We start from the raw sequence: 63,174 nt of genomic DNA on the forward strand, positions 1-63,174 counted from the left end.
AAGTTGTAAAGCTTGTCATTAGGAGCGTTTATATATATATATATATATATATATATATTTTTTTTTTTTTCTATATTTTTTACGCTTCTACATTAATTAAAAAACTATTAAAGACTTTACTTAAATAATAGCCGTAAGATAAATGAGAGTAAGTATGTACCATTGGATTCTATTTCACTTATATTATTAGAACTTTTTTGGACAAAAAAACCCCTTCTCTATTCCAATATTTTCCAATTTTACCATTTGATCAATTTAGGTAAGCGAAAATATACTTAAAAGAAAATTGCGTTTTTATGTTTTGGATATGACAATATGGTATGTATATAATTTTAGTATTATGTTTTTCATTTGGTTATTTATTGGTTTAAAATATATTTTCCTTAACGAGTAATGGGTCGGGTTATATTACCTGTTAATATTATATGGTCGATTTCAGGTCGGGTCATTTTACCTGTTTATTTTAACGGATAATACACGGCACGACCCATTAGGATATCGGGTATGACACGAAAACGACACGAACACGGAAAACATGACACGAATGCTAGGTCTAGCTTATATGCAGCTCTTGAGCTACTTCTTCTACACGCGTGGTTGCACAATTATAGTCACCAAACAATTGCAGACGCAACCACATGCGTAAGTCCCACAATGCAAATGTTGCTCTTTCTTCTTCTTCTTCTTCTTCTTCTATTGCAAATCAACAGTCCAAATTTAATCTGGACTTTTTCATTATACAAACCTCACTTCTTCTTCTATTGCAAATCAACGGTCCAAATTTAATCTGGATTTTTTTATTATACAAACCTCAAATTTAGGTTCTTCTTCTTCTTCTTCTTCTTCTTCTTCTATTGCAAATCAACGGTCCAAATTTAATATGGATTTTTTTATTATACAAACCTCAAATTTAGGGTTTACATTATGGAGACAATATTCTTTTAGGGACACAAATTTTTTTTTTTTTTTTTAAGTCCTGAAATAAGGCCTCAAAGGTGCTCTTATGCAATGCATGCGACTATTGTTAAAGAGCTAACCTTGCCTCATCCTTTTCCACTATTAAAAATAATATACATCAACACCTAATTACATGCGTGAGAAGCTTACAATGCTACGTACAATTACTATTGTATATGTTGAAAGGATTGGTACAAAGGATTGGGTTGGAATGGAGAAATTACTATTGTCAAGGTATGTTGAAGGAATAAATGAAAAATTTGTGGTAAACTTGGAGTAGGAGATGAATTACTTAAGAAGAAAACTTATCTATTTCAATCCTACTCAGAATGATAGGATTAGAAATGAAAAATTTCTTCCATCACTAACCCCTTTCTAATCCCCTCAAAAAAAAAAAAAAAAAAAAAAAAAAAAAAAAAAGGAAAAAAAGAAAAAGATATTCTCTACCTTCAAGGTGTAAATTTGACACATCCCAACCCGAGATGTCCACTAGGACTCCGAATTGAGCTGTGTTGGCCGACACCTAGAAGATGACGAAGCCATAACGTGTATTGATGTGGAAGATGTGAATAAATTTAAACCTAAAAGTGTCTAAGTACAAGAGTGCACGGTGAGGGGTATGAACTCATTTCACACGCGATGACAGATCATAAGTACAGTACAGTAGAATAGGATGAGAATTTTACCATCGGTGGTAATCGCCTACCCCAAGATATGCTGATAATCCTCGTCGGTACGAAAACTTCGCTACTAGAACCTGGAGGGGCGAAAAACAAGGATGAGCCTGAAAATAAAGTTTTAATAAAAACATTTTGAAAGCGTTATAACCCCTCGCCATATACCCGTATAGTTTGTAGGTACGGAAAATGAATGCACATGTGCAGTAAAAACATAAGCATGCCATGCCATAATATCTCAGTAATAATAAATGTAAGCCAGGTGTGAGATCAGTCTAAACTAACATGCCAATCGGAGTCACCTTAATGTGACCTGTACGACTGGACCTATTACTCATCAGTTTATGCTAGCACATGAGTCGGAGTCACCTAGTGTGACTTGTACAACAGGTTGGGTGTAAATATGTACGCTTTAGTGCTATGATCACATGAAAACTAGCATTATGAGCGGGTCACCTATGAGTCGGAGTCGCCTAATGTGACTTGTACGATAGGGTAACACCTAACTTGGATCCAAGGCGAGCGTGTGGTGCGGGAGGTGAATAATCACGTGAAGGCTGTGCCCTGACACGGGGCGGGAGCACTAACACTGGGATGCAGCAATGATGAGCTCTAAATTAATATATGCATGCTCATATAATTCAACCATTTCAATCACATAATAACTCACCTGAACTTACCTGCGCCTCCGTAGGATCATTTGCCATAGCCACAAATCTCATCACAATGCAATATTTAAATATAACACATTTAAATCATGGCATGCTATGTATAATCAATTTAAAACATTTTCTGAAAACCGTAAGGTGTACACACACACACACACACACACACACACACACTATAAAAAGGAAAAAGGCCCACTCACTTGAGGTCCACGCTACAACTCCCAAACACGAATATTAAGGCGTCACGAATGATCGGCGCCTAGAACAATTATCAAATCACGTCTAAGAATTCTTATCAATAGAACATGTCACTTACAGATCCTATTTGGAAAGATCCGTACATCAGATTCCCAATCCGTAAGTTTCTAATATCCTCAAATATTACGTACTATAACGTATCAAAGTTTGGTGACGATCCAACGGTCAGATCGTTGATTGCTATAATAATCAAGTGGCAGACCTTAATGGAACTAGGTTCAAACGATTTGTCAATCGGACTTCACATATGGAATTGGAGAATCAAATTTAGCCTAGGAAGGTCAAGGGATGCCTCGGTCCATGCGCCAACTTGTCGGAAAAATCAACTATTTCTAAAAATTCTCAAACTTCACAGAAATGAAGATCTCAATGAGTAGAGCAAGTTTTATACCTGTGACCAAGTCCAATTTGGCCGGGAGAAGCTTCAAATAGCCACGAACCCACCGGAACCCTAGAATTTGGGTGTTCATGATTTGTCCTCAAATCAACTCCGATGCTTCAACCAATGATTAGGCATTGTTCTTGAGCTCGAGGGAGGGCTATTGGTGGTGACAATTGAAAGAAATCATTGCAGGAATGGCGGATTTGCCGCCGTGCACTCCTCGGAGCCGGCGTGGGTGTTCTTGTGAAACTAGGGTAAAAAACCCGTCAATCATGGGTGGAAATTGAAGAAGAAGGGCTAGTGAGAAGTTCCTAAGTGGTGAATGGCTGCAATTTGGCGGAAAAATCGACGAAAAACTATCAAAATAGCTGCAGAATGCATCGGGTCGACGGGGAGGAACCGGGTCAAGGGTGATCCGGTGCTCCCTCACTCTCTCATTTTTCTTCCTTTCTTCTCTTTCCCATTGGTCACTCACCCTCTCCCCTCTCTCCATTCATCCTCACCTCTCCCTCATTTCTCTCCTTTATTTTCCATCTCCACCGACCTCTCACCTAGATTTAGCTTAAAAAATATGGAGCCTTTCTAAAAATAATTAATTGACCATTTTGTCCTCGATTTCGTTCGTTAATAACTCCTTTGTTATAACTCCAAATTGAGTTTTGTTTGTGCCCACGCATTCATAGCCATGAGTACTATGAGGATATGCCAAGAAAACAAGTCTTACGTGACATGACCAGACGGTCAACAAAAGTCAACGTCTTTGCCTCAAAGGGCATTTTCGTAAGTTCACATTTAAAAATTATAAAGATTATAGAGATGGGTCGTTACAAAATTACCTTAAAGTAATTGACTTGTTGGAGCTCCATTGTAATGAGTCTGTTCGGCAGAACCTTACCAAGGATGAATCCACAGATCCTACACTCTGAGTCCATGATTTTATCACTAGAAAAAAGTAAAGAAAAGAAAGTTCTATTAAATTAATGTTATATAGGTAGCCGAGAGCAGGGGTTCTTATTCAAATATATGATTAATCTGTAAAATTAGAAGCTGGGTTCAATCAGACTTTGAAAGTTTGTGTCATTCCATAAATGTCAGCCAATTTGTCTATTAAATGGTTAATTAGTTTTAGGCTGGTATCATTTTTTTTTTTTTGCTGTTAATAGATTTGATTGTACCACACCTTTGCTTTTGTCACAAAAATGCGTTCTTTTTTACTTTAGAATTCCATTTTGACAAGATCTATAGATATGAAGAACTTTGTTGACATTAACGTGGGCATAGTCATATCTATTAATGTTCATGTGCTCACTTCTATGCATTCGAGGTCAACTAATTTAGGTCTACTTATACTTTTTTTAATGGAACGACATATTTCATTCGTGAAGGAGCAAATACATACAATATTTACATAAATCAAGAACATGACCCAAAATGGGGTACTAACAAAGATCTGAAAATATATATACAAAAGAATAATCTCATCATATGTTGCAAGACAATGCTGGAAGAGACAAAGAATTCATAAAAACCAATGCATGCAAGGTCCTGCCAACTTAGTTAGAAAACTAAAAGCATTAACATTATTCATTAGTAGTTGGGTCAACTAATGCAAAAAGACCGTTTCACACACACACACACACACACACACATATATATATATATACACATTTGTCACACCATGATAATTGTAAAATGTTGTATGGTTTATGTCAACTCGTGTAGTTAGAAAATATGATGCTTTGAATTGATCGCGTATTAGGTGATAAATAAGATTAATGCTTTGTTTTCTTAAATTGGTTATTGTGTGATCTTTTGGTGTGATTGACATAATATGTCATGTAGAATAATAGAAGTCAAGTTAGAAAAATGAAAATGAACATTATTTATTACCACGGTGAAACTTGAAAATATATCATCAAATATGGTGTTCTTCTTATTTATTTGTAAATGAAAGGAAATACAATATTCACTCTTCACTCAGAAGCTCCAATTACAAGCCAAAACACTGTTTCAAAACTTAAAAGAAAAAGGGAATGAAAACCACACCGGTACATTGGATTATGCCAAAAGATCACACAACCACTTATTAATACTTTTTGTGGGAGCATGTAGTATTAGTTTAGTTGTAGGCGTCCTGGTTCTCCAAGAGGTAGTTCTCAATCAACTTGAAGAGGTGAGAGGCCTTCTCCTTGCCAGCCTTAACATGCTCTTCCTTGATCTCAACATCTCCCTTGGTGTGGTAGTGGCTGGTGCTCTTGATAATGGAACCATTGCCAGAAGCGATCAACTTAGTCTCATAAGAGATCTTCTCAATTGTCTCAGAGATAGCATCTCCTTCAATCACACTGTATTTGTAGACAAAGTTGTCCTTGTCCACCCCGTCAATTCTGTGCTTCACGTAGCTGTATGTGCTACCTTCACCGAAGTTGATCTTCTTAATGGTTCCAACTCCTCCATCTCCTTCAAGGATCTCAGCGCTCTTCACTGCCTGTGGTGCAATCTTGGGGATGAGGTTGTCAGCATCAAGAACAAAGGCATTGAACAATCTAGCAGGGGGGATGACGGAGGTGAACTCGGATTCGTATGTGAAAACACCCATGATTATGAGAAGTGTTTGGAAAGTAGGAAAATAGGAAATTGATGAAGAGGAAGATGATGTAATGGGAGGTTTTGAGTTGTGAAGAAGTGTGGGAGGAGGTATGGTATTTATAGAGTGGGGCTGAAGGTTGATCAAAAAGTTTTATTATGCAAGTTCCTGCTTGGTTCTATTTCATTAACGTGGAAACCATTACTTTTTCTACATGGAATTTTGTATTTTAGTTAAGGGGAAGGGAAGGACCAACATGATATTGAATAAGAAATTACCCAATTAATCACGAGGTCGACTAACCTCAATTATATACATGGGTTTGCACTATTGGATTCCGTTTGATGATAAACAATAGTATGAATGAACCATGTGGGATTCCTAATAATTCAACTTTTGTTGTCTACTACTGTATAGTTGAACAATTTGAGTCATTTCCATTTGGCGGTGTGCTTAAATTGGTTAAAATGGACAAGGACTGTGCATTGGTATAACAGCATAAATCATACTTGTTACAGAAGGAATTATTTTGAGCAATTTCCATTTGGAGATGTGAAAGCCTAAAGCAAAAAGGTGCGCAATCAACGTCGACAAATTGCAACTAGCCAATGTTGAAATGCAAGTCAAGCCCCCTAATTTTTCTTTTTTTTTGGAAAACATCAAGTCCCCCTAATTTGAACTTCTGGAGTTTGACCAAAAAGGATTTTTGAACTTCTGGAAGTGCATACATTTGTAAGATACGTAACAATACTATAGCTAATTAACCTCCGTAAAATTTATTGGAAAAGTTAACAACTTGGTTCATTTTTATGTTAGGGTGTTTTTGATATGGTTTGTATTAAGGTTTACTAGTTGGATAAGTATTATGATTACTTTCCCATCTGTAATCAAGGTTTAAGATTGGTTTATTATTTGTTTTAGTAAATTAGGTGTTCGGAAGTACATCTCTTGTAACTTTGTAGGTATCAAGTCTTAGCAAGATTGTAATTTTTTCGTTATGTAGTATGCTTGTCAATTTGTAGCATTCTTCTTTCTTATATGTCTATGGAATAATATTTAGTGTTTTTCAATAATTTTTTTTTTGTCCCTTGATTTGTATACTAAATTTCCTATTGCATTGATATTCCTTTATGCAATACATGAGACTATTGTAGAAGAGCCAATTTCGCCTAATTCTTTTTCATTATTAAAAATAAATATATTGTCGACAACTAATTACATGCTTGTGAAGCTTACAATGTTGCGATTACTCCTTTCATGTATACGTACAAGATTTATATAGATCAAGAACATGACCTAAGAGGGGTTACTAACAAAGATATGAAAGTATATAAAAAAGAGTAATCGCATATGTTGCAAGACAATGCTGAAAGAGAGAATTCACAAAAACCAATGCCCTTAGGCCTTCTCCAACCAACCCGGCCAAAGGATTATAAGCTAAAATATAGCTTGTTTTGCCACGAAAATCGTCTCCAACTGAGGGTTAAGCTAAAGAGCTTGTGAGTCCCACCCGGTCAAAAATTAGACACCAGGCCAGCGAGCTGGTCAAAATGAGCCAGCCAACCAGCTTGATGTAGTAGCCCAAACACCAGACAAGTTCCATGCTTAATCACATGTCGATTGAAAGAAACAATATTGCAGCAGAACCTCTCCTAAAGTGATGCATCAACTTAATTAATTAAAGCGGATTTAGTAAAAAGTTAATTAATTAATTATCTCTTGTTTTCGTAGACAAAATAAACATTTTAATTGCATATTTTGCAAGTAATCCCATCCCCAGTATTGCCTATTAAAATTTCATAATATTATATATGTTGCAATCCTATTGGATTAGGAATGTGATTATGTAATTCCTAGTGTATCTAAGAGTATCTTGTATATTCCCTTTAGTATTTTAATTCCTATTAGAGATGTAATCCTATTAGGGTAAGGATTCTACCTATCCTACTACTATAAATAAAGGCACAAGGGGGTGATACAACACACACCTCAGAATTACATATCTCTCTTCTCCTTTTGTTGCCGCCGGCCCCTCTTCCTCTCTGTCATTTATACAGTTCAGTCAAATAAGCCTAAAACACATTATCAGCATGCTCTTGCCAGAAGCTAAGGAACTGAAGGATCGTAGGAGGAGGCTATATTCTACAAAATTCAAAGGCTTTCAATTGTTTTCTACCTATCAGGTTCTTCTAAAATAAATTAAGATATTTGCAAAAACCTTGAAGCATGAAAACATTCCTTATGATGTATGAACCCCCTATATTTATATTTTTCTTCCAATTATATATATTGTATATGTGTTCATATATTTTGTTAATATATATACTTGTTCATGCAATACACAATTATGCTATGTGGAATTTGTGAGTCAAAGCATTGAAATTAATTTAGAAGCAATTAGGGTTTTTTTTAACCCTATAATTCGAAAAAAAAAAACTGGGATTTTTTTTGCAGCATCGCTGCCACACCATCGTGGCACCATCGCCGGACCAGTGCGCTGGCCTGCAGCCTAGCCACGTGGGGAATGGTGTCGTTGTTGACACCCTGGACCAAGCACACAGCCCTTTGGGCTTGCCGTCACTAAACCACAACTAGGCTTCGGCCTAGGTTGAATAGCACATGGCCTTGAAGCCCCGGTCCACACCTAAGCCCACTCCAGTTATGCTAGGCTTGTCCATGATAGGGCCTGAAGCCCTGGTCCACACCAGCATGCTAGAAGTTTGCTGGGCTTTGCCCTTGCCAAGGCCCCCAACTCTGAAGCCAGCCCAGATGGCTGGGCTTATCTTTGTGGCTTAAAAACTGAAACCCAGCTTCGAATGGGGTTTCCTTGCACCACCCGCAAGCTAGCCTTGGGTTGGCTTGCCTCATGCACTAGCTTTAGCCCACAACGCCAGCAGCTTTGCTGCTGGACTTCCTAGTCACAAGGCCTATGGCCTACAACCATGTTCTGGGCTGCTCTGTAGCCACCCGAGGCCCATATGCCCCATTTAGGGCTTTGCCCTACTCACGGCACCGAAGTCTAATGTTATTGGGCTATGTTTTTCGAATCCAATGCTAATTTTTGGAATTCTAAATTATTTTAACCTGAATGTTATTATTATTATTATTTTGCTTCTATGATCGACCTTGTATGGTCCAACCTATTGAATTAATTAAAGTGACCATCAGTCCATTAATCTGACAATTAATCCAAAATTATTGACCTGAAGTTCACTTTTTAGCATTAACGATTCAGTAAATTATTTTGCTTCTTTGAACCGTTGACTATCTTTCGTAGTCCTGAAGCACTCACACTTGGGTTTCCGAAACAATCGACGATGAGGAACCAATTGTGAAGCAAGACGTGAAGCACCATCTTACTGCAAAGAGTCTTAAAGCTACTATTGAGGAACCAATCGACGATGAACCCGTCGACGAAGCTCAGAAAGCTATTGCTATGATCTTCATCTAAAGACACATTTATGATGCACTGCAGACCAAGTACCTCACAGAGGAGGATCCACGTACCCTTTGGCTCGCTTTAACGGATTGCTTTGATCACTAGAAAGACATTTACTTGCCTGAAGCAAGACGCATCTAGTAGCATCTACACTTCTAAGACTTTAAGTCTGTGAATGAATATAACTCTAAATTTTGTAGAATCCGATCACTACTTAAGTTTTGTAAAGATGACTTAACTAAACATGATCTCCTCGAGATGACCTATTCGACATTCAATGCCGCCAATATTGTCCTCTAACAACAATATAGGGCACATAAGTTCACCAAATTTTCGAATTTGATTTTTTTTATACTTCTCGCTATAAAGCAAAACCAACTTTTGATGAAAAATCATTAAGCTCGACCTACTGGCTAGAACGCTTAGCTTGAAGCTTATGTGACCAATTCTAGCAGCCACAACTGACGGAAATCCCGTTGTGGCCATGGTAATGAGTTGCAAGGTCCACCATGGACCTAAGGTTTGCAGAACAGAGGCCCACCTAAGGGAGGAAATTTGACCCACAATTGCCAACCCTCTGCCCCTAAAGCCCCAAACTTCAAGAACAAGGGAAAATCTACCGTTGAATTGGATTCCACTGAAATGGACATGTGCTACCACTGTGGATCAAAAGATCAATGGTCACGCATATGCCAAGCTACCCCCGAGGCTTTGCCAAGTATTATTCTTGTTGTGAGACTAACTTTGTGTATGTGGAACATCCCAAAGATGCTACTACAACTCTGAAGGTTTCAAATTTTAAGGAAGCATCCGCTCCGATGGAAGAATAAAGTTTTATTTTTCTAAGACATGTTAGGGTGTTCAAACCCCCCTCCCCCAATTTTAGGTTTATGGTTTAATTTTTGAACAATTTTTCTAAGTCTTTGGAATTATTTGTTTGGTTTTGGTTTGTTTTGAACTATGGATATTATTTCTCGAGTTGATTAATTGAATGAATGGAATTATACTTATGCATGTGACCGATTCAATTAATTTATTTCTAGGTATGACTAGTGGGGAAGTTAGTTGCTAGCTAATAATGTCACCATGCACACCATATTGTGCGAGAAACACTATTTTACTAACTTTGTACCTAAAAATGCACCTTTGACAACCCTCTCAGGCTCATCCAACCTGATAAAAGGATGCACTCAATTCTCCATGTTCTGGAATAATGTTGCTGAGTTTTAGGGATATTTAAGATAATCAATATCATGTTGAAACCATTGAAGAAAATGATTTTGAATTTCTTTGTATTACTTCTTACAAATATGGTCGAAAGGGTATTCACGAAAAGTTGGAATGTCTCCTGAGCGGGTTGTACATAACAACCGTTTGAGCCTTCGAGACATACCATGTGGCAGACCCTATGGATGGGTTCCAAGACACTCTTCTACTTTGGCATGATCGAATGGGACACCCCGGACAAGATATAATGCGCCGTATCCTCAAATTATCTCGTGGGCATTATTTGAAATCTTATCCCGGCCATCCGCTTTGCAAAGCATGTTCCCTGGGGAAGTTGAACATTCAACCCTCAATTACAAAGATTATTCACGACCCCTTTAAGTTTCTTCAAAGGATTCAAATGGATATTTGTGGACCTATCCAACCAACATGCGAGCCATTTAGATACTTCATGGTGTTGGTTGATGCATCGACACGATGGTCACATGTCTGCTTATTGTCCACACGCAATGTTGCATTTGTGAAACTCTTAGCACAAATTATTAATCTTAGGGCTCACCACCCTGATTATCTGATTGAGTTAATTTAACCGATAATGCTTGAAAGTTTACATCACAGACTTTTGACGATTATTGCATGTTTGTTGGGATTGATGTTGAATATCATGTACCCTATGTTCACACCCAAAACAGCCTGGCAGAAGCTTTCATAAAGAACATTCAAACAATAGCTCGAACTTTGGTTATGAGAGCCAACTTGTCGGTATCTGCTTGGGGCCATACAATATTGCACGCAACTATGTTGGTTCGCCTGAGGCCTACCTCTACCCAACCTCATTCACCGTTACAGTTAGTTATTGGATACGAGCCTGACGTCTTGCATTTACGTGTGTTTGGGTGCGCAGTTTATGTGCTAATAACACCTCCACTATGTACCAAAATGGGTCCTCAGAGAAAAATGAGAATCTATGTCGACTATGATTTGCTATCAATTATTCGCTACTTAGAACCCTTGACAGGAGATCTCTTTACCACACGTTTTGCGGATTGTCACTTTGATAAGACAATCTTCCCGTCATTAGGGGGAGATAAGATCACTAACATTCCCGTAGAATGCCACGAAATATCGTGGATTACTCCCACTATGTCTCATTTAGATCCTTGCACCCTTCAATCTGAAACTGACGTGTGATGTATTCTAAATCTTTAGAGCATCGCTCAAACATGCCGAATGCTTTTACTGATCTATCAAAGATGGTGAGATCACATATACCCATTACAACCGCACCTATAACGTACGATGTAACACCATCGTGGAAGGCTGAACTGTCCTCAAGGGTGAGGTGGCAGGACCTCCCACACGGCAAGGTACATTGGCAGCTAGCTAATCGCCTACTCCTACCCTAAAATGTAGCAAGCTCCCTGGTTCAAAGGATTCACAACCTCGGAGGAGGAAAACAACATAACCTAGTGACCCTAGTCTGAATTCGACCATTACTCACTCATCTGTTCCAATGCATGAGGTTATTCTATATTATGGTGATGTCTTAGATGAGATATACCGACCTTTCGAGAATCGCGATATTTCGGTCAATTACGCTGTACTGGATGAAGTTTAGAATCAGAATGAGATGATTATTGATGATGTATTCGCGTATACTGTTGCTTTCGACATCATGCTTAGCGATGACATTGAACCATATTTCGTTGATGAATGTCAACGTAAAACAGATTGGCCAAACTGGAAACAAGCAATCCAGGTCGAACTCAATTCGCTTGCGAAACGTAAGGTGTTTAGGCTTGTAGCTCCTACTCCACCACATGTGAAGCCTGTGGGTTTCAAGTAGGTTTTTGTGAGGAAACATAATGAAAAGAATGAAATAATGCAATACAAAGCACGCCTAGTAGCGCAAAGCTTCTGTAAATGCCCTAAGATTGATTAAGAGGAGACGTATTCTTCCGTAATGGACGTTATAACATTCAGCTACCTTATCAGTTTGGTAGTTTCTGAAAAATTGAATATGCAGCTTATGGACGTGGTAACCACGTATCTCTATGGGTATCTAGATACATAAATGTACATAAAAGTTCCAGAAGAACTTCCATTGACTAGATCAAATAATTTGAGGCCACAGAACACTCTCTTGATTAGATTAAGAAGATCGCTCTATGGATTGAAGCAATCCGGGCGGATGTGGTATAACCGTCTGAGTGAATATTTGACGAGTCAGGGTTATGTGAACAATGAATTATGCCCATGCGTGTTCATTAAGAAGTCATATCTGGATTTGAGATCGTTACAGTTTATGTCGATGACATGAACCTCATTGGAACTCTCGCAGTGACTGAGCAAATTGTCATTCACTTGAAATCGAAATTTGAGATGAAAGATCTTGGGAAAACTCCATATTGTCTTGGCCTGAAGATCGAGCATTGTTCGGATGGAATCCTAGTACTTTAATTGAACTACACTCAAAAGGTGTTGTGACATTTTAATGAGGAAAAAGTGAAGCCTTCGAGTATTGTGATGGTCGTTAGAACTCTAGATGCTACATGAGATCCCTTCTATCCAAAAGAGGATGAGGAAGAGATTTTGGAGCCTGAAGTTCCATACCTAAGTGTAATTGGTCCTTTATTGTACTTGACTTAATGCATTAAACCTGACATCTCATTCACTATTAATCTTTTGGCTAGATACATCAACGTGCCTACATGCAGACACTGGAATGGTGTTAAAGACATTTTCTGCTACCTTAAGGATTTGGGCTTGTTCTACACGCACAAATCCTTGAGAGGAACCGCCGCCCCCTCGGTCATCGGGTTGATTCACGCTTCATTGGTTACACAGATGCTAATTATTTATCTAACCCACATATGGCACGTTCTCAAACGAGTTATGTCTTTATTGTTGGAGACACCGCTATATCTTGGATGTCTACCAAGCAAACGCTAATTGCAACTTCTTCGAACCATGCTGAGATTCTCGCTTTACATGAAGCCTCGTGAGAGTGCTTTTGATTAAGAGCAGTCATGGAACATATTCGAAGCACTAGTGGTCTTACTTTCGTCGTTGACCTGCCTACGACGCTCTTTGAAGACAGTGTAGCATGTATCAAGCAGTTAAAGAAGAGTTACATCAAGGGAGACAATACTAAGCATATAGTGTCGAATTTCTTTTATTCACCAGCAACAACATCATCAAAATATTGAAGTCAAGCAAATCCATTCCCAGGACAACTTGGCCGATCTCTTTACCAAGTCATTGCCTAAGTCTATTTTTCAGAAGCTCGTCCAAGGAATCTGTATGCGTAAATTATCTGAGTTGAATTGTCTGTAGTTCTCTTATTTAGAAGCTATGTCTAACTCAGGGCGAGTATCCTGTAGCATACTCACTTGATCTTAATGTACTATTTTTCCTATGATTAGGAGCATTTTTCCTGTTGGGTTTTTGCTACCTAATGAGGTTTTGATAAGGCAGCCATCCTGGGATGATCATACTCCGTTGAGTTCACTATTTTCGTCCTGTTTGACGTTTGTTTAAGCCTTTATCCATGTTTCTCACTTTTCTCCTTAGTCTATGGGTTTTCCCCATGCCTTAGGTTTTACTATAGTGAGAGTTTGTGAGTTTTACTACCAATGCATACTTTCTTTTAAATTTGAGACTCGCATTCACCGTTGTGCCGACGACTTCATCAACTGTTCTATCTCATTTGTTGAAGATCTGATGCGATGTTTTGTTTGAGTATTTACACACTCAAATGGGAGTGTTGTAGTCCTATTGGATTATGAATGTGATTGTGTAAATCCTAATGTATATAGGAGTATCTTGTATATTCCCTTTTGTAGTTTAATTCCTATTAGAGATGTAATCCTATTAGGGTAAGGAATCTACCTATCCTAGTACTATAAATAAAGGCATAAGAAGGTGATACAACACATACCTCAGAATTACATATCTCTCTTCTTTCTCTGTTGCCGCTGGCCCCTCTCCCTCTCTGTCCTTTATACAATTCATTCAAATACGCCTACAACAATATATATATTTTTCTTATATTATGTATTTTTTTAGTATATTATCTTATGTACTTTTGCAAAAAGAATTATACCATGCATGTGGACGGACTAATAATTAAACCTTAATTTGGGCTTAAAAAAATTAATGACACAACCAGGACGCATGCAAGAGCCAAAATATCGTCAGGATTGGTCCAGTGGAATGTTGCATATATACGTAATTAAATTAAATTTATTTGATAAACCTAAAGTTAAACCATTTAGTGACGTTGATTTAGGTACAACCTTTTTTATTATTGGTTGGTTATTGTTCGGAGGTTTTTTTCGTTATAGAACATATTAAAAAATGGTCCCCTGTGGTTGGAGATGAGTTTTTTTTGTCAAAAAGTTATATTTTGGCCTATGACTCTTTGATCTTTTCGGTTGGAGATGGTATAAAATATGGTCTGACATTGTTTATTAAAAAATAATTTCTTGCAAGACTATAGGGCTAAACATGATCCTTGGCCCTCTCTCGGTTGGAGATGATTTTAGTGTTGCAGGGTCGTGCCAACTCAAGTAATTAGAAAACTAAAGGCGTTAAATTCATTAGTAGTTGGGTCAACTCATTCAAAAGTATCGTATGACATGTGTATACATTCATCTGTCAAGAAAGGGATTCTCTCCGGATCCCTTCCACCTAATCTACCAAGTTTAGTGATCTGAATCATTGAAATTTGATCCAACGGCTACAAACAGAAGCCCTCTTTAAAAGTTATAATAACTTTAGCCATTCGATTAAATTTCAATGGCTCGGATTACCGTACTTAGTGGATTACGAGGAAGGGATCAGGAGAAGATCCCTTTCCCACCTGTCATACCGTGATAACTATAAATGTTATATATATTAGGTCAACTCGTGCAATTATAAAATATGATGCTTTAAATTGATCGTATATTAGGTGGTTGAATAAGATTCATTTGTTTTTTTAAATTAGTTATTGTGTGATCTTTTGGTGTAATTGACATGACATGTCACATCGAATAATAGCAGTCAAGTTCGAAAAATAAAAATTGAACATTATTCATTACCACGGTGCATAAAAAGAAATTTGAAAATATATCATCAAATATGATTTTCTTCTTATTTATTTGTAATTGACATGACATGAAAGGATGCACAATATTCACTCCACTCAGAAGCTCCAATCACAAGCCAAAACACTATTTCAAAACTTAAAGAAAAAGGGAATGAAAACCACATATTGTTTGATGCCAAAAGAGCACACAACTACTTAATAATACTTTTTGTGGTAGCAGGCAATATTAATTTAGTTGTAGGCATCCTGGTGCTCCAAGAGGTAGTTCTCAATCAACTTGAAGAGGTGGGAGGCCTTCTCTTTGCCAGCCTTAACATGCTCTTCCTTGATCTCAACGTCATCCTTGGTGTGGTAGTGGTTGGTGCTCTTAATGACGGAACCGCTGCCAGAAGCCACCAACTTAGTCTCATAAGAGATCTTCTCAATTGTCTCAGAGATGGCATCTCCTTCAATCACACTGTACTTGTAGACAAAGTTTTCTTTGTCAACCCCATCAATTCTGTGCTTCACATAGCTGTATGTGCTACCTTCACCGAAGTTGATCTTCTTAATGGTTCCAACGCCACCATCTCCTTCAAGGATCTCAGCGCTTTTCACTGCTTGTGGTGCAATCTTTGGGATGAGGTTGTCAGCATCAAGAACAAAGGCGTTGAACAACCTAGCAGGGGGGATGACGGAGGCGAACTCAGATTCGTATGTGAAGACACCCATGATTCTGAGATGCGTTTGGGAAGTGAGGAAAAACTAATGGATAAAGAGGAAGATTGAGGATGAAAGATGATGTATTGGGAGGTTTTGAGGTGTGAATAGCTGAAGAGGAGGTATGGTATTTATAGGCCGAGGCTGCCTGAAGGTGGATGAATCGGTTTATGCCATTTCCTTATTGTTTAATTGGTTCTATTCATTGTGACGTGGGAACCATTACTTTTATACATGGAATGTTTGTATTTTTTAGGCCTGGCAAACGGGTCGTGTCTATCGTGTTCGTGTCGTTTTCGTGTAACACCTGTTATCTTAACGGGTCGTGTCGTGTCACACCCGTTATCTTAACGGGTCCTTAACAGGTCGTGTCACTTTACCCAACGGGTAAAGTGACCCGACCCGTTATGACCCGTTATAACCCGTTAAGAAAAAAATATATTTTTTTTAAATTTGCACATACCACACATTGCCACGTAAATATTACTTCAAAACATTAAAACATTTCTCGTTCAAGTACTATGTCTACACTCAAAAATAAAAGCCTAATAAAAAAATAATACATACACTACTAATCTATTACAAATATTAAATGTGCAAGGATAAAGAGTTTTTGTTTTTAAGATTGTAAGTCTTTCTCAAAAGTTTACACCTTCATTTACAAAATCTTCAATTTACATCGATCATCATGAAATTGTATTAGAACTTTGGCTTGATTTATTGCCTTCAAGAGTAATGTTGAAGATGAGTTAATGAGAGTGTTGATTACCTACACAATGGACGGCTGAGATTAAATCTCAGCTGATCCAATGGTTATCAATTTTTCAAATTTAATAAAATATATATATATAATTATGAAATGGACGGCTGAGATTTAATCTCAGCCGATCCAATGGTCATCAATTTTTAAATTTAATTTAATATATATAATTATTATAGTTTTTACTTTTTAGGGGATATAAAATTATTAAATTAATGTATATAATTATTAATATTATAGTTGATTCATACTTTTATTAAGTATATAAATTATAACATAAGATTTTGTGATATCCACATCCACTAGTGTAAATATTTTAAATTGAAGATCGAATTCATTCATTGTATTCATATAGGGTCAAGGAGTGTAGTTATAAAAAATCATCAAAATCGGAGTTAAAATAACCGTTAAATCGTTATTTTTCGTTTATAACCGTTGAAAAGCTTTGTCCCGTTACTTGATCTCTGAATGTTTTTTTTTTGTGATTTTTTGCTGAAGTGATCTCCAAGCATATACAAACAATTTTGACGGTTTGGATCGTTGAAATTAGTTTTGGAGAATTCGTAAAACGATAGATTGACTAACACTTAGAGTTTATTTATACTTTCACTAAGTATAACATAAGATTTTGTGGTATCCACTTGTGTAAATATTTTAAATTGAAGATCGAATTCATTCATTGTATTCATATAGGGTCAATGAGTGTAGTTATAAAAAATCATCAAAATCGGAGTTAAAATAACCGTTAAATCGTGATTTTTCGTTTATAACCGTTGAAAAGCTTTGTCCCGTTACTTGATCTCTGAATGTTTTTTTTTTTTTTTTTTTGTGATTTTTTGCTGAAGTGATCTCCAAGCATATACAAACAATTTTGATGGTTTGGATCGTTGAAATTAGTTTTGGAGAATTCGTAAAACGATAGATTGACTAACACTTAGAGTTTATTTATAATTTCATTAAGTATAACATAAGATTTTGTGGTATCAACCTGTGTAAATATTTTAAATTGAAGATCAAATTTATTCATTGTATTCATATAGGGTCAAGGAGTGTAGTTATAAAAAATCATCAAAATCGGAGTTAAAATAACCGTTAAATCGTGATTTTTCGTTTATAACCGTTGAAAAGCTTTGTCCCGTTACTTGATCTCTGAATGTTTTTTTTTTTGTGATTTTTTGCTGAAGTGATCTCCAAGCATATACAAACAATTTTGACAGTTTGGATCGTTGAAATTAGTTTTGGAGAATTCGTAAAACGATAGATTGACTAACACTTAGAGTTTATTTATACTTTCATTAAGTATAACATAAGATTTTGTGGTATCCACTTGTGTAAATATTTTAAATTGAAGATCGAATTCATTCATTGTATTCATATAGGGTCAATGAGTGTAGTTATAAAAAATCATCAAAATCGGAGTTAAAATAACCGTTAAATCGTGATTTTTCGTTTATAACCGTTGAAAAGCTTTGTCCCGTTACTTGATCTCTGAATGTTTTTTTTTTGTGATTTTTTGCTGAAGTGATCTCCAAGCATATACAAACAATTTTGACGGTTTGGATCGTTGAAATTAGTTTTGAAGAATTCGTAAAACGATAGATTGACTAACACTTAGAGTTTATTTATACTTTCATTAAGTATAACATAAGATTTTGTGGTATCCACTTGTGTAAATATTTTAAATTGAAGATCGAATTCATTCATTGTATTCATATAGGGTCAATGAGTGTAGTTATAAAAAATCATCAAAATCAGAGTTAAAATAACCGTTAAATCGTGATTTTTCGTTTATAACCGTTGAAAAGCTTTGTCCCGTTACTTGATCTCTGAATGTTTTTTTTTTGTGATTTTTTGCTGAAGTGATCTCCAAGCATATACAAACAATTTTGACGGTTTGGATCGTTGAAATTAGTTTTGGAGAATTTGTAAAACGATAGATTGACTAATTCCCTCACTTTTCGTAAAATGATAGTTAATAACTTAAAAAAAAAAAAAAATTCTCACCACTTCTATTAATTTTCATTTTTCCCTCTCTTTTTTGTTACCTTTTCAACTTTTTCTTATCATTTTCACTTTTTCCTCCAACATCTTTCCCTAATTCCCTCACTTTTTTGTTTTATTTTCAACTTTTCTTAACATTTTCATTTTCCCTCCATTTTTTTTTTCAAAAAGGGCGGCAAAGTTGGCAAATGGCAATGGCAAAAAATTGATTATTGAAATTTGAATGGAAACAAATCACATCTGAGTTTGACGCATCAAATTTCAATGGATGCAAAATCATGCAAATATGCAATGCATGATCATGCATATTAAATTATTAATTAATAATTATTACAGTTTTTATAAAATTTAATATATATATATATATAATTATTATAGATGGACTTAATATTTTGGGGGTATAATTATTATAGTATATATAATTATTATAAATTTATAATTATTATAAATTTTATAGTTAATTATTTATATATATATTTATTATAATTTTTAGGGGTATAAAATTGTAAAATTAATGTATATAATTATTACAGTATTTTTTTAGGGTTATAAAATTATAAAAATAATATTCTGCTTATCGTGTTTGGTGTTACCCACGTGTATACCCGAACCAACCCGTTATCTTAACAGGTGCTTATCGGGTTACCCGATAAGACCCGATTCGTTATCGTGTCGACTCAAACACCTGTTAATTTCGTGTCGTGTCGGGTCGGGTTATCGGGTCGTGTCAGAAATTGCCAGGCCTAGTATTTTTGCCAAGCGAAGAACCATCTGCTAATTGAATAAAAAAAAATATAGCCATTTAATCCACGAGCTCAATTATTTCTATCCCACTGTTTTATATATAGAAGTTAAAATTTTGCATTTGCATGCAATGACTGCTAATAACCACATTCTCTGACACTGTAGCTACTTTTACACTTTCTGTGAGAACCAGAGCATTGCAATTGGAATTCCTTTTCAGTAATTGACTAAGCTTATTATTTTCTATATTTTTTTAGTCCAAAACTGACACCTGTGTCTCAATCAACAATGACTGCCATTGGGCCATTGGCTATGAATTGAATAATTCTGATAAAGTGAACACTTCACCTTAGTTGTGGCAGGGCTAGCTTATCCTCTAATCATTTCATATCGTATAAGCAAAAATGATCAGACGAGACTACAAAAATAACCACTTTGTTCTTTGTCGGGTATTGAGATTTGAAACCAAATTGGGCCGTTTTGTTGTCTCCTATATTTATCTAATTTTGTATATTCACAATCAAAATGATCATTGGCTGTGTACATAAAATAGTTAATAGATACGATCATACGAGGACTGTGTATTAGGACATTGTTATAATTGAACATTTTGAATCTTGCCTTTTCCGTTTGAAGATGTAGAAACCCCACTTAAAAGGATGGGCAATCAATGTTGACTCAATGCAGCCATATGTTGAAATACAAGTCAAGTACCCTAATTTGAACTTCTGGAAGTGCATACTAGTTGTAATGTAGTAGGGATAACAATATTATGAAGCAAACAGCAATTTGTAAAACAAGGTTTCACTAATTGGGCATTAGACACCAATTCATTTCTAATAATCCTTGGGTACTCCCCTTTTAATTTTATCCAATGATGTTTTAAAATATTTTATTGTATTAAAAAAATGGACATGTTATTTAATTTTTCTTGGGCTTTGAAAAAAGATACACATGATATTTTTTTATTGAACCAAATCAGAAAGTGAGTACTTAAGTATTATACATTCATTTCATCCCCATCAATGTACTAATTAACCTCAGTAAATTACATTCGTACGGTTTCATAAAAATTTTAGTTGTGAGGACTCTCAACAGTCTATATATGAGATCACTACAACAAAATGGTATGTTATTGAGGAAATCTTTTGGAGGAAACCTAGTTTTCTCACTATAGAACACTTTTTGCAAGGATATTATTTCGTCTTCGCAAAAACTGACCCAATTTTGATTGCAAGTCATGTCCTTACTCTAGCGAGAAATTTAAATGTTTTGCAAGAAAACGTTTCCTCGCTGTCGACAGACTCTTAGCTTGGTAATCTACCTTTACTCACTGTAGTGTGTAAAAGTTTTAGGGTTTAACAAAATAGAGACTTTGAGTGAGGACTTTTTTTTCTCTCGCTAAACTACGTTTTTGTTGTAGTGAATGTACAATTGGATCCACGTACATTAACAATTAACAATTCATCATACGCCCTTTTGGACGGGTTTATTAAGAGGGTGTCTTCCGTATAAAATAAGTGGATCGGATTAGATTAGACCAGTCCAATTTGATATGAGAGGGCGCCAAACACCTAGCTCCATATTAATAGTCCTATCCGGTGCTATATACAACGTACCACGCGGGGCCTTAGTGATTGATCTATGTCTTGATAAATGATATATATCATCTATTTGCTAAAGTGTCTTTAATGCTCCTTCTGTAATTGATATATGTCTTGACAAATGAATGTATATATCATCTATTATCTGAATATTAGATGATACATACATTCATTTATCACATTATATTAAAAAAAAAAAATTTGGTAATTGTCAAATTATATAATGGTTAGTCCAACTCGTGTTGTTAGAAAATATGATACTTTAATTTAAGAGTAATGTTAATTATAGTTTTAGATCACAATTGCAATACATTTTATGTGTCAGTTGATACGGTGTGTCATATCATGCCATGGTGCATGATAAGGGGAAACTTGCATACATATGCATATTATTCAAATCCATTAGTTTCTTTTTATTTTTATATGAAAAGACATACAATATTCACTTTTCAATGAAAAGCTCCAATAACAAGCCAAATTACAAGCCAAAACACTACTTCAGAAGTTTAAAAAACAAAAAGGAAATGAAAATAGTTGTTTGTTGACATAAGTTTTGATGTCATATAATTTAGTTGTAGGCGTCTTGGTGCTCTAAGAGGTAGTTCTCAATCAACTTGAAGAGGTGGGAGGCCTTCTCTTTGCCAGCCTTTACATGCTCTTCTTTGATCTCAACATCACCCTTGGTGTGGTAGTGGCTGGTGCTCTTGATGACGGAACCACTGCCGGAAGCCACCAACTTGGTCTCATAAGAGATCTTCTCAATTGTCTCAGAGATAGCATCTCCTTCAATCACACTGTACTTGTAGACAAAGTTGTCCTTGTCCACCCCATCAATTCTGTGCTTCACGTAGCTGTATGTGCTACCTTCACCGAAGTTGATCTTCTTAATGGTTCCAACTCCGCCATCTCCTTCAAGGATCTCAGCGCTCTTCACTGCCTGTGGTGCAATTTTGGGGATGAGGTTGTCAGCATCAAGAACAAAGGCATTGAACAACCTAGCAGGGGGGATGACGGAGGTGAACTCGGATTCATATGTGAAAAGACCCATGATTTTGAGAAGTGAATGGAAAGTGAGAAAAGAATAACTAATGAAGAGGAAGATCTAAGAAAGAAAGATGATGTATTGGGAGGTTTCTTGAGATGTGAAGAAGTGAGGAGGAGGTATGGTATTTATAGGCTGAGGCTGAAGGTGTGTGAATCAAAAGGTTTATGCAAGTTCCTAATTGTTTAATTGGTTCTATTCAATATGACGTGGGAGCCATTATTTTTGTACAAGGAATTTTGTAGTTTAGTCAAGGGAAGGACCATGTGGAAATTGAATAAGGTACCCAATTAATCCACGAGGTGGACTAGTTAAACCTCAAATACTTATTGTCTTGGTGTTCGCTACAAGTTAAAATTTCCATGTGCATGCAATGAGTACTTTAGAAATGATCAGATTCTCTCACATCAAGTAAACAAACTGACACCTTTTGTAATTCTGTTTGATAATTTTTTCTATATAATCGACGCTCCAATTTATTTGAACTATAAAGAGGAAGAGGAAGATTTAACTCGAACATTAGAGTATATAGGCTTCCTTCCTTCTTCCTTTCCAGTCAAATACCGAAACTTGGGCTTCAATGAACACTAGCTGCCAAGGGCTGTGACTAAACCTCATGTTGCGATCACTTCACATTTTCTTCCGCCCTCTATAATTTCATATCGTATGAGCAGAAAAAATAGAGCTACATAACAGCTGTTATAATTGACAATACTGAAGAAGTTTTCTAAATCTTTGATGGAAACTTCATCTCTCCAATGTGCGATATTCTCCTCAACAGCCTTGTGTTTTGTTCTCGTTGATACTCAAATTTGAAACCAGCTTGGGCTGCACCGATAGGCTATATGATATGAGCAAGTTGACAGAAATTTTGTCTGATTAAACAGTAATTTAGTTTATCTGAGACAATGCATGGTGGTGTGATAATTCAGTGTTTATCAAACACTAATAACAGCTGTTTTATCTCGGATTAGAGCACAAAAAATATCCTTAATTGTTATATAAATTCTATATTTTAAGCCATTTCAATTTGTAGATGTGATCAAAACCCAACTGAAAATGATGGGCAAACGACATTGACCCATTGCAGCCTATTTTGAAATGCAAGTGTATATCCTAATTTGAACTTCTGGAAGGTGTATACTAGTTGTGAAGTAGTAGGGACAACCATATTCTGAAACAAGTTGGTTTGGTCAATTAGAGATCACACACCGACCCATTTGATGCCCAGTAGGGTACTTGCTAATTAACCTCGGTATTATTGTAATTCAAATCTCACTTACGAACAATTCATGTGAATTCGAAGAACAGAAAATCTAAGAGGAAGTGATCAACTTCATTCTTTTTCGGGTTGCCTTCCCTTGGTCCCCATTAATGAAAGGTACACCTAAAAGAAAAGCCTATACTGAATGGTTAAAGATTTCAAACCAATTTTTTGTTACTTATACATAACACCTTTACAACAATTTTACAGTTAAAGATTTCAAACCTAGGGTTAGATACTTAGAATGATATTATTGATAATTGTAAGTTCTTATAAATGCATACTATAGAATATCATACATACAATACAGAGAAGTGTTGAGTATATCAATCTCACATCATGAAAAACAGGAGCTTGCATGTGCTTATAGTAATTGGGCAATTCCCCATATTGCCAATTGGTTTTATGGTGGAACCTCAAGTTTCTTCATAGTACCAGAGCAAGTTGTCCCGTGTTTAAAGCTTAACGGCCACATGTACTCCATATCTCCCTGTTTGTATGAGTTATACGTGAGAGGGTGTGTTGAGCGTATCAATCTCACATCGGAGAAATGGACTTTTGCATGTGTTTATAAGTAATTTGGTCACTCCCCATATTGAAAAAAAAATGGTTTTGAGAAGTAACATTATGCTTCTGCTTTTTGCTACTTTTCCGCTTAAAATGACCTGTGACGTTGTAAATAAGTGGACTTATCAAACACAAATTTTACTCGAACTTCTTTTCATCCCACTTAAAATGACCCGTGACTTTGCAAATAAGCAGACTTATCAAACACAAATTTTACTCGAACTTTTTTTCATCCCCGCTTTTAAAATAATTTAAGCAGAAACTTTACCAAATTGATTGTACTTAACTTTTTTTAACAAACGATATTACCTACATTAAAGGAGTGAGGGATTGGGCTAAGCCTAACAATGGGCTAGCAATAATATGGTAAAAATTCACTTTTGGCGAGAATCAAACCTAAGACCTCTCACTTACAAGTGAGGGAATACCACTAAACCATAGTACTAAGTGACATTTATTGTATTTTTAGTTTGGCTATATTACTCTTAGGTACAATTGTTTTAGGTGTTCAAACATAAAATAAAATTGAAAAGCATCGAGTTTTACAAATCATAACTAATGTCTAAGCCCCAAGGAATTTGACCCGCAACCATTCAAACACAATTTGACCCGAACATCTTTGAATATGATATGATATTCAATCATAAACTAGGCTAAGAAGAATTAGATCATTGTTATCTGTATAAAAGTAATCGAATGTGGTTTCATTTATTGAGATTAAAATCAAACACAATATCACAATATTACACTTGAATCATAACTTCAGATTGCGAATAAAAACTCCTTCTGTATGAGCAAAAGTAAAAATCGAAAGCCACACCGCTGAAGAAACAGAAAAAAGGAGAGGACATAAAATTTGTTTCCCCAACTCTTAGCATGCAGAATCATATGTAGATCGATGGTTTTAGTTATAGGCATTAGGGTTGGCCACAAGATAGTTCTCAATGAGCTTGAACAAACCATGGGCCCTTTCTTTGCCAGCCTTAACATGTTCTTCCTTGATTTCAACATCTCCCTTAGTGTGGTAATGGCTGATGCTCTTGATGACAGAACCACTACCGGAAGCCACCAACTTAGTCTCATAAGAGATCTTCTCAATCTTGTCAGAAATGACATCTCCTTCAATCAAACTGTAATTGTAGACAAAGTTATCTTTGTCAATTCCGTCAACCTTGTGCTTCACATAGCTGTATTCACTTCCTTCACCAAAGCTAATCTTCTTGATGGTTCCAACACCTCCATCTCCCTCAAGAATTTCAGCAGTTTTAACTGCTTGTGGAGCAATCTTTGGGATGAGGTTGTCAGCATCAAGAACAAGAGCATTGTACAACCTAGCAGGAGCGCAGACTGAGGCGAATTCAGTTTCATATGTGAAGACACCCATGGTGATGATTGAGAGCTTAGAAACTGGTCAAAGTAAGAATGAAATGTGAAGGAAGAAAAGAGAAATTGATAATGAAGGTATTTGATGGTGGAAGATATGGAGGTGGTATTTATAGGTTATTGGTGAGGGGCTGTCGTGTAATGTGGACCCCTACTGATAGAGAAATTTGGACAGTATTTAGTTTCCCATTGGTTGTTTCCAATTTGAACATTTTAGTCAAAGAAAGGCACCTCTAGAAGTTGATTTTGTAAATTCCAACTTAATACGACTAGCTGGTGTGCTAATTAATAATGTGGAAATTTTTTTAATAGAAAATGTTAACACTTGATGATCGGAATATTACAGCAGAGCTAGTGTGCTAAGACCTGGTTTGGTACTGAGGTGATTCTGAAAAAAGCTGCTATCAAAAAAAGCTGGGAGCTGTTTTTGTGTTTGGTAAACACTCAGCTTCAGCTTTTTTTCACAGTTTTGGATGAAAAAAAGCCAAAAACAAGAAGCTGCAAAACCTAGCTTTGAAAAACTGGCTTTTTTTCACATCTGTTTTACATAAAAGTTTACCAAACACTCTAATACTGCTTTTTTTTTTCAAAAGCACTTTTACAAAAAAGTTTACCAAACACTCTGCTGCTTTATTTCACAGCTGCTTATTCTCACAGCACAGCAGAAGCAGCTTTTTTTCAAAGCACAGCAATACCAAACCAGCCCTAAGTCTGTTGACTACTGACTCAATAATATCTTTATGGATTAGAATAAACCTAAGTTCCCTTTTTGATTCTATCTACATATCTGAACTCTTTGATCAACGTAAGGACTGCCATGAAACTACAATGTTACTCGTTCCCAAGTGTTTTATTCAATTGGGATCGCATGATCGGTTTAGAATATCGTCACATTAGTGTTTCTGAAAATTTGACATAATATTTATAGTGGGGTTGTTTGAATGAGCCTGAATATTGATAAACAACCAATCATAGTATTTGTACGTTATATAATCGATTCTATGCCACGAGTTTAGTTCCGTTATACACATGCATGCTTGTTTGTTCTCATTTATCACACCAGATGGTGCATTAATGTAGTTCAAATACGTGGTCTCTCTAGTATTTTCCATCAACTAAATGTAATGGTCTCACTGAACTCTAAAGTTATATCATGACTTTATATTACAATAAAAAATAACAGTAGTTTTTCAATGCATTAGAAATGGTTTAGCTATAATTACAGCCAAATATAACTTTTGGCTATGAATTTTCTTATGCATTGGAGATAGCTTAAATCTAAAGAAGGAGGGAAAAAAGGACATTAAATCTCTTAACCTGCACGAGCCTTTTTATAAATAGTGAAAGAACTTGAAGTTCTGATTTTCTTTCACTATTTATATTTTCAAAAGATTTACAAGTATTTTGCTCAAAAGAATTGATGCAAATTTAAGTTTGGGCCCACCGTCACTTGATTATTCCTTTCAAGACATAATAAAAAATAATAAAAATAAATAAATAAATAAATTTTAAAAACTTATCTTTTGACTAAAATGGGTATTTGAGGTCACATTAAAATTGCTCATTGAAGAACTTTCTGACCAATATTATACATCTTCCTATACACCTCCGACTAAAGATGCTCCAAGGGAGGAGAATTCAAATTGATGTTTTACTTCTTTTTTATTCAAAAGAAGCTCAAAACTTTGAGGAGGCCAACTTGTTCAAAGTAATTTTGAAAGGTTCCCGCTGATCGTAATTCATGCCAATATTTGCAAGTTATAGGTTGGAACCAAGACTTTCATTAATATTTCTTGAAGAGGAGTATTACAAAAATATTAATATTTTTTAATTTTATTCCAACCGGAACGTCTTATTACTATTTTCCTATAAATCAAAACGAAGCCAAAACAAAACACTTGAACACAAACCACAAATATGAACAAGTTTTAATTTAGTTGTAGGCATCAGGGGTTAGCCATTATGAAAAAGATCAAAGAGTTCTAAGGAAATATGAAGAAAATTGTTGATCTCCAATATTCAGGTTTTGATTTGGAGTGAAGGGGAATGCTGTACGTGCTATAGACAGACCACAACAATTGAGAGTCTGACCTGATGTGAACAGCTATGCCTGTAGATCATCGACCAGTTTATGCAAGTTGGTACTGTATAATTCTATTGTTGTCCCTAACACGACTAATAAATGCACTTCCAGAAGTTCAATTTAGGAATGACTTGACCTGCAATTCAACATTGGCTGCAATGCGTCGACTTTTAATTGGCCGTCATTTGGCTTTTCACATCTCCAAACTGGAATATTCAATTGTAACAAATATTATCCAAATACAGAGTCCTATTCTATTATATTCTTCAGATGCCCTTATGTCCGCAGCGACTATACCCGTTGTGAATGTCCAAAAAGTATTAATAGAGAATATGACTAGACATACTCCAATAATACGTCAACAAAAATTGAATTATTGAAAAGTCCAGTAAATATAACAGCGAAAGACACAAAGTGTTAAGTTCGGAGAGAAAATGACCTCTAAAACATTAATCATTTAGTGTTATGGTGCAATGGTATTCCTATTTACTTGTACATAAAAGATCTTAGGTTTGAACATATAGATGTAAGTTCAAAAGCAATTTATTTTCTACACCCCTTGGTGTAAAAATATATCTTTAAAAAAATGATGTGTGATCTCTAAAGCACTAATTGGTAAGCACAAGAAAATATTGAGGTTAGTCCACCGCGTGGAGTAATTGGCCATTTCTTATTCAATTTCCAGATGGTCCTTTCCTTGATTACATTACAAAATTTCCTTGTACAAAAGTAATGGTTCCCACGTCCATGATGAATAAAACCCCATTAAACAATTAGGAGCTTGCGTAAACCTTTTGATCCACCTTCTGCCTCAGCCTATAAATACCAATATCCTCCTCACTTCTTCACAACTCAAAATCTCCGAATACATCATATTTCCTTCTTAGTCTTCCTCTTCGTCGATTATTTTCCCACTTCACAAACACATCTCAAAAGCATGGGTGTTTTTACGTACGAATCTGAGTTCACCTCCGTCATCCCCCCCGCTAGGTTGTACAATGCCTTTGTTCTTGATGCTGACAACCTCATCCCTAAGATTGCACCACAGGCAGTGAAGAGCACTGAGATCCTTGAAGGAGATGGCGGAGTTGGAACCATTAAGAAGATCAACTTCGGTGAAGGTAGCACATACAACTATGTCAAGCACAGAATCGATGGAGTTGACAAGGACAACTTTGTGTACAAGTACAGTGTCATTGAGGGAGATGCTATATCCGAAACAATTGAGAAAATCTGTTACGAGACTAAGTTGGTGGCTTCCGGCAGCGGTTGCGTCATTAAGAGCACCAGCCACTACCACACCAAGGGAGATGTTGAGATCAAGGAAGAGCATGTTAAGGCTGGCAAAGAGAAGGCCTCCCACCTTTTCAAGCTGATTGAGAACTACCTCTTGGAGCACGAGGATGCCTACAACTAAACATTGTCTGCTGCTGCATTCATGTGTTATTCAGTCTCGTGTCATCTTTGCTATCGAATATTGGTGTGGTTTTAATCCGTTTTATATTTTTTTCCCCTTCCAAAACAGTGTTGGGCTGCACGTAATTGAAGGTTTAGATTGAAGAGTGAATGTTGTATTTTCTTTCATTTGTAATAAACTCAAAATTAAAGGATCTGATTATTCCTGCAAGTTTTTTTTTAATGCACATTTGTATTTGCTAATGTTATGTTCCACTTTCCTAACTCCTTTAGCTTACTGAACACATGAGAAGCGACATTTCAATTACCGGCAAATCATGACATTTGAATCTCTACCACATAAAAGCATAAAGTGATGAAATGAAAACTCTGATTTCGTTTTCCTTGTAAACCATTTGGTTCATACCATAAATACGCCCACGAGTTAACACACCCATGATGAGGATTTAAGAGCTTATTTTTCCTCATCCTTATGTGGCATGACTCACCTCCATCTACGGTTCTTGCTTCTTGCATTCAAATTTTCTTAGCTTATTTGATTTTCGATTTTTAAATTAGTGTACATCACACCATACAGGTTAGGTCCGTTATGCTAACGTGTGGTTTTATTTTTATATCTAACATATTTCTTTTGATGTTTCAAAGCTTGTTTTTCAGGTTTATACCTTTTAGAGGGGTTAGGCTCTATGTTACTTCCCTCTTTTTCTTGTATTTCTCGTTTTGCTTTCAAGAAGAGTCAAGTTTATGTCCCTCCTCTCGTTTTGCTACTTTTCAGCTTAAAATGAACCGTGTGTAAATAAGTAGACTTACCAAACAAAAATTTTACTCAAATTTTTTTATGCGTGCTTTTATAATAATTAGAGCAGTACCAAACCTCACCTTAATTGTTTTTTTTTTTTATGAATTTAGTGTTTTTTTTTAACAAACGATATTATCTACACTAAAGAGATAAGAGATCGAGCTAAGCCCCACAATGGGCTAGCAATAATGTGGTTCAAATTCGTCTTTGGCGAGAATAGAATCTAAGACCTCTCACTTATAAGTAAAGAGGAATATCACTAGACCGTGATACTAAGTAACATTTATTGTATTTTTAGTTTGCCAAGATTATTCTTTGGTACAATTATTTTAGGGGTTCAAACATAAAAGAAATTGAAAAGCATTAGGTTTTGCATATCATAACTAATGTCTAAGGCCTAACAAATCAATAATGCAAAAATTATCCGACATCATGAACTAAAACATAAAAATAACATACAGCATCAAATCGACCGTACCAAATTTACCAAACCTAATGAACTAAAACATAAAAAATAAAAATTGTACCAAATTAATCGTACCGAATCTACCAAACCTAATGAACTAAAACATAAAACATATGAACCGTACCAAATTGATTGTACCGAATTTACCAGACCTAATGAACTAAACATAAAACATATGAACCGTACCAAATTGATCGTACCGAATTTATGGGACCTAAACTATATAACGTACCTAATTAAAATCACAATATAATAGACTGTGACAACCCGTCCCTAATTTTACGTTTTTATTAATTTTAAAAGTGTGAATTTATGAAAATGCCCTAGAGGCAAGGACCTTGACTTCCGTTGACCATCGATTTGAGAGATGTGGGACTTATTCTTTTAACATATCCTACTCGTTGGTACGAAGGCATAGGCGAAAGTCGTTTGAGAGTCTGGATTATAACAGTATAATTATAGATGTTTGAAATTTATTATTTAAAGTTAGTTAAATAATTTGAACTCCCATTTTGTGGGAAGGAAGCCAATTGGTTTTAAGGGAAGAAAAGGGACCAATCAAAATAAAAGAAGGGTGGACCAATCAAAAATGAGGGGAGAAGAAAAGAAAAAAAAAAAAGGGAGAAAGCTCCCAGCTTTCCTGTGCACGCCACCACCGCGACCACCCAATTTCCAAGGTCGATTCCGGCTAACTCTGGTGGAGTTTTTTGCCACCACCACCATCTTGAAGCTCTCATTCCCCTCTACAAAACTCACTCAAGAACCACCTTGATTAACCATGGTATATGGCGGTTAGAGGCCACGAATGTCAATGAAAATCAACAATGCCCCGACCAATCTTTTCAATTTTTCGGAAAATCGGCAAAAAGATGGCCGATGCCACCACTTGGGCTTTGTAGCCCATCATTCCAAAAGCAAAACCCAACCAACCTTGACCCCGTTGGACCACCGTAGAAGACAAATCGACACTGGGAAGCTTTAGGCATCCGCCGGCTTCGTGGGTAAAATTAACCATCTTCCGTCCACTTTTGAACTTTGTGGCAAGTATGAAAGTTGTTCCTCTCTTTGAGATCTTCACTTATGTGAAATTTGAGAATTTTTGGAAATAGTGGAATTTTCTGGCGAACCGTGGTGGCCGGCCATCATGCGCGGCAGCGCATGGGCCGAGACTCCACCTGACCTTCCTAGGCTAATTTTAAAGCCCCGATTCAATATTTGACATCCGTTAAGTGAAATTATGATGTTTAATATAGTTTCATAGTTGACCACCTAGTTGGCCATTAAGAGGTCCTTGCATGAATTGACAATCCGACCGTTGGATCGTTACCAAACTTTAATACATTATAGTATGTAATATTTGAGGATATTAGAAATGTATAGATTAGGAATCTAACATACGGACCTTCCTGAATTAGATTTGTAACTTTGTAAAATAAAACGTTGACCGCCACTTGATTTGGCAATTGGCGAAGATCTACCCGTTGGATCATAATGAAACTTTAGTGTGATATTTTAGAAGCACAATGTGAATCTTTGGAAGTTATGGATTGAAAATCCAATGTGCGGATCTTCCGGATCGAATTATACTTGGTTGTAGACCCTACCGTCGATCTTTGATCAACAGCTGACTTGTGATCAATGAGTCTCAAACTATTTTAGAATGTCCTTGATGATGTGCTTTATGTGAATTACGTGATATGAGTTTTGAGATGTGACTCAATAATTGGTCTAGGCCCAATCGTTCAGGACGCCTCGATGTGCATGCTAGAGAATCATAGCGTGAACTCCAGGTGAGTGGGTCTTTTCCTTTTATCATGTATATATATATATATATATATATATATATATATATATATATATATGATTGATAATTCCACAAATGTTTATAAATTGAATTTCATATAATTTCTGTTAATGTTTTGGAGGACTAGCGTGAACTACGAATGACTTGATCCCTGTTTAGGATACGTAGGCAGTCTAACGAGACGTTAGATGCACCCATACAAGATGTGAGATTAAATAATTGAGACAATAACTTTGTTTGGGAAATTGAACAATGTGAGGGACATTGGTGTAAAATGTGAGTTTTAACCTTATGTGTTGGTGGTTAAATGTTGCTTATAAATCAATGTGTGAAGAATCAAGAATTTAAGTAAGGAATCATAAGTATTGATAGTTAATTAAACTAGTGTCTAGTTGGGCTTGTCACCGATGATTACCCCGAAAATAAATAGTTCGGGAGTAGGGAGTTACAACTTATGCATTTTATGCCATATTATATATATATATATATATATATATATGTATATAATTTAAAATGCTATGACATGGTTGAGTATTAGATTGCATCACAATATATCCATATGAATATTACTTGCAGATAATGATTGTGAATGCTTTGAAGGGAAAAGGTGAACGTATGACACCCAGGTAAGTTCAGGTGAGTTTATGGTATTAACGGAAATGATTGAGTTATGGTATGACTATATTGATGTTCTAAGTAACTCCAACTTTGTCCTACTGGTTGCCTATGAATTATACATGTTGTATGGTTAGAGCTCATCAACCTGCACCCCAGTGTTAGTTCTCTCGCCCAAGGACAGGGCCTAGCCTTCTCGTGATCGTTCACCTCCCGCACCACATGCTCACCTTGGATCCAAATTTGGTGCCAGCCTGTCGTACATACCACATTAGGTGGTTCCGACTCGTAGGTGACCTGCGATTCGTCGCACAGCCTTCACGTGATCGTAGCACTTGAGCGTACTTATTTACACCCAGCTTGTCGTACAGACCACTTTAGGTGGTTTTAACTCGTGTGTAGGTATACATATTGATGAGCTATTGGCTAGCATGTTATTGAGCTTATTGGCTAGCATATTGATGAGCTATTGGCTAGCATGTTATTGAGCTTATTGGCTAGCATATTGATGGGCTATTGGCTAGCATGTTATTGAGCTTATTGACTAGTATGTTATTGAACTATTGGCTAGCATGTTGATGAGCTATTGGCTAGCAGGTTATTGAGCTTCTTGGCTAGCATATTGATGAGCTATTAGCTAGCATGTTATTGAGCTTATTGGCTAGCATGTTGATGAGCTATTGGCTAGCATGTTATTGAGCTTATTGACTAGTATGTTATTGAACTATTGGCTAGCATGTTGATGAACTATTGGCTAGCATGTTATTGAGCTTATTGGCTAGCATGTTATTGAGCTATTGGCTAGCATGTTGATGAGCTATTGGCTAGCATGTTATTGAGCTATTTGCTAGCATTGATTGAGGAAATATGGTTGCAATCGTACATGTCACCATAGGTGACTTCCGACTTGCGTGCTAGTATGGGTTGTCAAACACATGATTATTTATGTTGCTAACGAGATGCTATGTCGTGGTATACTTTTGGATTTACTATTGTTATACATTTGATTTCATACTTATACGTAGTATGATTTTCTGGAAACTATACAGGTTTTGCGACAAAGGGTTACCACCTTTGATAATTGAAATGATTTTGAAAATCTTTGTGTTGCCCACTCACACTTTCTACTTTGCACCCCTTCAGGTTCTAATAGCAAATTTCCGTATCAACGATGACTTGTGGCACTCCCAAGTTCAGGTGGCTCTTATGATGGTATAATTATTATCTTACCTTACTATACTTTACTTATGCTCTGTATCACGTGTGAAAGGGGTCCATAATTGCTCATCACGCACTCGTGTACTTAAGCACTTTTAGGTTTTAATTTATTCATATTTTATACACTATCACACTTTATGGCTTTGTCACCTTTTAGGTGTTGGCCAGCACAGCTCGATTTGGAATCCTAGTGGACATTTCGAGTCAGAATGTGTCATAGACCATATCTAAACTTCAGACCTAAACTAGTACAACGTACCTAATTGTTATTTAACACATAACCAAACGTACCTAATTGACCAACAGAACCAAACAATGAAATTCCCCACATAGGCCTTTCAGTAAACACATGGTATGCTTTGGAAAGTAACCATGTCTATGCCAAGACAATTTTTAGATGTAAATTAGTGCATTCTCCACACAATATCATTATGAGAGCTTTCAAAAGTGTGGCAATGGAACTGGTTATAAATATTTCAAAATTTGAATAATTTAAAAAAAAAAAAAAAAAAAAAAAAAAAAAAAAAAAAGAGGTTACATTATAGACAAAAAAGATGACATTGTTGTAGAAAATGAAGATGGATATTACGTTTATGGGTGATAGTGAATCTACCGTTACATTTTAAAAAACTTTGATGGTGGAGGTTACGTTGCAAACAATGAATATGACATTCTTGTAAAAAATAGTAAAATCTGTGATTTTGTTATAAGTAACATGTTATGGTGCATTAAAATAAAGCCTATATTTTCTATTGTAAATATTAGTAAAATCATCTCATTAAAGCCCTTATCTCTAAAAGCCTTATTTTACATATTGTATATTGCATATACTGTTCAATATATATATAGCATGTTCATGCACACACAATTGATATGTCCAAATTTCGAATATGCAAGTTATGTTATAATATGCTACATTGTTATGTTGAATTGTGTGAGTCAAGGGAAAAAAAATAAAATAAAAAATAAAAATAGAAACACGAACTAGGGTTTTAAAAACCTAAATCGAAAAAAAAAATGATAAAATTGTAGGAAGTGTTCCTTAACTTTAATTCAATTGGAGCCATGATTATTCAACTAAAAATCCATAACCTAGTCCCTTAACTCATAAAAAAAATGCAGCTATGGTCATTTCGTCAACTCTATCAGAATTCTGTTAAAATGAGTTATGTTGGAATGACTATTGCTACAATTAGGTTGAAGTTGAGGGACCACTATTCTAATTTGGTTAAAGTTGAGGAACCATTTCTCCAATTCAGTTAAAGTTAAGGGACTATTGCTACAATTTTTTTGATTTGGTTTTACATATTTGCCTCTTGATTCAGCCTCACGTGCATGTCAATTGACTCATTTTTACGAAAGTTCTAATGGAATTGATGAAAATGACCATGATGTATGTTTTGATAAGTTAAGGGACTAGTGGTCATGAATTTTTAGTTGAGGAACCACTACTGCAATTAAGTTAAAGTTGCGGGACCATTGCTTTCCTCAAAAAACATAAAAAGAAAATAATAATAATAATAAAATTAAAAAAAAAAAAAAGAGGAAATCGCAGCTGAGCCGTGGCCTGAATGTGCACCGTCCATGCCACTCCGTCGAGCCGAGCCTGCACTCCAGCCTATGCTCCAAAACGGCACCCTGCAGCCCCATGGGCTTGCTACGCGCACTGAGCCCGTCCAGTTTTTTGGGCTTCTTCTCCCTGCCAGGCCTGCTGCTGACACCTCGCTCGGGTCAACCCAGCTTTGCTGGCCTGCTCCTGCTCCTGCTGGGCTGCCTTCTTCTGGGCTCAAGGCCCACGCATGGGCCCCCTTTTTAACTGCAAAGCCAGCCAGCATATGTGTTCCATTCCATTTCTCCGGCCAGGCCAAATTTTTGGCTTGTTCTGCTTCCAGCCTGGAACCGAAAGTATTAAAAATTCCCGTAAATATAACAGCGCAAGGCACAAAAAGTGTTTAAGTTCTAATCCCCCACTGAGGAACTTACTGGATCATACATCGTATAAGGTAGAGATTGAAAAAATAACGAAGATGAGTAAAGATAATTAAATAGTTTAATTATTTATGACTAGGATTAATTAATATGTTAATTAATCAAACGAATAAATTCGTTTTAGACCTCAGATTAGTTTTGGGCCTCAAGGCCCAATGGGCTTCAAATGTCAAGTCCAATAACTCAAGTTGTATGACAACTTGAAAACACGAAGGGCATGAAAAGCCCAATGAACCCACATGGGCGGGCATAGAAAGTGTGAGGGAGAATTGGTTTTAATTTCAATTATGTCACTCAATGTAAGTGGCTATAGAAAGGAAATTATAACTCATTCCCTCATAAGGTTCTCCACCTCTTCTAATTAGCTTGGGTAGTCATGACATACTGCTAGGTGTCACTCATGGTTTATGAAAGCTCTAAATGTGTATAATCACTAAAGGGAGAATTGAAAAGTAAGTTTCAATTCACAATCGCTTTAAAGAGTTCTAATCGCCCACTGCCTCGCTAAAAGGAACCTAATGAATCGTACACCATGTAAGGTAGAAATTTAAGAAACAACGGAGATGAGTAAGGATAATTATGGTTTAATTATTTATGGCTAGGATTAATTAATATGTTAATTAATCAAATGAATAAGTTTGTTTTAGACCTCGGTTTAGTTTTGGACCTCAAGGCCCAATGGGCTTCGAATGTTAAGTACAATAACTCAAGTTGTATGACAACCTAAAAACACAAAGGGCATGAAAGCCCAATGAACCCACATGGCCGCCCATAGAGAATGTGAGGGAGAATTGGTTTTAATTTTAATTATGCCACTCAATGTAAGTGGCTATAGAAAGGAAATTATAACTCATTCTCTCATAAGGGTTTTCTAGAGAGAAAAGAGAAAAACACAAAAAACTCTCTTTTCTTTTAGGAGGCCGGCCACCCTTGGAAGAATGTAAGAGAATATGACTTCTAAAGGTCTAGTGATATTTATTTTTACTTGTAAATAAAAAGGTATAGGTTCAAACGTGTGGATGACAAGTTTAATATCAATTTTTTTTCCACACCCCTTAATATAAAAATATATTTTTGTTTAAAAAAAATGATGTGTGATCTCTAGAGCACTAATTGGTAAGCACAAGAAAAAATTGTGGTTAGTCCACCTCGTGGAGTAATTGGCCATTTCTTATTCAATTTCCAGATGGTCTTTTCTTGATCACATTACAAAGTTTCCTCGTAAAAAAAGTAATGGTTCCCACGTCCATGATGAATAAAACCCATTAAACAATTAGGAGCTTGCGTAAACCTTTTGATCCACCTTCTGCCTCAGCCTGTAAATACCAATATCCTCCTCATTTCTTCACAACTAAAAATCCAATACATCATCTTTCTTTCTTAGTCTTCCTCTTCGTCGATTATTTTCCCACTTCACAAACACATCTTAGAAGCATGGGTGTTTTCACTTACGAATCCGAGTTCATCTCCTTCATCCCCTTCCCCCCACCCCCGGCCGCTAGGTTGTACAATGTCTTTATTCTTGATGCTGACAACCTCATCCCCAAGATTGCACCACAGGCAGTGAAGAGCACTGAGATCCTTGAAAGAGATGGTGGAGTTGCTTTCTTTCTTAGTCTTCCTCTTTGTCGATTAGTTTCCCACTTCACAAACACATCTTAGAAGCATGGGTGTTTTCACGTACGAATCCGAGTTCATCTCCGTCATCCCCACCCACCCCACCTCCCCCCCCCCCCCCCGGGGGCGCCACCACCAGGTTGTACAATGCCTTTGTTCTTGATGCTGACAACCTCATCCCCAAGATTGCACCAGAGGCAGTGAAGAGCACTGAGATCCTTGAAGGAGATGGCGGAGTTGGAACCATTAAGAAGATCAACTTCGGTGAAGGTAGCATATACAGCTATGTCAAGCACAAAATCGATGGAGTTGACAAGGACAACTTTTTGTACAAGTATAGTGTCTTTGAGGAAGATGCTATATCCGAAACAATTGAGAAAATCTGTTACAAGACTAGTTGGTGGCTTTCAGCAGCGGTTGCGGAATCAAGAGAAGGCCTCCCATCTCTTCAAGCTGATTGAGAACTGCCTCTTGGAGCACTAGGATGCCTACAACTAAACATTGTCTGCTGCTGCATTCATGTGTTATTCAGTATCGTGTCATCTTTTCCATCAAATATTGGTGTGATTTTAATCTTTTTTTTTTTATATATTTTTCCCAATCTAAAACAATGTTTGGCTTGTATGTAATTGAAGGTTTTGATTGAAGAGTAAATGTTGTATTTCCTTTCATTAGCAATAAACTAAAAATTAATGGATCTAATTATTCCTGTAAGGTTTTTTTTATTTTTTATTCTTTTCTATTTTTAATGCAAATTTGTAGTTACGAATGTTAAGTTCCATTTTCCTAACTACTTTAATTTACTTAACCGATGGGAAGCGACATTTCAATTACCAGCAAATCATAATAATTGAATAACATCTGAACCTCTCCCTCATAATACCCTTAAGTGATGAAATGAAAGCCCTGATTTCGTTTTCCTTGTAAACCATTTTGTAATTCATACCATAAATACGCCCATGAGTTAACACACCCATGATGATGATTTAATAGCTTGTTTTTCCTCATCCTCATGTGGCATGACTTACCTCCATCTAGGGGTGCAATTCGGGCGAATTCGAATGTTAACCCAATCTTAACCCAACTTTTACAATTTGGGCTCAGGTTCAGGTTGAGTTTCATTCGGGTTCATTTGGGCTTGGGTTTAATTGGGTTGAGTTCGGGTTGCCCAACTTTTTTAAGTTTAATCTTGTAACAACTTAATTTCCAAGAATTCCTAAAAAAATTAAGCCAAGTAGCATCAAAGCTACCTAACTTTAATTTCATAAATCCATCTACTATAAAGCTTTAGCATTTAGAGACTACAAATATGGATTGACTAATCAAAACCTCTTATTCCCTAAAAACTTAAGTAATTATAAAGGGTAATTTAAAAAAAAAATATTAGAAAGTGTGTTGGTTTTTGGACTTGGCTCACTTGCGTGTAGTATGAGCATTAATTGATATGGGTTACAATTTGGTTAGATTGGGTTTGGTTAGTCAGGTTGGTTTAGGGATGGACGGGCAAATGATCAACCCAACTCAACACAATCAATGAACGGGTTGAAATTGGGTTGGGTTCAAGCAGGTTATAACTAAAAAAAACACCCACTTGTTCGGGTGTAAAGTCGGGTTGGACATGGGCGGGTTCGGATTGGCCCAACCCAAGTTGCACCCCTACCTCCATCCGCGATTCTTCCTTCTTGCATTCAAATTTTCTTAGCTTATCTGCTTTTCGACTTTTAAATTAGTGTACATCACGCCATACATGTTAGGTCCGCTATGCTAATGTGTGATTTTATTTTTATATTTAACGTATTTCTTTTGGTGTTTCAAAGCTTGTTTTGCAGGTTTTTTAGAGGGGTTAGGGTCTATGTCACTTCCCTCCTTTTCTTGTATTTCTCGTAAATAAGCAAACTTACCAAACATAAATTTTTTTCTAACTTTTTCATCCATGCTATTAAAATAATTTGAGCAGTACGAAACTAAGAAACCTTTGTTTTCCTTAATGTGTCATCGATTCCTGGCTTTTTTACCCTTTTTTTTTTTTTTGCAACGGGTGTTTTACATTTCTGAGGTTTTCTATTGTCTATTGATGTTCTGCTTTACTACTAAACCCATTGAAGATAAAGTTCTGCGAGCATATCGAAGCAGAGATTAAAGTCGCAAGCCAATTAGAACATTGAGTGCCATATTATGTAGAAATTAGTGTGGTTAATTAAACATGTGCTACATCTATTTTTTAACTTAAAACTTGCCGCTATCCAATTTGTTTTTTTTTTATTTCTACCTTTGAAGTTTTAAGTTTTAACATGTCAAATATTTTTCTTTTACTATTTAAATGACACTTTCCATTTATCTAAAGAAACAACGAAAGGGAATAAAACTACATTTGAGAGTGAAATGAAAGCAAAACTTTTTGTTCGAACTCATACGATCAGTTCGTTGTCTGTCTGATAAAAGGAATGTGAGCTATCTTTGAGTACATATAGTAATCTGATGAATTTTCTTTGTTGATATGTGCATGTAAGAGCCCTAGCTGATTCTATTGTTTTCTGTTTTTTTTTTCCAATCTTTTTAATTTCCTTAGTGAACAGAAAAGATTATATTAACATTGACTTTATAAGTTCTTTGTTTTGTTTATTTTATGGTTTTATGAGGTAAAAATTACAAGAATTACGTACTTTATTTGAAGAATTAAAACTGTATATGTAAAGCAACATTATAATCCATGTTAAGTGAGAAAAATAACATCCAATATATATGTTTGTAACAAAATAGACAGTGCAGTAGAGACTGTGCTTAAATATCATCAATGCATGTGGTTAAGCATATAGAGCTTTAGTATATCTAGCCCTTCTCTAATCACTATTGTTGTCTTCTGTGGTTTTTTTTGTTGATACTGTTCTGAATGCAGAAAGTATGAAGGCATGTTGTTAGTCACATATTCTGTGTGTGTGTTTTGCGTTTTGTGTTTTGTGTTTTTGAATGTGAATCTGTTGTTGTTTGTGCTGATTTGGTTAATGAGGTTTGTTTTTGTTTCAGATTAACTTTCTTCCCGTTAAGGTGGTACTTAAAACAAGCGGTGTTGGAAAAAGGTTGGTTTTTTGATCTTCTTATTCGGGGCTTTTTAGCTGTTTCAACAAACTTTTTATGATGTGAAGGAAAGTAAATTAAATAGATCTGTTTGTGCATTGTTTTTGGTCATTGTGTTGGATTTTTTGTGTCTAGGTTTTCCAATTTGGTATTTATAGGTCAATTGAAATTTGGTTTTTTTGGCTTCACTTGGTAACGGCTTTTCGTTGTTGGAATCATTTTTCTGTGCCGTTGTTTTGCAAGCAGAGTTCAAAATCTAAAAGCCATTAAGGTATTTCGGTTGATTTTATACTCTCTCTGTGTTTTGTTATGTAAGTGTGAGTGTGGATTTGTTCTTCTATGAATGAATTTAGCTAATCTGGTTGTTTTTAATTGCAGATTAATTTGTTTTCTGTTAAATTAATTGCCTAGCGCTGGAACTGCTGTTGTTGTAAAAAGGTTGGTTTTCCAAATCTTTTTTTATAGGGAATTTTAACGAAAAGCTTCCGGTACTGTTCATTTTAACGAAAAACCATATTTTTACACTAAAAAGTCAATACTGGTACTATTCACTTTACCCTTTATTTTGTCCTTATCGTTAAAACTCAAAGTTTTCAAGCTCTTTTCATTAGTTTTCCTTTTATTTATATGTTTTTTCAGTTGTTTGGATGGACCTCTTATAATATAGTTGAGCCTGAATTAAATAGATGTGTTTGTATATTGTGTTTTGTTCAGGTGGATGAAACAAATGAAGAGAAATAGTAAACATGGTGTTTGTCTGTGTTTTTAGAATAGTTCAAACATTTGGCAAGAAGGTTGGGATATTTTGAAATTCTCTGTAAAAAAATTTGGGTCTACTGATCGTGTTTGTTTGATTGCAAATATTTTATTCGATGTGAACAAGACACTTTAATAAACTGGTTTTGCCTTATTTTGAAACCACAATAAACTGGTTTTGCCTTATTTTGAAACCACAATAAACTGGTTTTGCCTTATTTATCCATATTTTTAATGGTTTTGCCTTATTTGTCTTTAATTCGAAAAAAGAAAAAGTTGAACTAGTTTATTGTGGTGGTTCGTTTTTGAATTGGTTGGGCTTTTGCTGAATTGGTAAGAAAATTTTAGGTATATTTATTGTTATGAATTTTCTTGATCGATAGGGATAAATGTGTTTTGCTCTATGTTTGTGGAATGAGTATACATTCTGTGTTTCTGATGGAAATTTTGAACCTTTTCTTTATAGTTTCTAAATTTTTGAGCTTTATGGGGTTTTTTATGGCAGTTTTGAGGAAAAGCATAACCAAGAAGATTACTACTACCACGATGTGAGTGCCCTCTATCCTTAATATGGTCAAATGGGGGTGCAAATTTCATATTTTTCTTAATATGGTCAAATGGTATGCAAAATAGATTGGGTTAAGCTTTTGGATTTAACTCTCTCACTCTCTTTGAGTTTGGGTTCCATTTATGGTTTTCCTTCTTCGTTTCTCTATTTCAGTTTTCCTTTGGTTGTGACCCATCTTTATTGTTTTGTTCATTCATCTTTAACTGCTATCGGTATATCACGAGGCCCAGAGCAAACTGAGAAATTGAAAAACTTTTGAATACTCAAAGCTTGCCCTTTGTCTAAAGTGCTCATAAAAAAGTCTCATTGCCACAAGGGGAGTATATAAGACTGATGAGAGTCAAGTATCCATATATATAACTATAAAACGATTGTGTATCCCATTATTTGGAATCTTAAGAAAGAACAATAATTTACTATTATGAAAGGTTTTAACAGTTAGTTTTGAGCCGTGATCCTGATTGGTAAGCTTGAATACGATCCACGGTAGCTTTTTCTAGAAAACCTTAAGTGCAATTGTTCTTTCAAACAGGAGTTGCATATTCTGCATCTTCTACCTTTTCAGTATATTTCATTTTGCTATTCTCTTTTCCAATACTTTTATCAATTTCTAGATCGATGCTCATGCTGGTAGTGTTAATGATTTGGCATTCTGCAACCCGGCTAAGCAACTCTGTGCCATAACTTGCGGTGATGATAAGGCCATTAAGGTTGGTTTTGAAAAAGTGGTGATATAATAGGTCGTACAAAATGTCCATGATGCTCCCGTGCATTCTGTGTGCCCTCATAACAAGGAAAATGTCCATGTAAGGACTTCGCTTTCATATTTTTTTGATCCCTTGATTTGTCTCTCTTCATTTGCCTTGTATGAATGATTTACTCTGTTTTGAAATTCAGCTTATGTCTTTGTGTTTCAGTTTTTTCTTTCCAACATCAGTAAATCGTATTGCATAATTTTTGTGAAGAATCTATTCTTCAGCAGAATGTGCTTTAAAGAAAAAACAGTTTGTAAAGTCGGAGAAACAGCCAGGTGCCACTGTGTAAGATTCTAGGGACTGCTGAATTGGAATACTCAGAGAAACGATATGCATAGGGATCACTAATAATGTTTTTTGTGTGTGTATGTGTCTCATATGTTGAAGGTACCCTAATATTAGCAGTCAAAATGGAGCAATTTGTCTGGATATTCTGAGAGACCAATGGAACCCAACTCTGATCACTCCGCATTTCCTGCAAGGTGAGTTGTTCATATCTTTCAAACTTAATAGTTTTTACTTTTCTGCGTATATATTCTGTCTTGCATTCTTTTGTTGGTTTTGAAACTATAATCCATTGTACCATAGCACTACAACTTTCCATAAAATGGTTCCAATAATATAGTTTCATATATATTCATAAATTGGTTCAAGGGATTCCAAGTGCTTCATTCACCTAATTTATAGTCTTCTTGTAATGATTCTTTCAAAAAGCTCAAACATCTTTCAATATAAATAAAATTAACCTTCTTTAACAATCTCTTATAGCTTCGAAACATATTTTTTTTATACGGTTACTAACCCCGCAGCAACGCGCGGGCCATATTTCTAGTCATAACTAATGCTTGAGGCCTAATGAATCAATAATACAAAAATTATCTAACCTAATGGACTAAAACATAAAAATTACAAACTGCTCCAAATCGACCATCTCGAATTTACCAAACCTAATGAACTGAAACATGAAAAATACAAACCGTACCAAATTGATCATACCGAATCTACTGGACCTAATGAATTAAAACATAAAAAATACAAACCATACCAAATTGATCGTACCGAATATACCAGGCTTAATGACCTAACACATAAAACATATGAACCATACCAAATTGATCGTACCGAATATATAGGACCTAAACTATATAACATACCTAATTGAAATCACAACATAATAGATTGTACCGAAATTTCGAAAACTTCGGACGTAAACTAGCACAACGTACCTAATTGTTATTTACAAAACATAACCAACGTACCTAATCGACCAACAGAACCAAACAATGAAATTCCCCACACAGGCCTTTCAATTAACACATGGTATGCATTGTAAAGTAATCCTATTTCTGCCTAGACAATTTTTGGTTGTAAATTAGTGTATTCTCCACACAATATCATTATGAGAGCTTTCAAAAGTATGGCAATGGAACTGGTTATAAAATATTTCAAATTTGAATCATTATAAAAATAAAATAAAAAGGTACAATATAGACAAAAAAGATGATATCTTGTAGAAAATGAAAAGGATGTTACATTTATGGGTGATAGTGAATCTACGGTTACATTTTCAAAACTCTAATGGTGGAGGTTATGTTGCAAACAATGAATATGGCATTGTTGTAAATAGTAATAAAATATGTGGTTTTCTTATAAGTGATATGTTATGGTGCATTAAAATAAAGCCCATATTTTACATATTGTAAATAGTAGTAAAATCATCTCATTTAATCCTTATCTCTAAAAGACCCTATTTTACATATTGTATATTGCATATACTATTCAATATATATAGCATGTGCATGCACACACAATTTATATGTCCAAATTTCGAATATGCAAGTTATGTTATAATATGCTACATTGTTATGTTGAATTGTGTGAGTCAAAGGAAAAAAAAAAAATAGAAACACAAACTAGGGTTTTATAAACCTAAATAAAAAAAATAAAGAAGAGAAAATCACAGTTGTGCCGCCGCCTGAAGCTACATCGTGCCAATGTGCCGAGCCGAGCCTGCGCTGTGGCCTATGCCGCAAAATGGCACCCTGCAGCTCCATGTGCTTGCTACGCACACTGAGCTCAAGTCCAGTTTTTTGGGCTCCTTCTCCTTGCCAGGCCTGATGGTTGACACCTCGCTCGGGTCAACCCAGCTTTGCTGGGCTCCTGCTGCTGTTAGGCTGCCTTCTTCTCAGCTCAAGCTCCAAACTGATAACATTCGAGATTATACAAAATTATACACAAAGGATCATTTTGTGGCTCTCTTTAGCCCTATGTCTCTTATAGTATAAGTGAGTTACCAAACTCATCTCATGTTACATGTTGTGGGGTTAGCTCCACACCCCATGTTGTTGTAGATAACATCTGCTTTTCAAAATCTTATTGAAAGACTGGATTTGCTATCTCATGTTTGCTTTTTGTAAAAAAAAAAAAAACCTTCAAACAACAAGGAGCTGGGTCAACTATTCAATCAAATGAAATTGACCATGTTTCCCATCTCTTCTCGAGAAAAAAAGTGGGCTATGAAAAATTATGCTCAATTTCATATGCGGCAATTCCGCCAAGATCTCTTCTTTAGTTGGGGGAAGAATCTGCATGAATCAGATTTTTTGAGGAACACATGAAGAGAGAATTGGTTAGATAATATGATCATATCTTCTTAGGGTTATTCTGAATGTATAATACAATTTCATTAGTAATATTCCATTTTAACTGGAAATGCAGTCAGACATTCGGGGTAGAATCAGCGATCAAGGAGTGGTAACTTAGGAGCCCCTTTTTTCACTGCAAAGCCGACAGCATGGGTGCTCCATTTCTCGGGCCAAGCCAAATTTTCGGCATGTTCTGCTTCCAGCCCGGAACCAATTGTTGGGGTGCCCACTGCTAAGCCCATTTTTGGGCTCCATTTCTCACTTGTTTAGCCCGCAACCATTCAAACCCAATATAACCCGAACATCTATGAATTATGATATTCAATCATAAATTACCTAAAAAGAATTAGATCATTGTTCTCTGTATAAAAGTAATCGAATGTTGTTTCATTTATTGACATTAAAATCAAATACAATATTACACTTGAATCATAACTCCAAATTGCAAACAAAAACTGCTTCCGTATGAGCAAAGAAAAAATGGAAAGCCACACCGCTGAATAAACAGAAAAAAAAGGAGAGGATACAAAATTTGTTTCCCCTACTCCATAGCGTGCAGAATCATATTTAGATCGATGGTTTTAGTTATATGCATCAGGGTTGGCGACAAGGTAGTTCTCAATAAGCTTGAACAAACCATGGGCTCTTTCTTTCCCGGCCTTAACATGCTCTTCCTTAATCTCAACATCTCCCTTTGTGTGGTAATGGCTGGTGCTTTTGATGACAGAACCGCTACCGGAAGCCACCAATTTAGTCTCATAAGAGATCTTCTCAATCTTGTCAGAAATGACATCTCCTTCAATCAAACTGTAATTGTAGACAAAGTTATCTTTGTCAATTCCATCAACCTTGTGCTTCACATAGCTGTATTCACTTCCTTCACCAAAGCTAATCTTCTTGATGGTTCCAACACCTCCATCTCCCTCAAGAATTTCAGCAGTTTTAACTGCTTGTGGAGCAATCTTTGGGATGAGGTTGTCAGCATCAAGAACAAGAGCATTGTACAACCTAGCAGGAGCGCAGACTGAGGCAAATTCAGTTTCATATGTGAAGACACCCATGGTAATGATTGAGAGCTTAGAAAATGATCGAAGTAAGAATGAAATGTGAAGGAAGATCAAAAGAGAAATTGATAATGAAGGTATTTGATGGTGGAAGATATCGAGGTGGTATTTATAGGTTATTGCTGAGGGGCTGTCATGTAATGTGGACCCCCACTGATAGAGAAATTTGGACGGTTTTTAATTTCCCATTGGCTGTTTCCAATTTGAATAGTCAAAGAAAGGCACCTCTAGAAGTTGATTTTGTAAATTCCAACTTAGGGTAAAGTACAAAAAACTACCTCAACTATTGGGGTCATGACAGTTTCATACCTCATCTTTTAAAATTGACAATGTCATACCGCATCTTACGAATTTGTGACAATGTCATATCTCCGTCAATTTTTCTGTTAGTTTTTCTGTTAAATGCTGACGTGGCAATAGACGAGGACCACTTTCTATTAAAAAATTAATAAAATATTATTAAAAACTAAAAAAAATATTTAATATTTTTTAAATATTAAAATAATAAATAAAAGTAAAATTAAAAAAAAAAGTTTAAAGTACAAAAAACTACCTCAACTATTGGGATCACGAAAGTTTCATACCTCATCTTTTAAAATTGACAATTTCATACCGCATCTTATGAATTTGTGACAATGTCATACATCTGTCAATTTTTCTGTTAGTTTTTCTGTTAAGTGCTAACATGGCTTGATTCGTGACCTACTTTCTATTAATAAATTATTAAAAACTAAAAAATAATTATTTAATATTTTTTAAATATTTAAATAATAATAAAAGGCCAAAACAAAAAAACCCTCATTTCGTCCCTCCCCTCCTCCCTTCTCCCTCCTCCCTCCTCCCTCCTCTCCCTTTCTTCATCTTCTTCCCTCACCCACACCCACACTCAATTTCCCCATATTTTACGTTTATGGGTGATAGTGAATCTACGGTTACATTTTCAAAACTCTGATGGTGGAGGTTACGTTGCAAACAATGAATATGGCATTGTTGTAAATAGTAGTAAAATATGTGATTTTCTTATAAGTGATATGTTATGGTGCATTAAAATAAAGCCCATATTTTACGTATTGTAAATAGTAGTAAAATCATCTCATTTAATCCTTATCTCTAAAAGACCCTATTTTACATATTGTATATTGCATATAGTATTCAATATACATAGCATGTTCATGCACACACAATTGATATGTCCAAATTTCGAATATGCAAGTTATGTTATAATATGCTACATTGTTATGTTGAATTGTGTGAGTCAAAGGAAAAAAAAAATAAAAATAGAAACACAAACTAGGGTTTTATAAACCTAAATAAAAAAAAATAAAGAAGAGAAAATCACAGTTGTGCCGCCACCTGAAACTGCATCGTGCCAATGTGCCGAGCCGCAAAATGGCAACATGCAGCTCCATGTGCTTGCTACGCACACAGAGCTCAAGTCCAGTTTTTTGGGCTTCTTCTCCTTGCCAGGCCTGATGGTTGACACCTCGCTCGGGTCAACCCAGCTTTGCTGGGCTCCTGCTGCTGCTAGGCTGCCTTCTTCTCAGCTCAAGCTCCAAACTGATAACATTCGAGATTATACAAAATTATACACAAAGGATCATTTTGTGGCTCTCTTTAGCCCTATGTCTCTTATAGTATAAGTGAGTTACCAAACTCATCTCATGTTACATGTTGTGGGGTTAGCTCCACACCCCATGTTGTTGTAGATAACATCTGCTTTTCAAAATCTTAGTGAAAGACTGGATTTGCTATCTCATGTTTGCTATTTGTAAAAAAAAAAAAAATACCAATTGAAGCAGAGGGTTTCTTCAAACAACAAGGAACTGGGTCAACTATTCAATCAAATGAAATTGACCATGTTTCCCATCTCTTCTCGAGAAAAAAAGTGGGCTATGAAAAATTATGCTCAATTTCATACGCGGCAATTCCGCCAAGATCTCTTCTTTAATTGGGGGAAGAATCTGCATGAATCAGATTTTTTGAGGAACACATGAAGAGAGAATTGGTTAGATAATATGATAATTTGGGGTAGAATCAGCGATCAAGGAGTGGTAACTTAGGAGCCCCTTTTTTCACTGCAAAGCCGACAGCATGGGTGCTCCATTTTTCGGCATGTTCTGCTTCCAGCCCGGAACCAATTGTTGGGGTGCCCACTGCTAAGCCCATTTTTGGGCTCCATTTCTCACTTGTTTGGCCCGCAACCATTCAAACCCAATATAACCCGAACATCCATGAATTATGATATTCAATCATAAATTACCTAAAAAGAATTAGATCATTGTTCTCTGTATAAAAGTAATCGAATGTTGTTTCATTTATTGAGATTAAAATCAAATACAATATTACACTTGAATCATAACTCCAAATTGCAAACAAACTGCTTCCCTATGAGCAAAGAAAAAATGGAAAGCCACACCGCTGAATAAACAGAAAAAAAAGGAGAGGATACAAAATTTGTTTCCCCTACTCCATAGCGTGCAGAATCATATTTAGATCGATGGTTTTAGTTATATGCATCAGGGTTGGCGACAAGGTAGTTCTCAATGAGCTTGAATAAACCATGGGCTTTTTCTTTCCCGGCCTTAACATGCTCTTCCTTAATCTCAACATCTCCCTTAGTGTAGTAATGGCTGGTGCTTTTGATGACAGAACCGCTACCGGAAGCCACCAATTTAGTCTCATAAGAGATTTTCTCAATCTTGTCAGAAATGACATCTCCTTCAATCAAACTGTAATTGTAGACAAAGTTATCTTTGTCAATTCCATCAACCTTGTGCTTCACATAGCTGTATTCACTTCCTTCACCAAAGCTAATCTTCTTGATGGTTCCAACACCTCCATCTCCCTCAAGAATTTCAGCAGTTTTAACTGCTTGTGGAGCAATCTTTGGGATGAGGTTGTCAGCATCAAGAACAAGAGCATTGTACAACCTAGCAGGAGGGCAGACTGAGGCAAATTCAGTTTCATATGTGAAGACACCCATGGTAATGATTGAGAGCTTGGAAAATGATCGAAGTAAGAATGAAATGTGAAGGAAGATCAAAAGAGAAATTGATAATGAAGGTATTTGATGGTGGAAGATATCGAGGTGGTATTTATAGGTTATTGCTGAGGGGCTGTCATGTAATGTGGACCCCCACTGATAGAGAAATTTGGACAGTTTTTAATTTCCCATTGGCTGTTTCCAATTTGAATAGTCAAAGAAAGGCACCTCTAGAAGTTGATTTTGTAAATTCCAACTTAATACAACTAGCTGGTGTGCTAATTAATAATGTGGAATTTTTTTAATAGAAAATGTTCTAAGACTTGATGATCGAAATATTACAGCAGGAGAAATTTTTCCAAGTGCCGGAACACCATGACACATGGTGTTCCCTCACACATTAGGATTTAGTTTTATTTATTTATTGAAATATAAAATTGAAGGATATTCAAGATGTCAAATCCTAATGTGTGAGGGAACACCATGTGTTATGGTGTGCCTGGCACTTGGAAAAATTTCTCTTACAGCAGAGCTGGTGTGCTAAGTTGACTACTGACTCAATAATATCTTTATGGTCTAGAATAAACCTAAGTTCCCTTTTTGATTCATTACATATCTACATATCTGAACTCTTTGATCAACATAAGGACTGTCATGAAACTACAATGTTACTCGTTCCCAAGTGTTTTATTCAAATGAGATTGCATGATCGGTTTAGAATATCGTCATATTAGTGTTTCTGAAAATTTAACATAATATGTCACATCCTGGTCCGGATCCCCATTACATTCCGGACTCGATTCCATCGTAGCACGATATTGTCTGTTTTGGGCCCCAACCATGCCCTCACGGTTTTGTTTCTGGGAATTCAGACGAAAACTTCTCAGTGGGTCACCCCTCATGGGAGTGCTCTTGCGCGCTACTCGCTTAACTTCGGAGTTCCCATGGAACCCGAAGCCAGTGAACTCCCAAAAGGCCTCGTGCTAGGTAGAGATGAGAATATGCATATAAGGCTTACATGATCTACTCCCCTGAATGATATGGGATGTTACATAATATTTATAGTAGGTTTGTGTTGAATGAGCCTGAATATCGATAAACAACCAATCGAGTTAGTATTTGTACGTTATATAATCGACTCTATGCCACGACTTTAGTTCTGTTATACTTATGCATGCTTGTTTGTTCTCATTTATCACACCAAATGATGCACTAATGTAGTTCAAATATGTGATCTTTCTAGTATTTTCCATCTACCGAGGGTAATGGTTTCACTTGACTCCAAAGTTATATCATGACTTCATATTGCAATAAAAAATAACGGTACTTTTTCAATGCATTAGAAATGATTTAGCTATATTTACAGCCAAATATAACTTTTGGCTATGAATTTTCTTATTGCTTAAATCTAAAGAAGAAGGAAAAAAAGGACATTAAATGTCTTAACCTGCACGAGCCTTTTCATAAATAGTGAAAGAACTTGAAGTTCTGATTTTTGGTAGAACTTCAAAGTCTTTCACTATTTATATTTTCAAAAGATTTACAAGTAGTTTGCTCAAAAGAATTGATGCAAATTTAAATTTGGACCCACTGTTAATTGATTATTCCTTTCGAGACATAAAAAGATAATTAAAAAAAAAAACTTGACTTTTGACTAAAATGAGTATTTGACGCCACATTAAAATTGCTCATTGAAGAACTTTCTGATCAAAATTATACATCTTTGAGCAGCTTTAGTCGGAGGTGTATAGGAAGATGTATTTTGAATGGTTTGTGCTCATCGTAATTTTAATGTGACGTCAACTAGTTCAAAGTAATTTTGAAAGGTTTGTGCAAGGTTAATTTTCATGTGACATCAAATACTTATTTTAGTCAAAGTAATTTTGAAAGGTTTGTGCTAATCGTAATTTATGCCAACATTTGCAAGTTACATGTGACATCCCGTCCCGGAATTATCGAAACGTACATGTGATTTGACCGTTTTAACCCTAGTTTGTCTTGTTATGTTATTTGGTTATTTTGTGTGTGTGCGGCATGTGTTGGACCACACCCACACCTGCACACACACTGTCTCACTCTCCCTCTTCCTCTGTCACTTTCCCTGTCTCTCTCTCTCTCTCCCCCGAGTCCTTATTCTTCTTCTTCCTCTTCCTTAAACTGGTACGGACACACACACACCTACCATATTTCACACAGATCGAGGAAACCAAGGGTGTAGTTGTGATCGTGAGGTCGAGGGGAGCACTGACGTACCATTTTCAGGTAGGGAAACCACCATTTTCACGTCGATTCGAGGTTTTCCGATTTGTGCACTATTCATGCAAACTCATTCTTGCGTGTTTCTGTAAATTTTAAGCTTGTAGATGTCCTTGTGAGGTCCCAAGGAGCTTGGGAGTGTATCGTTGGACGGATTTGGACGTCGAAATCACGAACTGTAAGTTTAGCCGGATTTTCATATTTTTAGAAAGTTTGATTCCGTTGTTTTTAGGCTCTAAAACTAGTTCAACGTGGTAGATGACGTTTAGGGCTTCATTTTGGTTTAAAATACGTGAAAAATGGATGAAAAACGACGGAGAATAGTGGGTTTTAAACTTTCCCAGTTTTCCGGTGGCCGGAGTCCGGCAAGGGTTGATCGGAGAAGAAGGGAGAATATTCCGTTAAGGTTTAACGGAATATTCCTAACGGCAGTGACGGCGTTAGTTAGGTTTAACGGAATATTCCGTTGGTTTAATGGAATATTCCTGACGGCGTCACTTGACGCCGTCAGTGTGCCTGGCACGTGGCCGCCCGTGGGGGCGCGTGGGTCCGTGCCTGTTTTGGCGCGTGAGGGCGCGTGGGAGGTCCAAAAATTATTTTAAAATTATGGGTGTGCTCGTGAGGTTGTGTAGATCACGTTGGTATATTCAATTGTCCATTTTGAGCAATGTATGAGAAGTTATTTTGAACGGACGGTTATGTGCTTTAAAATTAACGTTTTTATAGTTAATTCGCATATAGGTGACACGTATCCCGAGGACGAGCGTGCACATTCGAGGCAGGGGGGCTACGACCCTTCCACATACCAGTGAGTGGGCTTTTGTTTTCCGTATATACCTATATACATATTATTTCCCAGAATTTAGTATGAATGCTTCGTTATATGCCATTCCTTGTATGTAATTGGTGGTTAAGCATGATTAGTGGCATATACATTTAATTATATATTCGATACGCATATGTTATATATATATATATATATATATATGTTGGTGCTGTGGAGGCATAGGTAAGTGCCAGGTAAGCGTTAGTTAACGATTGCATTAAATAGTGGTTAGAAATGCTTAGAGAGCTCATAACCTGCACCCCCGGTGTTAGTGCTCCCGCCCAGAGTAGGGCACAGTCCTTCACGTGTTGTTCACCTCCCGCACCACACGCTCAGCTTGAATCCAAGTTAGGTGCACAGTCCTGTCGTACAGACCACTATCGGTGGTTCCGACTCGTAGGTGACCCGCGATTATTCGCACAGCCTTCACGTGATCGTAGCACTAGAGCGTTCATATGTATTACACCCAGGCCTGTCGTACAGACCACTATAGGTGGTTCCGACTCATGGGCAGGTTTAGTGATTGAATTTGAGATTTGAGCTCTACATTCAGCCGTACAGGTCACTTAGGGGACTCCGGCTGTCAGATTATTATGCTATTGATGTGATTTATACCTGAGCACTTGCATGTTATTATGAGGTTTCGAGATGACATACCTTTGAGCATGACTTAGCATATCTACGTATATGTGTTTATTTTCTGGGAAGTATACAGATTTTACGGCGAGGGGTTAGAATGTATTTTATGAAATGGTTTTCAAAGAATTTGTTTTTGCCCACTCACGCTTTTGTTTTGCGCCCCTCCAGGTTCTAGTAGCTTAGCGGGTTCGGTGGTTTTCCCCAGAGGACGTCCCGGCATTCTGACAGACACTCACCTATGTAGGGTCACCTTCGGGTGCACTATTGTTGTATCGTTTCTTTTGGACTGCTGTAGGCTTCAAGCTCTGAATTCAGCGACTTGCTTACGCTAGCACATACTTTATCACATTATATTTGCTAGTTTTTAAATTATTCGTACTTTTATATTATTTCCTTTAGCTTCCGCACTGTGCACATGGATACGTCACTTCCACGTGACGGCCAGCATGCCCTGGCCTCGGTTGGGGTGTGTCATTACAAGTTAGAACAAAGACTTTCATTAATATTTCTTGAAGAGTATTACAAAAATATTAATATTTTTTAATTTTATTCCAACTAGAATGTCTTATTACTATTTTCCTATAAATCAAAACGAAGCCAAAACAAAGCACTTGAACACATACCACAAATATGAACAGGTTTTAATTTAGTTATAACTTGTAGGCATCAGGGGTTAAGGCCATCTCCAACTGAAGGGTCCAGATGGCCAGAGGGTCGAAAATCATCTCCTACCGAGGGCTAGGCCAGAGGGCTCTGGAATCTGAGAGGGCCTCACGGAATCCCAAAGGGCCAAAGGGCTAGAGGGCTAGCCACTTCCCGACATGCCATTTTTTTTTTTTTTTGCTTATGTTGGATTTCCTGGCGTTTATAACCTATAGGAATACATTGTATTACTAGTATAAATGTATTACTGCCAGTTATATAATCGAAATGAATTGTTTTAATATTTTTTAACAGTTTTATTATTATTTTTTATTTAAAAATTTTTTCCTATAACTTCTATTTTTCATATATTTTTTTTAAATTCTATTTTTTTTCCTATAACTTTTATTTTACAAATTTGTTTCACATTTTTTTTTTAAATTTCATTTTTTCCTATAACTTCTATTTCACAAAATTTGTTTCATTTTATTTTAAATTCTATTTTTTTTCCTATAACTTCTATTTCACAAAATTTGTTTCATATTTCTTTTAATTCTATTTTTTCTATAACTTCCTAAGCCATTATACAACATTAAATTAAATTAAGTAACATGAAACAACATTAAACAATATGAAACAATATTAATAACATTAACCAACATAAAAATTATGCAACATAAAAAAAACATTTAACAACGTAAAACATAAACAACATTTAAATTGTAGTTTTTAAATAATAAATTATGTTTGGCGCTATTGTCCTTTGGCCCTCGGTTGGAGACTGTTTTTTGTGATAGGGCTAAAACGAGCCATCTGGCCCTTTGGCCCTCGGTTGGAGACGGAGGCAAATATGGACTTGTACTGTTTATTAAAATATTAATATTTTGGAGAATCTTGAAAGGCCAGGGGCTAAAACAAGCCCTCTGGTCAGCCATCGGTTGAAGATGGCCTAACCATTATGAAAACGATCAAAGAGTTCTAAGGAAATATGAAGAAAATTGTTGATCTACAATATTCAGGTTTTGACTTGGAGTGAAGGGGAATGCTGTAGGTGCTATATATAGACCACAACAATTGAGAGCCTGACCTGATGTGAACAGCTATGCCTGTAGATCATCAACCAGTATATGCAAGTTGGTACTGTACAATTCTATTGTTGTCCCTACTGCCTCACGACTAGTATATGCACTTCCAGAAGTTCAATTTAGGAACGACTTGACCTGCAATTCAACATTGGCTGCAATGCGTCGACTTTTGATTGGCCGTCATTTGGCTTTTCACATCTCCAAACTGGAATATTCAATTGTAACAAATATTATCCAAATACAGAGTCCTATTCTATTATCTTTTTCAGATGCCCTTATGTCCGCAGCCCGTGACTATGCCCGTTGTGAATGTCCAAAAATTATTAATAGAGAATATGATTAGAGATACTCCAATAATACGTCAACAAAAATTGAATTATTGAAAAGTCCTACAAATATAACAGCGAAAGACACAAAAGTGTTTAGTTATGAGAGAATATGACCTCTAAAATATTAATTATTTAATGTTACGGTGTAGTGATATTTATATTTACTTGTACATAAATGATCTTAGATTCGAACATTTGGACGCAAGTTCAACACAAATTTAGTGTAAAAATATATCTTTAAAAAATGATGTGTGATCTCTAGAGCACTAATTGGTAAGCAAAAGAAAAAATTGAGGTTAGTCCACCCCGTGAGTAATTGGCCATTTCTTATTCAATTTCCAGATGGTCCTTTCCTTGATTACATTACAAAATTTCCATGTACAAAAGTAATGGTTCCCACGTCCACGACGAATAAAACCCATTAAACAATTAGGAGCTTGCGTAAACCTTTTGATCCACCTTCTACCTCAAGCCTATAAATACCAATATCCTCCTCACTTCTTCACAACTCAAAATCTCCCAATACATCATCTTTCTTTCTTAGTCTTCCTCTTCGTCGGTTATTTTCCCACTTCACAAACACATCTCAGAATCATGGGTGTTTTCACATACGAATCCGAGTTCACCTCCGTCATCCCCCCCGCTAGGTTGTACAATGCCTTTGTTCTTGATGCTGACAACCTCATCCCCAAGATTGCACCACAAGCAGTGAAGAGCACTGAGATCCTTGAAGGAGATGGTGGAGTTGGAACCATTAAGAAGATCAACTTCGGTGAAGGTAGCACATATAGCTATGTGAAGCACAGAATCGATGGAGTTGACAAGGACAACTTTGTGTATAAGTATAGTGTGATTGAGGGAGATGCTATCTCCGAAACAATTGAGAAAATCTGTTACGAGACTAAGTTGGTGGCTTCCGGCAACGGTTGCATCATCAAGAGCACCAGCCACTACCACACCAAGGGAGATGTTGAGATCAAGGAAGAGCATGTTAAAGCTGGCAAAGAGAAGGCCTCCCACCTCTTCAAGCTGATTGAGAACTACCTCTTGGAGCACCAGGATGCCTACAACTAAACATTGTTTGCTGCTGCATTTATGTGTTATTCAGTCTCGTGTCATCTTTACCGTCAAATATTGGTGTGATTTTAATCCGTTTTATATATTTTCTTCCCTTCCAAAACAGTGTTTGGCTTGTACGTAATTGAAGGTTTTGATTGAAGAGTGAATGTTGTTTTTCCTTTCATTTGCAATAAACTCAAAATTAATGGATCTGATTATTCCTGCAAGTCTTTCTTAATGCAAGTTTGTATTTGCCAATGTTATGTTCCACCTTCCTAACTCCTTTAGTTTACTGAACGCATGAGAAGCGACATTTCAATTACCCGCAAATCATAATAATTGAATAACATTTGAATCTCTACCACATATGGCATAAAGTGATGAAGGGATAACTCTGATTTCGTTTTCCTTGTAAACCATTTGGTAATTCATACCATAAATAAGCCCATGAGTTAATACACCCAGGATGTGTTGGAGAACAATTTAGAACCAATAAATAATAGAAATACAGCATCGAAATACTTATAATTTATTATTCAAAAATACTTGTAATACATAATGCATTACACAATAAATACAAAAAATTAAAATGATACTAACTTGAATGAATTGAAGGTAGAGGCTAGCCTAAACTCTATGTCATTCGAACAGTATTTCCGTCCCACTCGTGTACTTGTGGTTCTACAATGTCTGCTCGACCTGGATTATAGAACTCTAGCGAATTGCTTTGTGTGTTTACTCTCTGGAAATTTTGTACGGAAGACAAGGAGGGAAGAAAAGATGATTCTCACTTGGATACTATGATTGCAAATATATAGGTTGTTTCACACCCTTTCTAATACCTATTCAGTGTAATATACAACTCTTTCTAATAGATGTGTCTTTTAATCAAAAGATTTTTAATTAATGAATCTGATTAATTTTAAATTTCAAGGCCCCAAGTGCCCCAAGGCCCTTGTCTTGATTAATTAATATTAATTGTATTTAGGCTATATTATATTCAAGCCTAATCCACACAACCATAAGGCCCAAGCCTTCAATCCATTTCCAAATGGTCCAAGTTCCAATTACTAAGAAAAGGGAATAAGCCTATATAAAGGCTAGTGAAAAAATATTGTTGACCAATGTGGGACAAGGGGGTCTCAAACTCCAACAAGATGACGATTTAAGAGCTTGTTTTTCCTCATCCGTATGTGGCATGACTCACCTCCATCCGCAGTTCTTGCTTCTTGCATTCGAATTTTCTTAGCTTATTTGATTTCCGATTTTTAAATTAGTGTACCTCACGCCATATATGTTAGGATCGTACAAGTTCATCAAACCAATTTGCCAATTTTATCAAATAGGGATCGTACAAGTTCAACTCACAATTTCATCAAATATATGCACATGACTTACACGAGTCTATAGACCATTTCCCTCTAATTCATATAAAGTCACTATGAAGTATATAGCATACAGCTATGTCAAGCACAGAATCGATGGAGTTGACAAGGACAACTTTTTGTACAAGTATAGTGTCTTTGAGGAAGATGCTATATCCGAAACAATTGAGAAAATCTGTTACAAGACTAGTTGGTGGCTTTCAGCAGCGGTTGCGTAATCAAGAGCACCAACCATTACCACACCAAGGGAGATGTTGAGATCAAGGAAGAGAATGTTAAGGCTGGCAAAGAGAAGGCCTCCCATCTCTTCAAGCTGATTGAGAACTACCTCTTGGAGCACCAGGATGCCTACAACTAAACATTGTCTGCTGCTGCTTTCATGTGTTATTCAGTATTGTGTCATCTTTTCCATCAAATATTGGTGTGATTTTAATCCCTTTTTTAATATATTTTTCCCCTTCTAAAACAATGTTTGGCTTGTATGTAATTGAAGGTTTTGATTGAAGAGTAAATGTTGTATTTCCTTTCGTTAGCAATAAACTAAAAATTAATGGATCTAATTATTCCTGTAAGGTTTTTTTTATTTTTTTATTTATTTTTTATTCTTTTCTATTTTTAATGCAAATTTGTAGTTACGAATGTTAAGTTCCATTTTCCTAACTACTTTAATTTACTTAACCGATGGGAAGCGACATTTCAATTACCAGCAAATCATAATAATTGAATAACATCTGAATCTCTCCCTCATAATACCCTTAAGTGATGAAATGAAAGCCCTGATTTCGTTTTCCTTGTAAACCATTTTGTAATTCATACCATAAATACGCCCATGAGTTAACACACCCATGATGATGATTTAATAGCTTGTTTTTCCTCATCCTCATGTGGCATGACTTACCTCCATCTAGGGGTGCAATTCGGGCGAATTAGAATGTTAACCCAATCTTAACCCAACTTTTACAATTTGGGCTCAGGTTCAGGTTGAGTTTCATTCGGGTTCATTTGGGCTCGGGTTTAATTGGGTTGAGTTCGGGTTGCCCAACTTTTTTAAGTTTAATCTTGTAACAACTTAATTTCCAAGAATTCCTAAAAAAATTAAGCCAAGTAGCATCAAAGCTACCTAACTTTAATTTCATAAATCCATCTACTATAAAGCTTTAGCATTTAGAGACTACAAATATGGATTGACTAATCAAAACTTCTTATTCTCTAAAAACTTAAGTAATTATAAAGGGTAATTTAAAAAAAAAATATATTAGAAATTGTGTTGGTTTTTGGACTTGGCTCACTTGCGTGTAGTATGAGCATTAATTGATATCGGTTACAATCTGGTTAGATTGGGTTTGGTTAGTCAGGTTGGTTTAGGGATGGACGGGCAAATGATCAACCCAACTCAACACAATCAATGAACGGGTTGAAATTGGGTTGGGTTCAGGCAGGTTATAACTAAAAAAAACACCCACTTGTTCGGGTGTAAAGTCGGGTTGGACATGAGCGGGTTCGGATTGGCCCAACCCAAGTTGCACCCCTACCTCCATCTGCGGTTCTTCCTTCTTGCATTCAAATTTTCTTAGCTTATCTGCTTTTCGACTTTTAAATTAGTGTACATAAAGCAACATTATAATCCATGTTAAGTGAGAAAAATAACATCCAATATATATGTTTGTAACAAAATAGACAGTGCAGTAGAGACTGTGCTTAAATATCATCAATGCATGTGGTTAAGCATATAGAGCTTTACGATATCTAGCCCTTCTCTAATCACTATTGTTGTCTTCTGTGGTTTTTTTTGTTGATACTGTTCTGAATGCAGAAAGTATGAAGGCATGTTGTTAGTCACATATTCTGTGTGTGTGTTTTGCGTTTTGTGTTTTGTGTTTTTGAATGTGAATCTGTTGTTGTTTGTGCTGATTTGGTTAATGAGGTTTGTTTTTGTTTCAGATTAACTTTCTTCCCGTTAAGGTGGTACTTAAAACAAGCGGTGTTGGAAAAAGGTTGGTTTTTTGATCTTCTTATTCGGGGCTTTTTAGCTGTTTCAACAAACTTTTTATGATGTGAAGGAAAGTAAATTAAATAGATCTGTTTGTGCATTGTTTTTGGTCATTGTGTTGGATTTTTTGTGTCTAGGTTTTCCAATTTGGTATTTATAGGTCAATTGAAATTTGGTTTTTTTGGCTTCACTTGGTAACGGCTTTTCGTTGTTGGAATCATTTTTCTGTGCCGTTGTTTTGCAAGCAGAGTTCAAAATCTAAAAGCCATTAAGGTATTTCGGTTGATTTTATACTCTCTCTGTGTTTTGTTATGTAAGTGTGAGTGTGGATTTGTTCTTCTATGAATGAATTTAGCTAATCTGGTTGTTTTTAATTGCAGATTAATTTGTTTTCTGTTAAATTAATTGCCTAGCGCTGGAACTGCTGTTGTTGTAAAAAGGTTGGTTTTCCAAATCTTTTTTTATAGGGAATTTTAACGAAAAGCTTCCGGTACTGTTCATTTTAACGAAAAACCATATTTTTACACTAAAAAGTCAATACTGGTACTATTCACTTTACCCTTTATTTTGTCCTTATCGTTAAAACTCAAAGTTTTCAAGCTCTTTTCATTAGTTTTCCTTTTATTTATATGTTTTTTCAGTTGTTTGGATGGACCTCTTATAATATAGTTGAGCCTGAATTAAATAGATGTGTTTGTATATTGTGTTTTGTTCAGGTGGATGAAACAAATGAAGAGAAATAGTAAACATGGTGTTTGTCTGTGTTTTTAGAATAGTTCAAACATTTGGCAAGAAGGTTGGGATATTTTGAAATTCTCTGTAAAAAAATTTGGGTCTACTGATCGTGTTTGTTTGATTGCAAATATTTTATTCGATGTGAACAAGACACTTTAATAAACTGGTTTTGCCTTATTTTGAAACCACAATAAACTGGTTTTGCCTTATTTTGAAACCACAATAAACTGGTTTTGCCTTATTTATCCATATTTTTAATGGTTTTGCCTTATTTGTCTTTAATTCGAAAAAAGAAAAAGTTGAACTAGTTTATTGTGGTGGTTCGTTTTTGAATTGGTTGGGCTTTTGCTGAATTGGTAAGAAAATTTTAGGTATATTTATTGTTATGAATTTTCTTGATCGATAGGGATAAATGTGTTTTGCTCTATGTTTGTGGAATGAGTATACATTCTGTGTTTCTGATGGAAATTTTGAACCTTTTCTTTATAGTTTCTAAATTTTTGAGCTTTATGGGGTTTTTTATGGCAGTTTTGAGGAAAAGCATAACCAAGAAGATTACTACTACCACGATGTGAGTGCCCTCTATCCTTAATATGGTCAAATGGGGGTGCAAATTTCATATTTTTCTTAATATGGTCAAATGGTATGCAAAATAGATTGGGTTAAGCTTTTGGATTTAACTCTCTCACTCTCTTTGAGTTTGGGTTCCATTTATGGTTTTCCTTCTTCGTTTCTCTATTTCAGTTTTCCTTTGGTTGTGACCCATCTTTATTGTTTTGTTCATTCATCTTTAACTGCTATCGGTATATCACGAGGCCCAGAGCAAACTGAGAAATTGAAAAACTTTTGAATACTCAAAGCTTGCCCTTTGTCTAAAGTGCTCATAAAAAAGTCTCATTGCCACAAGGGGAGTATATAAGACTGATGAGAGTCAAGTATCCATATATATAACTATAAAACGATTGTGTATCCCATTATTTGGAATCTTAAGAAAGAACAATAATTTACTATTATGAAAGGTTTTAACAGTTAGTTTTGAGCCGTGATCCTGATTGGTAAGCTTGAATACGATCCACGGTAGCTTTTTCTAGAAAACCTTAAGTGCAATTGTTCTTTCAAACAGGAGTTGCATATTCTGCATCTTCTACCTTTTCAGTATATTTCATTTTGCTATTCTCTTTTCCAATACTTTTATCAATTTCTAGATCGATGCTCATGCTGGTAGTGTTAATGATTTGGCATTCTGCAACCCGGCTAAGCAACTCTGTGCCATAACTTGCGGTGATGATAAGGCCATTAAGGTTGGTTTTGAAAAAGTGGTGATATAATAGGTCGTACAAAATGTCCATGATGCTCCCGTGCATTCTGTGTGCCCTCATAACAAGGAAAATGTCCATGTAAGGACTTCGCTTTCATATTTTTTTGATCCCTTGATTTGTCTCTCTTCATTTGCCTTGTATGAATGATTTACTCTGTTTTGAAATTCAGCTTATGTCTTTGTGTTTCAGTTTTTTCTTTCCAACATCAGTAAATCGTATTGCATAATTTTTGTGAAGAATCTATTCTTCAGCAGAATGTGCTTTAAAGAAAAAACAGTTTGTAAAGTCGGAGAAACAGCCAGGTGCCACTGTGTAAGATTCTAGGGACTGCTGAATTGGAATACTCAGAGAAACGATATGCATAGGGATCACTAATAATGTTTTTTGTGTGTGTATGTGTCTCATATGTTGAAGGTACCCTAATATTAGCAGTCAAAATGGAGCAATTTGTCTGGATATTCTGAGAGACCAATGGAACCCAACTCTGATCACTCCGCATTTCCTGCAAGGTGAGTTGTTCATATCTTTCAAACTTAATAGTTTTTACTTTTCTGCGTATATATTCTGTCTTGCATTCTTTTGTTGGTTTTGAAACTATAATCCATTGTACCATAGCACTACAACTTTCCATAAAATGGTTCCAATAATATAGTTTCATATATATTCATAAATTGGTTCAAGGGATTCCAAGTGCTTCATTCACCTAATTTATAGTCTTCTTGTAATGATTCTTTCAAAAAGCTCAAACATCTTTCAATATAAATAAAATTAACCTTCTTTAACAATCTCTTATAGCTTCGAAACATATTTTTTTTATACGGTTACTAACCCCGCAGCAACGCGCGGGCCATATTTCTAGTCATAACTAATGCTTGAGGCCTAATGAATCAATAATACAAAAATTATCTAACCTAATGGACTAAAACATAAAAATTACAAACTGCTCCAAATCGACCATCTCGAATTTACCAAACCTAATGAACTGAAACATGAAAAATACAAACCGTACCAAATTGATCATACCGAATCTACTGGACCTAATGAATTAAAACATAAAAAATACAAACCATACCAAATTGATCGTACCGAATATACCAGGCTTAATGACCTAACACATAAAACATATGAACCATACCAAATTGATCGTACCGAATATATAGGACCTAAACTATATAACATACCTAATTGAAATCACAACATAATAGATTGTACCGAAATTTCGAAAACTTCGGACGTAAACTAGCACAACGTACCTAATTGTTATTTACAAAACATAACCAACGTACCTAATCGACCAACAGAACCAAACAATGAAATTCCCCACACAGGCCTTTCAATTAACACATGGTATGCATTGTAAAGTAATCCTATTTCTGCCTAGACAATTTTTGGTTGTAAATTAGTGTATTCTCCACACAATATCATTATGAGAGCTTTCAAAAGTATGGCAATGGAACTGGTTATAAAATATTTCAAATTTGAATCATTATAAAAATAAAATAAAAAGGTACAATATAGACAAAAAAGATGATATCTTGTAGAAAATGAAAAGGATGTTACATTTATGGGTGATAGTGAATCTACGGTTACATTTTCAAAACTCTAATGGTGGAGGTTATGTTGCAAACAATGAATATGGCATTGTTGTAAATAGTAATAAAATATGTGGTTTTCTTATAAGTGATATGTTATGGTGCATTAAAAT

At 35.8% G+C, this 63,174-nt stretch overlaps 9 protein-coding genes across 9 annotated transcripts; 3 read left to right on the forward strand and 6 right to left on the reverse strand.

The window, feature by feature from the left end:
- Positions 1 to 4,852: 4,852 nt before the first annotated feature.
- On the reverse strand, positions 4,853 to 5,639 carry LOC103939043 (major strawberry allergen Fra a 1-3-like). Its single transcript, XM_009349097.3, has one exon. The coding sequence runs from the start codon at positions 5,539 to 5,541 to the stop codon at positions 5,062 to 5,064; it is 480 nt and encodes a 159-aa protein (XP_009347372.1). The 5' UTR covers positions 5,542 to 5,639; the 3' UTR covers positions 4,853 to 5,061.
- Positions 5,640 to 15,308: 9,669 nt separating this feature from the next.
- On the reverse strand, positions 15,309 to 16,214 carry LOC103939041 (major strawberry allergen Fra a 1-3-like). The gene has a single exon (XM_009349095.3). It carries the CDS (start codon positions 15,996 to 15,998, stop codon positions 15,519 to 15,521), a length of 480 nt encoding a protein of 159 aa, XP_009347370.1. The 5' UTR covers positions 15,999 to 16,214; the 3' UTR covers positions 15,309 to 15,518.
- Positions 16,215 to 21,484: 5,270 nt separating this feature from the next.
- On the reverse strand, positions 21,485 to 22,210 carry LOC103959347 (major strawberry allergen Fra a 1-3-like). Its single transcript, XM_009371697.3, has one exon. It carries the CDS (start codon positions 22,141 to 22,143, stop codon positions 21,664 to 21,666), a length of 480 nt encoding a protein of 159 aa, XP_009369972.2. The 5' UTR covers positions 22,144 to 22,210; the 3' UTR covers positions 21,485 to 21,663.
- Positions 22,211 to 24,651: 2,441 nt separating this feature from the next.
- LOC103959354 (major strawberry allergen Fra a 1-3) lies at positions 24,652 to 25,402 on the reverse strand. The gene has a single exon (XM_009371703.3). The coding sequence runs from the start codon at positions 25,350 to 25,352 to the stop codon at positions 24,873 to 24,875; it is 480 nt and encodes a 159-aa protein (XP_009369978.2). The 5' UTR covers positions 25,353 to 25,402; the 3' UTR covers positions 24,652 to 24,872.
- A 2,865-nt stretch (positions 25,403 to 28,267) lies between these two features.
- LOC103959357 (major strawberry allergen Fra a 1-3-like) lies at positions 28,268 to 29,061 on the forward strand. Its single transcript, XM_009371707.3, has one exon. It carries the CDS (start codon positions 28,372 to 28,374, stop codon positions 28,849 to 28,851), a length of 480 nt encoding a protein of 159 aa, XP_009369982.2. The 5' UTR covers positions 28,268 to 28,371; the 3' UTR covers positions 28,852 to 29,061.
- An 8,346-nt stretch (positions 29,062 to 37,407) lies between these two features.
- LOC125471305 (major strawberry allergen Fra a 1-3-like) lies at positions 37,408 to 38,253 on the forward strand. The gene is made up of 2 exons (XM_048571581.1): positions 37,408 to 37,456; positions 37,494 to 38,253. The coding sequence occupies exons 1-2, from the start codon at positions 37,408 to 37,410 to the stop codon at positions 37,817 to 37,819; spliced, it is 375 nt and encodes a 124-aa protein (XP_048427538.1). The 3' UTR covers positions 37,820 to 38,253.
- Positions 38,254 to 45,523: 7,270 nt separating this feature from the next.
- On the reverse strand, positions 45,524 to 46,311 carry LOC103959355 (major strawberry allergen Fra a 1-3-like). Its single transcript, XM_009371704.3, has one exon. The coding sequence runs from the start codon at positions 46,216 to 46,218 to the stop codon at positions 45,739 to 45,741; it is 480 nt and encodes a 159-aa protein (XP_009369979.2). The 5' UTR covers positions 46,219 to 46,311; the 3' UTR covers positions 45,524 to 45,738.
- Positions 46,312 to 48,511: 2,200 nt separating this feature from the next.
- Positions 48,512 to 49,219, reverse strand: LOC125471338 (major strawberry allergen Fra a 1-3-like). Its single transcript, XM_048571651.1, has one exon. The coding sequence runs from the start codon at positions 49,202 to 49,204 to the stop codon at positions 48,725 to 48,727; it is 480 nt and encodes a 159-aa protein (XP_048427608.1). The 5' UTR covers positions 49,205 to 49,219; the 3' UTR covers positions 48,512 to 48,724.
- A 6,256-nt stretch (positions 49,220 to 55,475) lies between these two features.
- Positions 55,476 to 56,267, forward strand: LOC125471311 (major strawberry allergen Fra a 1-3-like). The gene has a single exon (XM_048571592.1). It carries the CDS (start codon positions 55,576 to 55,578, stop codon positions 56,053 to 56,055), a length of 480 nt encoding a protein of 159 aa, XP_048427549.1. The 5' UTR covers positions 55,476 to 55,575; the 3' UTR covers positions 56,056 to 56,267.
- The last annotated feature ends 6,907 nt before the right edge of the window (positions 56,268 to 63,174 follow it).

This window comes from the organism of the source record quoted next, unplaced genomic scaffold (genome assembly GCF_019419815.1).
Source record: "Pyrus x bretschneideri cultivar Hongxiangsu unplaced genomic scaffold, Pyrus_bretschneideri_v1 Contig6, whole genome shotgun sequence".
Lineage (NCBI taxonomy): Eukaryota > Viridiplantae > Streptophyta > Magnoliopsida > Rosales > Rosaceae > Pyrus > Pyrus x bretschneideri.

Bases quoted from the DNA above. Each gene is read 5' to 3' on its own strand.
- LOC103939041 (XM_009349095.3), bottom strand. From the start codon at position 15,998: ATGGGTGTCTTCACATACGAATCTGAGTTCGCCTCCGTCATCCCCCCT.
- LOC103939043 (XM_009349097.3), bottom strand. From the start codon at position 5,541: ATGGGTGTTTTCACATACGAATCCGAGTTCACCTCCGTCATCCCCCCT.
- LOC125471311 (XM_048571592.1), top strand. From the start codon at position 55,576: ATGGGTGTTTTCACATACGAATCCGAGTTCACCTCCGTCATCCCCCCC.
- LOC103959347 (XM_009371697.3), bottom strand. From the start codon at position 22,143: ATGGGTCTTTTCACATATGAATCCGAGTTCACCTCCGTCATCCCCCCT.
- LOC125471305 (XM_048571581.1), top strand. From the start codon at position 37,408: ATGGGTGTTTTCACGTACGAATCCGAGTTCATCTCCGTCATCCCCACC. The intron at 37,457-37,493 runs ACCCCACCTCCC...GGGGCGCCACCA, and splicing joins CATCTCCGTCATCCCCACCC to CCAGGTTGTACAATGCCTTT.
- LOC103959355 (XM_009371704.3), bottom strand. From the start codon at position 46,218: ATGGGTGTCTTCACATATGAAACTGAATTTGCCTCAGTCTGCGCTCCT.
- LOC125471338 (XM_048571651.1), bottom strand. From the start codon at position 49,204: ATGGGTGTCTTCACATATGAAACTGAATTTGCCTCAGTCTGCCCTCCT.
- LOC103959354 (XM_009371703.3), bottom strand. From the start codon at position 25,352: ATGGGTGTCTTCACATATGAAACTGAATTCGCCTCAGTCTGCGCTCCT.
- LOC103959357 (XM_009371707.3), top strand. From the start codon at position 28,372: ATGGGTGTTTTTACGTACGAATCTGAGTTCACCTCCGTCATCCCCCCC.